Raw genomic sequence first — 72,089 nt, forward strand, 5'->3', positions numbered from 1 at the left:
CTTCATGAAAATAACCTCCTCCAAATCACCATGAAGAAAAGCTGTCTTCACATCCAGCTGCTCCACCTCTAGGTCATATGCAGCTGCTACAGACAAAACCAGTCTTATGGAATTTAACTTTGCAACAGGTGAAAATACCTCACCATGATCAACCCCTTCTGTCTGTGAATATCCCTTTGCAACCAATCGAGCCTTGTAGCGTTCAATCTCCCCATTGGCACCAACCTTCTTCTTGAACACCCACTTGCAACCAATTGCTTTTCGGTCTGCAGGTAGATTCACCAAACTCCAAGTTTGGTTTTTCATCAGAGACTTCATCTCTTCTTTCATAGCTTCCTCCCACTGTTTGGCATCCTCCGAGCTCCTCGCATGTTTTACAGTGCTCGGATCATCACCTGTAATACTAAATGCACAAACATCATCACTAGCACACATGATATAATTTTCAGGTGTATACCTCTCAGATGGTCTTCTTTCCCTCGTGGATCTCCTCAGCACTGGTGCTTCAACCTCAGCCTCAGTTTCAGAAAATTCATCCTCTACCTCATTATATTTAGCAGCTTCAGAATTCAAATTTTCCAATTCAATCTGTGAGTTTATTGTATCCTCTTTCAAACCCACATCCAACTCCACCGTCTGTGACTTTTCAGGAGCTTCAGGAAAAATCTGATTCAACTTAGATTCTCTGAATACAACGTCTCTGCTGTAAGTTACACTTCTAGTATCCGGATTCCACAACTTATAACCTTTGACGCCATCCTTGTACCCAATAAAGATACACTTTTCAGATTTACTGTCAAGCTTGTTTCTTTTCTCCTTGGGTACGTGCATATAAGCTTCACAGCCAAACACTCTGATATGAGATACGTCTGGCCTTTTTTTAAACAGTGCTTCATACAGAGTCTTCTCCTTCAAAGCTGATGTAGGAGATCTGTTCTTCAGATAACAAGCAGTAGCCACTGCCTCTGCCCAAAACTCAGTTGCCAAGCCTGCACCGCTCAGCATACTCCGTGCTTTCTCCATGAGAGATCGATTCAACCTTTCTGCCACCCCATTCTGTTGAGGTGAGTAGGGCGTAGTCTTCTGTCTTACAATCCCATTGCTCGCACAAAACTGGTCAAATTTTGTTGAACAGAACTCCCCTCCATTGTCAGTTCTCAGCACCTTGATTTTTTGATCAAATTGATTTTCCACCAAAGCCTTGAACTCGCAGAATTTATCGAACACTTCATCCTTGCTGCGCAAGAAATATAACCACACATATCTTGAAAAATCATCAGTAAAAGAAACATAATACCTTGATTTTCCATGTGATGCTACAGGTGTGGGGCCAAACACGTCGCTGTGTATCAAGTCCAGAACCCCCTCAGCTCTTCCTCCTATGGAATCAAAAGATACCCGATTTTGCTTCCCTTGCAGGCAATGCTCGCAAAATCCAAACCCCATAGAGCAGCTCGGAATTCCATCCACCAACTTCTTTGATGTTAGAGTCTCCAGACCTTTTCCTCCAATATGCCCCAGCCTCCTATGCCATAACATAGCAGTGTCCTCCTCCGCCTGTTCTGAAACATAGCTTTCACCACTGAATACTGTGCTACCCAGCAGTTTCCACAATTTACCATGACGCTCTCCTCTTGCAATAACCAAAGCTCCTCGAGTCAGCTTGCAAGAATACTTGTCACTGCTAAAATTAATACCAGCATCTGCCATACTACCAACGGAGATCAGATTTCTGGTAAGCCCCGGAATATGCATCACACCCGGCAGATTCTTGACTGTCCCGTCACTCATCTTCAGCTTTACCTTCCCACGCCCCACAATTGCATGAGTCGTGTCATCTCTCATTCTAACTGTACCGCCAGAATACGATTCATAGGTGCAGAACCACTCCCTATGAGGTGTCATATGAAACGATGCTCCAGTGTCAATAATCCAATCATTACAGTCATTATGACTGTCAAACGCCATGTACAGGTCCCCTGTACTATCATCATCATCCTTCTTTGTACCCGAAGCAGACGGTTGTGAATCATCCCGCTTCTCAGGACCTACACTTTTACTTCTGCAATTCCTTCTCAGATGTCCAACCTTTTTGCACCTCCAGCACCTCATTTCAGATTTATCAGATTTATCACGGGACTTTGATCGTCCCCTCGATCTCCCTCTGTGACCAGACTTTGATTTGTCATCACTCCTCCCTCTAGCAACCAGAGCCTCATTGTTGGTACCTTCAGAACCTACCCTTCTCATCTTCTCAGACAATAAGGCAGCAACAACCGTCTCAAACGACAGTTTATTAACACTAGTACCAATTGACACAATGATGTGCTCCCAAGAGTTGGGCAGTGAACACAACAAGGTGCAAGCTTTGTCTTCCTCGTCCAGGTTAATGTCTATAGACGAAAGTTGTGCACAAATAGTATTAAATTCATTTAAATGAGCAGAGAAAGAATCACCTTCGCTCATCCGCAGATTATACAGCCTCCTTCGCAGGAACAACTTGTTCACGAGTGACTTGCTCTGATAGAGACTTCCCAGTTTCGTCCAGAGATCCTTCGCGGTCTTCTCAGAAGTTACGTTCACCAGAACGTTATCAGCCAGGTATAACCAGATCAGGCTTCGCGCCTTTCGATCGTCTCTGGTCCACGCCTTCAACTCCTTCGACTCGCCATCACCTGACGTTTCTTCACCGACAGGTTTTGTTGGTACGGACGGCTTATCATCTTCGATCACGTACCACACGTCCCTGTCAACGAGCAGAGCCTCCGTCTTCAGCTTCCATAACTCGAACCCTTTTCCTCCGAACTTTTCAACCTCGACCCGTGATTGGCCAGTCGACATCCTCTCCAGATCAATTTTGCAGTTTTATCTATGCCAAGAAAAAACCTTAAATCGCGAAACCCCAATCTGTCACAGGAACCCTGGTCGCAGAACCAAAGCTCTTGATACCAATTGTTGGAAATCGACAATCACACAGAATCGAGAAAATAGAAAAAGAGATAAGAGTAGAGAGATTGACACGATGATTTACCCTGATTCACCCAATATAGGCTACGTCCAGCTTGTCTGTACTATATTTACCTCACCGCCACTCGTTACAAGTCTCTCGGTTTACAAGGCAAATATAAATAGGATTACAAGAAACCCTAACAGCAGCTATTCATGGGCCCAAGCCTAAACTGCTAAGAAAATTACAATAGAAACAGAGGCCTAAACATTACCTAGCCTCTACGGGCCCGGGGGCGCTGCCCCTCGGGCCCCCGCCCGCTCACCTGGGAGCGGGACCCCAGTTGCCTTTCTGCTGACCTCGACAATTAGGGCCAACATCATCATGTGAAGTATGAGCCATACCCAACAGGATGGCCGTTGAGGGAGATTGGAATGACTTAGAACGTGAAACTCGCAAGTGGTGATCGTGAATGGAGTAATGGTGCCAAAGGGATCGTGGGTGATAGACCTATAACCGAGGGCTTAGCGGGTTCCAATCTAGGACAGACACCACTGTGCTATAAAAGGACTTCCACGGTTCTTGGGCCTCCAGTCTTGTCAATCTCTTAATTCAGAAACCTACCCTAGAATAATTTGTAAAGTTAAAAATGAGATAACCATGAAATGTGGTCTATTTCATATATTGGGCTTTTTAACCATTATAACTAGGGGTGTAAATGAGCTAGACAGCTTGGCTTGCTTTTGGTCTGGCTTGACTTGACCATTTTAAAAATAGTACAGGCTTTAGATCATTAAAAGACTTGTTTAGAAATCAGGCCACAAGCCGATTTTAGCAGACCCGGCCTCTAAGCCCCTAGACGCGACTCATATTTTTTAATAAATAATATTTTATTTTATTTTTTGTAAAATAATATCTTATTATTTTTAAAAAATTAATATCTTGTTATTTTTAATAAAATAATATCTTGTTATTTTTAATAAAATAATATCTTATAATTTTTTAATTTTTCACAATCTTCCTTCTTCTCATTCGGCAAACACATATATGTGATGAAAAATCTCATCTTTCCTTCAATGTCCTTGACTGGTGGAAGAACAATAGCTCAAAGTATATAATTTTATCAAAGATGGCAAGAGACACATTAGCTATTTCAATCTCTACTGTAGCATAGAGTCAACATTTAGTGCTGGAGAAAGAGTTATTGATACTTATCGTGTTAGCTTGGCTGAAAAGACCATTCAAACAATAATTTGTGGTGGAGATTGACTACGCAATAAGTATGATTTAAAGAAAAAGCAAGAGGTATAACTTAAATAATTTAAATTGTTTTATAATTTGATAATTTTTTAATTAAATATTAATATGAATATAATGTAACTTATTTACTATGCAGGATGCGTCAACATCACATGCTATCGATTTGCTCATATAAAGGTTTCTTAATCGAGCAAGACATGCTAATTGCAATTCTAATTCTTTAGGTGATATGGATGAAACAAAAAAGTCAACAAAGTCTGAATCTTTTTATAAAGTTTTGATGATTGTAACATCCCGGACGCTGACGAGGGTTGAGAGTGATTGCCAGTGCGAAAGGACACAGACAATGAGCGACTCCCGACAAGCTTCCAGGTTCCATGAATGAATCAAATCAACACCCGAAAGAGAGAGATTCCAAAGACTGTGCAGGTATGAAATTGCACAGTTGGGAATAACTTATAAGAATTAATTGGTACTACCTATACTAACAAGATGCATATACTTTTCGGTAGCCAAGAACGAAAGAACTCCATAGTTAAGCATGCTTGACTTGGAGAAATTCTAGGATGGGTGACTTCCTAGGAAGGTTTTTCAGGAAGTGTGCGAGTGAGGATAAAGCACGTTAAAAAGTCTCGTGTTAGTGTGTGGGGATAGTCATTGATTCTTGAAACGGCCGGTCGTTATAAGTGGTATCAAAGCAGGGTCTTTCTTCTAGTACGGTGTGGTTCGAGGACAAACCAGGCGAAAGCTGATGGGTGTGTAATGTAACACCCCGTGTATACTCAGTTTGCTATCATATCATCGTATTAAGTAGCGCTTAATTAAAATACGGAACTAACTTTTTCTTTTTAATTATGACGTCATTAATATTAATCAAGTTGATTAATTAATCATTTTTCAAAAATTACTTGTATGTAATTGCAAATAAACAGCTAACTACACTGAATAAACTCATAATATAAATAAGTGTGTATCTAAATCACGGAGCTACAACACGTAGTCCAGACCATAATCCTGATACATTATACAACTCGAATCTAAATCAACATAGTCAAGTCAATGTGGCATGGACAACCCCCATGCTCACCAAATAAGGCAACAAAGCCCAATATAGTCTCAAATCATATAACAATATAAAGGCAATAAATCATAAGTCGGCATCCAAGCAAATCAGCATAACATACATAAACAGTCAACTAAGCTCCGGCCTCCTACCGCTTGAGGTATCAACCCCGAGGTACCTGAACCTGAAAATGTGCCCCAAACGTGGGGTGAGATCTCTAAACAGAAATCTCAGTAAGATAAGGGGTCCTAAAGGATCTCTTCACCCCAAGCTCACTTACATGTGCAATATAAGTTCAAAAGCAGTAAAGCAATATAAGTTCCAAAATCAGTGCTATGCAGCAGATAATCATGTCATGTGTGTCACAATCCTACTGGCCAGAGAACATGCAGGAATTACATACGTCTATAACCTACAATCAGTGCAAGACACCACTTTCACCCACCCACAAAATCACCATATTGTATGACGCCACATACTCAGGTTTACCGTCTAGGTGGAACAACACATACATATCATAAGACATTTGCACTTAACAGCTCAATAGTATTTCAAATATCAATACATGAAATCATATCATGCATATAAACCATCCCTCCATGAGGTATGGTGGAACCAACAATGGCAAAACCGAGAACACGAAAGCTTACCTCTCAAGCTATCCGTCCAAACCAAGAGTCCACACTGGCCCAAGGTCACCAAATAGCACAATCACAGTCTGTTTATATCAGAAACATCATCAATATCCACACTCTAAAGGTTCATTTCATTATGACAACATTTTCTTTTTCGTTTACATCTTTTCTAGTTCATAATTATCAAGCATTAAGCCCCACCATTAAAGATATTATTGTTTCCCAACAGTAACACAGACTTCCTAGGGTATCATGCTCAAATGGGGACTTTCCCACGCATAAAAATTGGTTTCTGGTCATTTTGACAATGGGTAATCGATTACCAAAAACAGGGTAATCGATTACTGCACATGGTAACCGATTACCAAAAACAGGGTAATCGATTACTGCACATAGTAACTGATTACCAACGAAAAGTAATCGATTACCACGCGGGCATAACGGATTTATGCAGAATTTTTCTGCATAATCCGGAGTGAGAATGGCTCCCATTGATCCAAGGTTCGATTTTGGCACAAAACAGAGGTTCAACAATACTTATTATACATGGATTAACCATTTTTAACATGAATCATTAAAGTTCTCTCATTTAGTGACTTAAACAAGCTAAAATCATGGATTTCAAGAGAAATGATCAAGGTATACCTATGGGGTCTCAAAATCAGCAGAAAGATATGCTCTTGGAGCTCTCAAATCTGTCCCAAAAATCAGATTCTACAAGGCCACGAAATGGTGACCAAAGTTTGGTCCTTTCTCAACCAAAATGGCACCTTGAAGCTTCAAAAACCAATCATAAGACTCCCACAACACCTCACCACAAGTCAGCAACCCTCATTCGCCCAAACTGACTCTACAACTCAGAAATAGTAATCTTTCAACCATCCAAGGCTAGAGCACACTCACCCAAGGAACTTTGGTGAAGAAAGTAAGGGAAAAAGGTGCTCTTTTGGAGCTTCAATGGAGGAAAGAAGGTGGAGGAAGGGGGAGGGAGGTGGCTGCCACCAAAACTCAGAAAATGTCACGTAGGAGGAGGGGATTTCTGACCTATACTAACAAAACACATCTACTTTTCGGTAGCCAGGAACGAAAGAACTCCATAGTTAAGCATGCCTGACTTTGAGAAATTTTGAGATGGGTGACCTCCTAGGAAGGTTTTTCAGGAAGTGTTCGAGTGAGGATAAAGCACGCTAAAAAGTCACGTGTTAGTGTGTGGGGATAGTCATTGATTTTTGAAGCGGCTGGTCGTTATAAGTGGTATCGGAGCATGGTCTCTCTTCAAGTACGGCGTGGTTCGAGGATGAACTAGGCGGAAGCTGGTGGGCATGTAACATTCCGAACGCTGAGGAGGGCGAGGAGTGATTGCCGGTGTGAAAGGACACAGACAAAGACCAGCTCCTGACAAGCTTCTAGCGGGGGGTTACATGAATGAATCGAATTGACACCCGAAAGAAAGAGATTCCAAAGACTGTGCATAAATGAGACTGCACAGTTGGGGATAGCTCATAAGATCGTACTACCTATACTAACAAGATGCATATACTTTTCGGTAGCCAGGAACGAAAGAACTCCATAGTTAAGTGTGCTTGACTTGGAGCAATTCCGGGATAGGTGATCTCCTGGAAAGTTTTTTCATGAAATGTGTGAGTGAGGATAAAACACGCTGAAAAATCTCGTGTTAGTGTGTACGAATAGTCATTGATTCTTGAAGCGGCTGGACGTTACAATGATGTTGCTGAATAATTTATTGTCTTTAACTTTTGCCTTTTGTCTTCATCACACTTATCTTTTTTGTTGAGTGAAATTTTGTAATACAATAATGAGTGAATATATACTTTTTTTTAAATGTAATTAAGCATTCTACTTCCTTGTAATTTTTTTTGCTTTTGATTTCTAGCAACTTAGTTAAATTGTTAATATTTTGATTTGTTGTGTGCATAAAAAATAAATATATTTCATCATGTTAAACATATAAAAGAAACAAAATAGCATAACTTATATTTTATGGAGTACAATATGTCATTTTTGAAGACTTTAGACTTGAAAAGCTAGACCAATCTTATAATTTGGCTTGTATAAAGCCAAGTCAGACTTGAAATAATTTATGCAACCATTTAGCCTAAAGTTCGGCTTAATTTGTCTCATTTATATCCCTAATTATAACACAGTTAAAAAAATTATTAAAATTATATAGTTTAAAAAATATTTATTAATAATCCAGTTTGATTCACTAGCCCCGCTACGACTATGGAAATTAATTCTATAATTATGGATGATTAATTTTGTATCCATGTGGGATCAATTTATGGGTTGGATCAAACAGTATTAAATAGTTTATAAATCATGTTATTTTGTATATTTTTAGAATTGTATTATAATGATCAAAATGCCTGTGTGGAGGTCTATATAAATAGATTTTATTCGTAGCATGTAAATTTAAAACGCTAAAAACATCTTACAATTAGGACCGAACCTACATTTTAGTACAAATTAAGGGATACCTGGCCTGACCCTTTTGTCTACCGAAAATAAAATAAAATTAGGGATGCCTCATTTCTAGCATTATTTTAAAAAGAAGAGTAAATATCATTTTTGGTCCCTAACAAAAAGCACGATCTCCATTTTAGTTCCTTATAAAAATAAATTAGTCAGATAGTTCCTAATAAATTCAAGGTGGACCCATTTTAGTCTTTCTGAGGAACTAATATGGATCTTTTTTGAATTTGTGAGGGACCACGATTTCAACTAAATGGGTCCACTTTGAATTTGTTAGGAACTAACTGACTAATTTATTTTTGTAAGGGACTAAAGTGGAAATCGTATTTTTTGTTAGGGACTAAAAATAATATTTACTCTAAAATGAAATAGAGCATTTTCTTATAACAAAGAATATAGTGATCAAATATAGAGAAATTTTACTTGCAATTTTTCCCTTTAAACGATACTCATAATAAGTACTTCTCATCGGACGAAAAAAAAAAATCAGAGGTCCAAAATTAAAAACTGTTAAAAGAGCTAAAACTTAAAAGAATAATCTAAAAAGGAAAAAAAAAACTTAAAGAGCAAATTTAAAATGATAAGAATTTGGAATATATATTTTATCAACTTTTCTAAAATTGGAATAGATGGAAAGAAACTCCGAAATATTTTTGTATCAACTTTGCTAAAATGAAAAGGCTTTCCTAATTTGTCCAACAGTCCAAGTGTTCAATAAAAGAAATAAGTCATGGATAGCAACAAATGATATCATTTGAGCACAAGTAGAGGATGTGATTGGACCAAATTGGATGATAAAAATAATGTTCATTAATCTACCAAAAATAATAATAATTAATATTCATTAAATAATTGTAAATCTTGAATGAGAATGACTTTTAAAGCATTTTTTTACAACAAATTACATTTAAAGCATTTATTCTTTTTATAAATAGCTATCATCGGACGAAACTTGGGGGGGGGGGGGCAAAAGAATATTCTTAAAACGAAAAAAATAAGGAAAAAATGTGTATCGTTTTAAAAGATATAAAATTGTATCATATGAAGTGAGAGAAAGATATAAATTATGGAAGAGAGAATGGAGAGAAATTTTTTTAAAGATGTGAATCTCACTTCTTTGTGAAAGTGAAAAAAGACTTAAGATATGTCATTTAAAATGACATATTTTTTTCCAAAAAAAAAAACCCTAAAACTTAGAAAGTAATTTAAATTTATTTTATTTTATAAAATTTGTGGCCATGTCAAAAGCCTCTTCAGTCTTCACCTGGACTGGACCAGGTTATACCATGTCAAAGACTCTTTAAATGTAATGTACATGCTATGGCGCCATGATGACTGTTGTTCCTTACTCCAAAATAAAATTTCATTGGGATTGAAAATTCGAAATTTTAAAAGATGCAATCTTCTCGTACTGTGAGTAGAAAGATCCTGATTCGAAATCTTGATTCCCTTATTTAATCACGTGTCACAGTGTCAGTGATGGGTTTGGCCCCACGGAGAAAAACTTTAGTGGTCTCGGCCCCACGGGATTCACACACAGCGACCGTGACTTACCTCTTGCACGACACACGGCAACGTCCAACAAACACATGTTCATTCACTATGAAGAAACGTTAACAACTAACGACTAAGTGAAATCCACGTCACCTTTCTCTCCAATTCATCTCCCATACCATGGTGAGCTGGACCCTGGAGACAGAACCAGCTCGCCTTTTGTTTTCTTCCCTTTCCTAAATCTTAATCGAATCTCAAATTGTCCGAAAATACTTCCTTTTATAAATATAATTCAAAACACCGTTTTATTTCTGATATGAAAAAATATGTCCAATTAATTTATGACTACACACTAACACCTGCTTCAAAATTGAGTATAAATATTGATGTGTAAGTCATTGAAGAATTTGAGTACGAGCAAAACGAAGTTATAAGAGTGTAGAAGGAAGTGTGTAGAGGTAAAAAGGGGGCGGGTCGGGTGCGGTGGGCCCGGCCGGACCGTCTCATCCTGTCCCGTTCTGCTCCGTTTTTGAAAGTAAGTTAAAAAATTCATTCTGTTTCGTCCCGTTTGAAGGGTTGGCTTGTGAGTCAGAGCTTATTTTATACTTATCCATCTCAATTCGCTTATATTCGTCATCAACTCACCAAAAAATAAATCTGTCTCACCCTGTTTTTGAGATGAGTTAAAAAACTCAACCTGGTCCCACTCCGTGGGACAAGTTGGCTTGTGGAGCAAAGCCTGTTTCTCTAGATGTGTGTGTCTTTCGGATGAGTATGAGAGTGATATTTATAAGCGGTGTCCTGGGTACGTCATACATGCATGGTGACTATCACTAAACGTTGCAAGCTGGATAAGTGCTTAATATGTATCACTTACATGTGTCCTACCATGCGAAATATCAATTCTTTACTATTAAACATGCAAACATTTTGGTGAAGCAGGAATATAGAATGAAATTATTATTTCTAGGTACGAAATATATATATAGTTAGTCTCACTCAGACCATTAGATTGCAAGCTGGATAAGTTTATCTTATCAAATATGCACCAAACCAATAGCCACATGACGAAACCTAATCATACTGCTTGAGACTTGAGTCATATGATGGATAAGACATTTCACAAATGTGTTTAATAAATCCATCCATAAAGCCAAAAATGAAGCAGAAAAAAAAAAAAAAACTAGCATCATTCTCCCGGGACCAAAAAGAGGGTAGGATAGGACACATGACTAGCCATGTGGGCTGTGTAAATGAATATCAGAATCAGTTACATAAATTATTACAACAAAAACAAAAATGCTTGTCTTTTTCGTCATGTGTAACAGGTAGTGCCTTAGTGCAGTACTACTAGCTTGTCGTAAATTATTCTATTAAATTTGGAATATATGTAAATAATTTTTTTTATGTAAAGTTTTCTCACCACTTTCTACATACATGATACATGCATGGGATAAGGATCCATCACAGGTTTGCAAGGGCTCAATCCGACATACTGACAGAGTAACAAGGTAGCGCAGCACTACTTGCTCGTGAATTGTTCAATTAAAATTAGAATATGTCGAAAGAAATTTTGAAAGTTTCTTTATCAACTTTGGTAAAATGAATATGCTTTACTAATTTGTCGAACAGTCCAAGCGTCTTTTCATTCGTGATGTTCATTAATTGTTTGTATTTAATTTTTATTTTTTTTGGAACGCATTACTTTTAAAGCATTTAATTATGGAGCAGGTTATATTTACAAAAAAAATTTGTTTATAAATTCTTACAAACTACAATAAATATGACCGATCATACTTTAATCATAGTGTACAACCAATCTTACTTAGTATAATTTACAAAAAATATTTGTAAACGGATCATATCCCTTTAATTATTATTGATCTTTTGGTTCAAGGGAGTATATGAAGAGTCCTACTAAAAGGAGAAAAGAGAACGAGAAGAGGATAAGAGAAATCAGTGAGGATTAGATTCCAACACTCTTTATCTTTTTTAAACGCTTATCTCTTGATCTAGGATAGGCACGTGTTTTATAACTTTTTCTGGATAAACTAAATTGCTTGCGAATCATTAATCACAGAACAAACAAGACAGAGAGCGTACTATTTATATTAAATGGTTTAATGTTTCTAAAGTGAACGTAGATAAGTTATTTATATTCATTCTCAAAACGACGTCGTTTTAGGTTGAAAAATTAAAAAATTATAATGAAAAAGACTATTACAACCCTGAAATAAATTATAATTATAAAAATAACTTGATTTTCACCTCAAAAAGTTTTGGGCTCAATGTAGATAAGTTATCTACATTGACTGTAGAAAAAGTGAACCCTATATTAAAACCAAATAATAATTAAAATATGAAAAAAGTTTTTCTCCGGTCACCCGAAGATAAAGTTATTTTCAGTGAGCTTAAAATGACGTTATTTTAGGTCATAAGATTAAAAAATTATAAAAATAAATACTAATATAACCCTGTAATATATTACAATTATAAAAACACCTTAATTTCTGCCTCAAAATAACGTTGTTTTGAGCTCACTGAAGATAACTTATCTCTGAAGAAATCTTTTACCCTTAAAATATATATAAATTCAAATAACTCTAAGACACCCTTTTTTTTTTTTTTTCCTTCAAACAAATAAATATTGTAGTACATATTTTGCTGCAAGATTAGACGATGATAGTACTGATTATTTATGGTAGGAAATATCACGTGCAAGACTAAAGGGATAAATCGAGGAAGAAATTCTTACATTACATATTCAGAAAATTAACGAAGGATGGACACTTAATAAATTTAAGTTCATATAGATTTGGGTCTGGTCTTGAATGTGATTTGCGAACAGCTGCTGTCAACTAGCTGAGTCTGGTTAAAATCTAGATCTAGACGGATTGTGACTCAACTATGAAAGAAGAAGCAAATGTTCCAACTTTCAATAACGTAGATTGAGGTTTGAGAGGAGATGAATAAGTATGTAGATGCAAACGATGTGTCTGGAATAGAGCTCTCTCTGTTAGGTTTGGATAATGAAAGTGAAGGAGAAAAAAAAACTCACGAAAAAAATAGAACGAGAAAAATTAAAGGGATATGATAGCATAATAACCAACTAGGGTTACTACCAATATTACTACCAATCAATTTTATCGTTAAATATATTATGTTGATCAAACAATTATATTTATTTTCATCTTTGTATGATTATGATCCCTATATTTAATGTAAAAGCATTAAATATGAAAAATTATAACTATACATAAGTGAAAATAAATATAAAGTATTAAATATTAAGAATCATAACCATATAAAGATGAAAATAAATATATTCGTCGGATCAACATAGTCGATCTAACGGTGAAATTGATTATTAGTAAAATTGGTAGTAACCCTAATTGGTTATTACAATATCCTATCCCAAAATTAAATTGGAAAAATTTAAATTTTAAACTAAGGGTATTTTTATATTTTTACATCATATTTTAAAGGTAAACGCTTGCCCTTTGTAGTACAACTAGATCCCCTTGCATATAAAGTTAATAACTATTGTATATACCAATAAAATAAATAAATATTTAAAAAATTATTTTAATGGCAAGGTACTAATATACTTTCATGCTAATTTAGTATGAGAAGTTTACTATATGTGTAAGTATACATCACTCGCCTCTCCCTTGCAGTCACTTGCAAATTCTTCCACAGGTTAGGCATTTCTTTCAACTTTGAAGACTAATATGTCATATGCTTAACTTGTCCATTTATTATTATTATTTTCATTCAAGGAATTGATCAAGGCATTCACTACATTCTGCAGATTCTGTCATTTTTTCTTCAGTGTTATTACAGCATCACTCAGTGAGTGAGAAAAGTAGGATTAACTTGAAACCATGGCCATTTTGGATGCTCTGTTGGGAATGGTGAATGTGGCATTCTTCTATGGGATTTTGATATGGATTTTGGTTGATAGTTTGAGACAAAGCAAGCGTAACGATGTTGTATATTTGAAGCCAACGTTTTTCGCCACAATCACTGTTCTCTCTAATGCTGTTATTTCCGTTTTGAACATGGCTCTTGCTTTTTATGAATACACCACTCGGAGAGTCATAGGATGTAACTCTGTTTCCTCGGCTCTAACTTGGGTTTTGGCAACTATAGTTTCATTTTATTCAATGAAGAGAACACTCAGAGAGAATAAAAGGTTTCCCCTTGTTCTAATTCTATGGTGGGTCTTCTCCAGTATCATAGACATACTTAGTGTGTCTCTAGAAGTAGTAAAAAATCTCGAATCCTTGAACTTGTGGTTTTTTTTGTCAGAGGATAACATAGTTGATATGGTTTCCTTGCCTTTGTTGTTGTTAATTCTCTGTTTCAATGCATTGCCAAATGTATGTGCAAGGGAACAAAGTGATATGGAGCAAAGGTTGTTTCATAAAGAGTTGGAATCTTCATGGGAAGAAGATGAAGAGGTCTTCACAAACGCAAGCATGTGGAACAAACTCACATTCCGATGGCTGAACCCCATTTTTAGTAGGGCTCGAATTCAGAAACTTGAACTTGCTCATATTCCTTCTGTTCCTCATTCTGAAACGGCAGAACATGCTTCTTCCATGTTGGAAGAATCGCTTCGCAAACAGAAACTTGAAGGGGGTTCCTTGACAAAAGCTATTACCCATTCTATATGGAAATCCTTGGCCATAAATGCAGTTTTAGCAGGTTTGTTTTATTTAATCTCACAACTACTGGTCCTCTTTGGATTTTATGTACTTCTATGCAACATTTAGTCATTCATTTACAGATTACTAATTTTTTTATTTTGTTTATATTTGTAGGTGTTAACACAATTGCTTCATATATAGGTCCATTGTTGATCACAAACTTTGTGAATTTTTTATTGGGGAATAATGATAATTCAAGCATCCATTATGGACTGATTCTTGCATTTATTTTCTTCCTCTCAAAGACGGTGGAGTCACTGAGTCAAAGACAATGGTACTTTGGTGCTCAACGAATTGGAATTCAGGTGCGTGCAGCTCTTATGGCTCTAATATATAGCAAGTCCTTATTGATTAAGTGTGCTGGACCAACACACGGTAATACAATAAATTTGATCAATGTGGATGTTGAAAGAATTGGAGACTTCTGTTGGTACATTCATGGAATTTGGTTGCTTCCAGTTCAGGTCATTTTGGCCTTGGTAATCTTATACATAAATCTGGGGTTTACCCCTTCCATTGCTGCACTTGCTGTCACCATTTTGGTCATGGTGTGCAACACACCTTTGGCCAATATGCAAGAAAGTTTGCATTCCAAGATCATGGAAGCTAAAGATTCTAGAATCAAAGTGACTTCAGAGACCATGAAGAACATCAGAATTTTAAAATTGCATTCATGGGAATCAACATTCTTGCAGAAACTCCTCCAATTCAGGGACACAGAGAGGAGTTGGCTGCAGAGATACCTCTACACATGCTCAGCAGTAGCCACTCTATTTTGGGTATCTCCAACTTTAGTTTCTGTAGTAACTTTTGGTGCTTGTATATTGGTGAAAACTGAACTAACAGCAGCTACAGTCCTCTCAGCTTTAGCAACTTTTAGAATTTTACAAGAACCAATCTACAACTTACCTGAGCTTATTTCCATGATAGCTCAAACAAAAGTATCTGTTGATCGAGTCCAGGAGTTTATTGAGGAAGAGGATCAAAACCAATTCATGAATAAGCATGCTTTAAAAAACTCAGCAATTGCTATTGAAATCAAGCCAGGTGAATATTCATGGGAAACAAATAATCAAGCCCACAAGAAACCAACAATTCGAATTACAGAAAAGTTAATGATAAAAACAGGTCAGAAGGTAGCAGTTTGTGGGTCAGTGGGGTCTGGAAAATCAAGCTTGCTCTGCTGTATGCTTGGTGAGATTCCTTTAGTTTCTGGGGCAGTAATCAAAGTCAACGGGACAAGAAGTTATGTGCCCCAAAGTCCATGGATTCAGGCTGGAACTATAAGAGAAAATATATTGTTTGGCAAGCAAATGAATAATGACTTTTATGAAAAAGTTCTGGATGTCTGTGCTTTGCATCAGGATATCATCATGTGGGGGGAAGGAGATTTGACTCTGGTGGAGGAGAGGGGCATAAACTTAAGTGGAGGGCAGAAACAGCGGATTCAACTGGCAAGGGCTGTTTACAATGATTCCGATATTTATTTCCTTGACGATCCTTTCAGTGCTGTTGATGCTCATACTGGAACTCATTTGTTTAAGGTTAGTATTGCTAATGGTTATTGTTCTTATGCTTTTTTCACTCATGCACTTTCTGAATTCACTTTTATATCCTTCAATGAAATTCACCAAAAAGTGGAAATGTTGTGCAGAAATGTCTTATGAAACTTTTATACGATAAAACGGTTGTTTATGCTACACATCAACTGGAATTCTTGGAAGCCGCAGATGTCATATTAGTAAGCTACTACTGAACACTTGTCTTTCACTGATGAAATTACTACTAGTGTTACCTCTTAAAGAATTTTGTATTAATTTGAATAAATTAGATAAGGAGTATTTATACAAGACTGAATAACTAAGAATGACTCAGCGATGACTAATCAATCAATCCTAATCAATCCTAAATAATAGGAAATAAAAATGGAAAATATTTGAATCCTGATTTCCTACACTCCCCCTCAAGTTGGGAGGTAAGTATTGATCATTCCCAACTTGCCAATCAAGTCTTCGAATGTTGGACGGTGTAGGCCCTTGGTAAGGATATCTGCAGTCTGCTCTTTGGTAGGAACATACATCATACGCACACTTCCATCATCTAATTTTTCTTTGATGAAGTGGCGATCAACTTCCACGTGCTTTGTTCGATCATGATGCACATGATTTTGAGCAATGCTGATAGCTGCCTTGTTGTCACAATATAGTTTTATTGGTAGGGAATATGAAATCTTCAACTCTTGAAGAAGTCTTCTCAACCCGATTCCTTCACAAACTCCATGAGCTAAAGCTCGAAATTCTGCTTCAGCACTTCTTGCAACCACTGTTTGCTTTTTGCTTCTCCAAGTAACAAGATTTCCCCACACATAGGTGCAATAGCCTAAGGTAGATCTCCTGTCTACTGATGAGCCTGCCCAATCTGCATCAATGTAGATTTCAATCGTCCTTTTATACCCCTTTTTGAAGGATAATCCTCTTCCTGGAGTGTTCTTGAGGTATCTAAGCACCCTATAGACTGCACTAAGATGTTTCTCCTTGGGTGAATGCATAAATTGACTAATCATACTCACTGCAAAGGCAATGTTAGGTCGCGTGTGAGATAAGTAAATTAGTTTGCCAACCAATCTCTGATATTGTTCTTTATCCACTTCATTCCCATCTTCAATACCTAACTTGGTATTAGGTTCCACAGGTGTCTCAACAGGCTTACACCCTAACATTCCTGTTTCCAACAAAAGATCTAGAACATATTTCTTTTGTGTGAGAGTGATGCTTGATTTGCTCCTAGCAACTTCCATACCAAGGAAATATTTGAGAGTTCCAAGATCCTTCAGTTCAAACTGAGCTGCTAGATACTTCTTCAAGGAGTTCAATTCCTCACTATCGTCACCTGTAAGAATTATATCATCAACGTACACAATAAGAACAGCAATTTTACCATCCTTAGAGTGTTTGTGGAAGAGAGTATGATCAATCTGTGCTTGAATGAAGCCTCTTCTTTTGACAGCTTGTGCGAATTTGTCAAACCATTCTCTAGGAGACTGTTTCAACCCATATAGAGACATTTTTAGTTTACACACTGATCCATTTCCTTTTTCAAAACCAGGTGGAGGATCCATATAGACCTCTTCATGTAACTGTTGCAGAGGCCAATCTAGGTTGGCAGCAACTGATAAGAGAACTCGGATGGTATTGACTTTAGCAACTGGAGCAAAAGTCTCATGATAATCTATCTCACGAGTCTGCATGAATCCCTTTGCAACCAATCTTGTCTTGTATCTGTTGATGCTATTATCTGCATTGAATTTTATTGTAAATACCTATTTACATCCTACTGCCTGTTTTTCCTTTGGTAGAGTCACTATCTCCCAAGTTCCATTTCTTTCTAAAACATTCATTTCTTTAAGGACAGCATCCCTCCATTTTTTATCATTGAGAGCCTCATGTATATTTCTCGGTATCTTTGTTATCCAACATAGTATTGAAAGCACGGAACCCTGGGGACAACTTTTCATATGAAATATGATTAGAAATAGGATGAGTAGTACAAGATCGAGTACCTTTTCTGAGAGCAATAGGCAAGTGTAGATCATTTTTATCATGGAACTCAAGTATTGGAGTGCTGGAACTAGAACTTGGTTCAGAATCCTGGCAGTGTAGAGGCTCTGGATTATTCATGTAACATCCCGAGCGCTGACAAGGGTGAGGAGTGATCGCCGGTGCAAAGAGGCATGGACAAGGAGCGGCTCCTGACAGGCTTCCAGCAGGGGGTTACATGCATGAATGAATTGAATCGACACCCGAAAGAGAGGGATTCCAAAGGCTGTGCAGGTATAAGACTGCACAGTTTGGGATAACTTATAAGAATTAATTGGTACTACCTATGCTAACAAGATGCATCTGCTTTTCGGTAGCCCGGATCGGAAGAACTCCACAGTTAAGCGTGCTTGACTTGGAACAATTCTGGGATGGGTGACCTCCTGGGAAGTTTTCCCGGGAAGTGTGCGAGTGAGGAAAAAGCACACTGAAAAGTCTCATGTTAGTATGTGGGGATAGTCATTGATTCTTGAAGCGGCCGGACGTTTCAATTCACACTTTGAGGAGGCTTTCGCCTGCTATAAACTTGTCCCCACTTTGAGGAGGCTCCGGACGGTGAGGATGCTGTAGCTCCCCCTGTTTCCAATAGTAGAGGTAATATTGTGGCATCAGTAGGTTCCAATGACTAATCTTCATCTGCTCCTATAGACTCCCCCTGAAGAGAAGTCAAAGGAAAGAAAAATTGAGTCTTAGAAAAGCTGACATCCATAGAGACAAAAATCTTACGAAGAGAGGGTGAATAACACTTATAGCCACGTTGAGTAGAAGAATAACCAACAAAGACACACCGGAGAAACTTAGGATCAAGCTTAGACCATTGATGAGAGGGAATATGGACAAATACAACACAACCAAATAACTTGAGAGGTAAGGAGGAGTCGTCTCGGAAGGAAGGGAAGGTGCGGAAAAGACTAGAAAGAGGAGACTGAAATTTGAGAATGCGAGATGGCATTCGATTGATCAGATACGAGGCAGTGAGACTGGCTTCCCGCCAAAGGTATTTAGGAACACTCATAGTGAATTTAAGAGCCCGAGCAACTTTAAGGAGAAGTCAGTTTTTTCTTTCCGCAACTCCGTTTTGTTGGGGTGTGTCAGGACACGAGCTTTGGTGAAGGATGCCATGTTGGGAAAGATATTCTCCAAGAATAGAGTTAAAATACTCTTTGCCATTATCTGTAAGAATTTGTATAGCAACTTGGAATTGGGTTTGAACCATGGCATGAAACTTTTTAAAAATGGATGCAGCATCTGACTTGTCCTTTAGAAGGTATACCCAACAAACTCGGGAATGGTCATCAATAAAGGTAATAAACCATCGAGCACCTGAAATATTCTTTACGAGCTGGACCCCATATGTCACTATGAAATAAAGAAAATGGGGAAGAATCATGGTGAACTTTAGAAGGATAATGAACACGAGTATGCTTGGCAAGTTGACAAATATCACAAGAAAACAAACTAGGACTTATTAATAAATAAGTTTGGTAACAACTTCTGAAGATAGATAAAATTTGGATGGCCTAGCCTACGATGCCACAACATAACATCATTACATGAATCAAAAGGAAACATAGAGTATTTTTCCACAAAAACAGCTTTATGAGTCACATCCTCCTCAAAGTAGTAAAGTCCACCATCCTCTCTAGCACTGCCAATCATCCTCTCCGAGTCATGTTCCTGAAAAACACAACCATGAGAAAAGAGTTTAGCAAAACAATGCAACTCAGAAGTCATCTTGCTTATGAAAATGAGATTACAAGCCAGAGAAGGAACATAAATAACTGATGTTAAATTAATCAGCTCAGAGAGTTTAATGGTTCCATGTTCTGCAATCTGGAAAAAACTGCCATCGGCGATCTTGACCCGAGAGGGTTCAGAGTATGGAGTGTATGAACAGAACAAGCTCGGATTACCTGTCATATGGTCAGAGGCTCCAGAATCAAAGATCCAATGATTTTGACTATCAACATGGAAAGTTGTACTTTGCTGGGCCACATTACTAGTGGCCTCAGGAGGTTGAGTCAGAAGTCTCTGAAGTTGTTCAAACTGAGTTTTGCTAAGAAAGACACCATCAGAGTCAGAGGATGCACGAGGCTCATCAACCTTGTCATCAGTAAAGACCTGATATGCACGACCTTTATTCTGTCCTTTTGGCTTTCAATTTGCAGGTTTCCCGTGGATTTCCAATATTTCTCACAGGTATAACCAATTTTATTGCAGTGGGTGCACCATGGACGACCATCTCGTTTTGATTCTCCAGAGGAACTGTCAGTGGTACGTTTGGCAGCCAATGCAGACATATCATCAGACTTATCAATTGACTCATTTTCTCCCAGTATAACTCTCCGCCTAATTACTTCTCTACGAACTTCAGCAAAAGCATTAGCAAGTGAGGGTAACGGTCGTTGCCCCAATATTCGACCACGAACCTCATCAAGATCTCGGTTGAGGCCAGCAAGGAAATCATAAAGTCCTTCCTTCTCCAAGTGTTTTTTAAACTGGGTATTCGCTTCCAATCCTTTAAGATCGGATGCATAATAAAGATCCAGTTCCTGCCATAAATTTGTTAGTGCAGTAAAATATTCAGTAATAGTCATACCCCTTTGACGAAAGTCTCTCAACTTATTTCTCAGTTCAAAGACCTGAGAAGTATTCTCCACATCTGAATAATTTTGTTGAACAACATCCCAAATCTCCTTGGCAGTATCGAAGAACAAATAGGTTTGGCCAATATGTGGTTCCATGGAATTAGTCAGCCATGCCATTATCAAGGAATTATTAATCTCTCAATTTTCATAATCAGGAGAATCCTCAGCAGGTTTCTTAATTTTTCCCTCAAGATAACCCATCTTACCTTTTGCCCGGATAACCAACTTAACAGATTGAAACCATTGTAGAAATTTTTTACCGTTCAACCGGTGACTAGTAATCTGCATACTTAAGTTGTCTCCAGAGGACTGAGTATTGGGAACAGATAAGGAAGCAGAAGAACGCTCTGAGGAAGAAATGAAGGAAGAGAGAGGATTTGACCGTGGATGAAAAAATCAAGTTTTTGTTTTTTCAGATCTGATTTCTGGAACAGGAAGGGAGACGTCGGTGAGAGGTTCTGTGCAAGTCGCGGCGGAAAAAGACGCCGGGAAGGTGGCGCGTGGAGCTCACGCGCCGGAGGCTGGCCGCGCGTGTGATGGCGCGTGCAGTGGCTGACGGTGATGGGTCCAGTGGCGTTCAACTCGTCGGAGCCTTCTAAGTCGAATGGTCACTTTCTTGATTGGAGGTCTGTAGATAAGGTTTCTAGGTTTGGACAAAAGTGAGGAGGTGTTTTTGATGGTGTTTGGACGGTATTTCAGCCTTGAAGATGGCTGATTTAGGGTAGGAATGAACCCGCTCTTGATACCATAAAGAATTTTGTATTTCTTTGTATTAATTTGAATAAATTACATAAGGAGTATTTATACAAGACTGAATAGCTAAAAATGACTCAGCGATGACTAATCAATCAATCAATCCTAATTAATAGGAAATAAAAATGAAAAATATTTGAATCCTGATTTCCTACGTCTCTCACCATTAATATAATTTTTGGCAGGTAATGAAAGATGGAAAAATAGTAGAGTCAGGAAGGTATAAAGATCTCATAGGATGTCCCAATTGTGAATTTGTTCAGCAAATGGCTGCTCATGAAGAAACAGTGAACCAAATAAATCCATGCCAAGAAGATGATTCTGTTAGCTGCAGACCCTACCAAAAAAATCAAATTGAAGTTGCTGAAGAAAATATCCAAGAGACCAACAAGGATTGTAAGAGAACCAAAGAAGAGGAAGCAGAGACTGGTCGAGTGAAATGGAGTGTCTACTCAACCTTTGTCACTTCAGCTTATAGAGGAGCACTTGTTCCTGTCATTCTTCTTTGTCAAATTCTCTTTCAAGTTATGCAGATGGGAAGCAATTATTGGATTTCTTGGGCCACAGAAGAGAGGGGCAAGGTCAACAAAGGGAAGCTTATGGGAATATTTGTTCTTCTGTCTGGTGGCAGCTCCATCTTCATACTGGGAAGGACTGTTTTAATGGCAAAAGTTGCCGTTGAAACTGCTCAGCGTCTTTTTCATGGAATGATCACGTCCGTTTTCAGGGCACCTGTTTCATTTTTTGACACCACACCTTCAAGCCGAATTCTGAGTAGGGTTAGTTTCACTATTATTCTCTATTTGATACATCATTGCTTTCTTTTGATTAATCAGTTTTATTCAAATTTCAACCATTTTCTTTGTAATGATTACAGTCATCTACGGATCAAAGTACAGTAGACACAGACATACCATACAGATTAGCTGGACTAGTATTTGCACTTATCCAATTATTGAGTATCATCGTGCTAATGTCCCAGGTTGCCTGGCAAGTCATTCTCCTCTTTTTTGTGGTGCTTGCTATCTCTGTCTGGTATCAGGTAAGTACTATCAATCTTTGATAATGTAAGAAATTTTCTTATCAAGATCTTACAACGTATGAAAAGAAAAGAAAAGATTATATGTCAGTTCATGTCATGTTGAAGACTCATTTTGTCATAAATCATTGCATGTGCTCACTCTTGCATGACTCAATCAAGTATTCTAATGATGAAAGAAGTTGCATATTTTTGCAGGCTTATTACATCTCTACCGCCAGGGAATTAGCCAGGATGGTAGGGATTCGGAAGGCACCAATCTTGCATCACTTCTCAGAATCAATTGCTGGGGCTTCCACAATCCGTTGTTTCAATCAAGAGAAAATGTTCTTGACCAAAGTTATGGCTCTAATTGATGATTATTCTCGGGTAGCCTTTCACAATTATGCCACCATGGAATGGTTGTCTGTCCGAATCAATTTCCTCTTCAATCTGGTCTTTTATTTTGTTCTTGTCATCTTGGTGACTCTGCCAAGGTCTGCCATCGATCCAAGTAAGCTTCTTCTTCCCCCTTTCATCTTGTCACCAGTGATAGCGGTTACATACATGTATATGAGAACCAATTTTCTATTAGTAATTAAGAAACTCCAAGGAAGCATAGAGACAAGTTCATGATTAACCTTGGTTTGCAATTGTTTGTGACTTTACAACCGAAATGAAAAATAATCTTGAAGATAAATAGCTTTTTCGTACTTAATCCTTCTAAATGTGAATGTTATGCCATGATTCTCACATGTAATAGAGGTACGCGGTGATTGTACATTGTTGAGATATATAAAATCATTAATGTAGCCTCACCCAACAGCTTAAGCTTTTGAGTTGAATTGGTTCTTTATATAGTATCAGAGACCGGGTTCGATCCTCACCACCCCCACTGTGCCCAGTGGGTCCTCATGTGAGGGGACGTGTTGAGATATATAAAACTATTAATATAGCTTCACCCAACAACTTAAGCTGAACGTGTATCGTGTCAATATGCTAATTAGAAAAATAGTATCTTCGTATTCATCACAATCATTATATAAATATTGAATGTGGTGTGTAGTTGGAACACACAAATTTAGCATGTTTCTCTTTTCTTTCTCTCTTTAACAAATAACAATCTCTATAATTCTTACTCAATTTAAAATACTTGTTAAAGCGCAAAAGAAATATTTAAGATTGGATCCACTAACTAGTATATCAGATTCCAAAGTGGCATCAAATAGAAATTTTGGTTTTACATCTCCAATAATTAATTGCTTGATCTCATTTTCAGGCTTGGCTGGTCTGGTAGCTACTTATGGTTTAAACTTGAATGTCCTTCAGGCTTGGGTGATATGGAATCTTTGCAATGTTGAGAACAAAATGATATCAGTTGAGAGAATATTACAATTCTCTAGGATACCAAGTGAAGCGCCATTAATTATTCAAGATTGTAGGCCTGAACCAGAGTGGCCTAGGGAGGGAAAAATTGAACTTCATAACCTTCATATACGGTATGATCCTGCTGCTCCAATGATTCTCAAGGGTGTCACTTGCATCTTCCCAGGACAAAAGAAAATTGGAATAGTAGGAAGGACAGGGAGTGGAAAATCTACTCTGTTGCAAGCCCTCTTTCGAGTGGTGGAGCCTTTGGAAGGATGCATACTTGTTGATGGTGTAAATATTTCCAAGATTGGTCTACAAGATTTAAGATCTAAGCTTGGTATAATTCCTCAAGATCCAACCTTGTTTCTAGGTACTGTAAGGACGAACTTGGATCCTCTTGAACAACATGGAGATCAAGAACTTTGGGAGGTTAGTATTAGAAGTTAGAATACTTTCTTCAAAATGCCAATATTTTGAACACTACTGAAAAAACTACTATTTTCAGGTTCTCAGCAAGTGCCATCTGGCTGAAATAGTAAGGCAGGATCCACGGCTTCTTGATGCACCAGGTACAAATATATTGTTAAAAAAAATTACATCATTCAGGAGTATAATTGTAATAACCCCATCCCTTCCAAAATTCTAGTGACATAAAAAATAATAATAATAATAAAAAAAAAACTGTTAATTGATATGAAATATTCATTAAATTTGTACATTGGTGCAGTGGCGGAGAATGGAGAAAATTGGAGTGTTGGACAAAGACAGCTTGTTTGCCTTGCTAGACTGCTACTGAAGAAAAGAAGAATTTTGGTCCTAGATGAGGCAACGGCATCCATTGACACTGCAACTGATAATTTAATTCAGAAGACTATAAGGGAAGAAACAAGTGGATGCACAGTCATTACAGTAGCACATAGAATTCCTACTGTAATTGATAATGATTTGGTTTTGGTCCTTGATAAAGGTACTAGAAGACTCAGTATGTATTTCAATATATGTGATCATAACATCAGTGATAATGAAACCTAGGAAAACATATTACCTCATAATCCAAAAAAAATTAACTGGGTAGGTAGGGGCTGAAAATAGGTCTGGTGCGAAATCGAATCTAACTTAAGTTTCATCGAGTATGGTAGCATATTAATGCACCCCTTTGTGTGTAAACTTGGAGCTGATAAGCACTAGTTTTCTTTTGTATACAGGGACAGTCATGGAGTATGATCAACCAGCTCAATTGCTACAGAACAATTCTTCTTCGTTCTCAAAGTTGGTGTCAGAATTTTTGAGGAGATCATCACAAAACAACTGCTAAAAAAGATAAAGACTGAGGACAGACAGAAGTCATTTATTTTAAGGAGGATATAGTATAGCAGTAGTGGACCGCCATACACTTATTGTACATAGAGAAAAAGTTAGGCATGAAAATAACCAATTTAACCCAAAAGTTAGGTGAGTGTACTTTTATTATATTATATTATTCCTTAAACAGACCTCTCACACCAAGAGTTCAGTAGGATTGAAGAATGAAGATGGCAAAAGTAGAACTATAGATCCTTAGATTGTAAATTTCTGATATCATTTAAAGAATCAATTTATTCCAAAAGCTTAAAGATGTTAGGTGATTACACTTTTATTATATTATATTATTCTTTAACAAGGCCAATGTGGACCATGATAATTCTGGCAATAGACAGCAGCTGAAGAAATCCTGACTGATTACATCAACAACCTAAAGAGGAAGGTCAATATAGATTGGGGGCTCCTGTTCTTATGAGCATCAGCAGCACTGAAAGGATCCCCCAAGGAAATAAATATCTGCATCATTGTAAACAGCCCTTGCCAGTTGAATCCGCTGTTTCTGCCCTCCACTTAAGTATATGCCCCTCTCCTCAACTAGGAGTATGGTGCAAGGCACAGCCATCCAAAACATTTTTATAAAAGTCATTATTCATTTCCTTTCCAAAAATATATTTTCTCCTGTAGTTCCAGATTGCATCCAGGGACTTTGGGGTACATAACTACTAGTCCCGTTGACTTTGATTACTGCCCCTGATCATATTTATCTTATTACTGAAGTATGGTAGCATATTAATGCACCCCTTTGTGTAAACTTGGAGCTGATAAGCACTACGCTTAATTATCAAGATACAAGAGGTATTGATTGTAATCCTTGTGTTAACTACACGAAGGAGATTTCATTTATATATCAAACCAAATGAGAGATACAGAGACATATACACAATGTGGGACCTCTATGACACTATTTACAACAACACTCCCCCTCAAGTTGGAGTATATAGATCGTATGCACCAAGCTTGTTACATATCTGATCTATCCTAGGTCCTCTCAAAGACTTAGTGAATACATCGGCTAATTGATCATTTGAGTTGACAAAACGAGTGACTATATCTCCTGAGAGAACCTTTTCTCTAATGAAATGACAGTCTATCTCAATGTGCTTAGTCCTTTCATGAAACACTGGATTTGAAGCAATATGCAAAGCAGCTTGATTATCACAAATGAGAGATGTTGGGCCAGTGTCTCCAAACTTGAGTTCCTTCAGTAGTTGTTTTAACCAGATGAGTTCACAGGTGGCTGTGGCCATGGAGCGATATTCTGCTTCAACACTTGATCTAGCAACTACACTTTGTTTCTTACTTCTCCAGGAAATCAAGTTATCTCCAACGAATACACAATACCCAGAGGTGGATCTTCTATCAATGAGAGAACCTGCCCAATCAGCATCTGAGTATCCCACAACTCTGGTATGACCTATATTTTCATAGAGGAGACCTTTGCCTGGAGAAGTCTTGATGTACTTGAAAATACGGATTACTGCATTCCAGTTATCTTCACAAGGAGAATTCAAGAACTGACTTACTACACTGAATGCAAAGGAAATGTCTGGTTGAGTAACTGTGAGATAGTTCAGTTTCCCAACCAATCTTCTATACCTTTCTGGATCTGAAAATAGCTCCCCCTGATTTGGCAAAAGCTTGACATTTGGATCCATAGGAGTATCGACGGGCTTAGCATTCAACAGAGTTGTCTCCTCAAGAATATCCATAGCATATTTTCTCTGTGATAGTACAATGCCATCTTTGGATTGGGCCACTTCTATCCCTAAGAAATATCGGAGTCTTCCAAGGTTCTTTGTTTGAAAATGATGGCAGAGATGTTGTTTTATCTGAGTTATGCCATGATGATCATTACCTGTAATGACAATATCATCAACATATACCACCAAATAAGTAGAACCTGAATCAGAGTGTTTATAAAAGACTGGGTGATGAGCCTCACTCCGAGTCATGCCAAACTGCTGTACAACAGTGCTAAACCTTCCAAACCAAGCCCGGAGAGACTGCTTGAGACCATACAAGGATTTGCGGAGACGACAGGCGTGTCATTCTTTTGAGAACCCTTGGATGCATCGTGGAGTGACGAATCAGCCATAGGTTACCTGAAACAAAGATGAACAGTAACAGAAAGCAAAGAAACACGCGTGAATAGTAACCAACAAGGGAAAAAATGTTGTGGGAAGCCGTAACGAGGTCAAAACCACAAAGTGAGGACAGATCCAGGTGCGCAAGGAGACGACGAGGTGAACCGTGGTGGTTCGACGTGAAGCCGGAGTTGCACGAGCCTCCACGTGCCGCTGCAAGAAAACGGACTGCAGTGGCTGTCTCACGCGCGTGAAGGAGAATCTGGAGGTGGGTCCTGGACAGAGAGGACCGCCTCGTCGTGGCGATCAGAACCGTGGATGGTTCGCCGGAAAAGTTGTCGGAGACGGCAGTCAACGGCGGTCAATGGTGGCTCCTGACAGCGACAGTCATCAGATAGGTTCTTAGACGATAGATGGAAGCCGGAAACTTACAGATATGACAGTTTTCCAAAAAAAAAAATTTACTCAGCGGACAGTGATCCACCGGAAAGACACGGATTAGGATTCCTCTTGTTAGGCTCTAGATACCATATTAATTATCAAGATACAAGAGGTATTGATTGTAATCTTTGTGTTAACTACACGAAGGAGATTTCATTTATATATCAAATCAAATGAGAGATACAAACACATGTAACCTCTATGACACTATTTACAACAACTACTATTCTAATATATACAGGGACAATTATGGTGTATGATCAACCAGCTCAATTGTTACCTAACAATTCTTTTTCTTTTTCAAAGTTGATCTCAGAATTTTTGAGGAGATCTCCCCAAAACAACTGTCAAAAGAAGATAAATAATGAGGACAGGTAGAAGTCATTATATTGAGTAGTATGGCAGTAGCAGACCACCACACATATATTGTACATAGAGAAAAGGTAGGCCCAATGTTGACCAGGATTGGTTCTGGCAATGGACATCAACTCAAGAAATCCTGACTCATTACATTAATAACTTAAAGAGGAAGGTCTATATTGATTGGTGGCTCCAGATAATATGCTTGTTGCTGTTCTTTTGTCACAAGCTTGACTGATTTTCTTACTAATTTTTCCTTTTTCAAACTATATAAATCTTGCAATTAATGATTATTTCTGTAAAGAACCAATTCAACCGAAAAGCTTAAGCTGGTGGGTGATGGCTTTTTAATGGTTTTATATATCTCAACTAACAAGCACGAACACGCTATTTTTCAAAATTTGTGCGTGTCGGACACCGACATGCTCCGACACGTTCCGATATGCGTCCGTGATCAACATTTTGGGACATGCGATCCACGTTCAAACACGCTTTTTCGACACGCAGTCAACTTTTTCCGACACGCGGTCAACGTTCCGACACGTTTTTTTTTTTAGTCTAAATTTTATTTATTTATTTATTTATTGGTATCCTATTTTATTTTATTAACTAAACATAAAAAAATAATTTATAAATCAATTTTTTCTGTTATGAAATTTGACATAAAAAATTAACAAGGTACGAAAAATTATTTTTGTTTATATTTATGTTATGAAATTTGATTGTTTATATGACTTATTATGGGCTGTTATATGTATTAAATATAAATTATATTATATATTAAAAAAATTATTTAATATCAAAACGTGTCCCAAAGTGTCGAAATATGACATTTTTTAAAATTAACGTGTCTGCGTGTCGTGTCGTGTCTCGTGTCCACAGACCCACCTACCTGTGCAAAGAAAGAAATTCCACTAAAAAGAAAGTGGAGGGCGGTGAGGTTCGAACCCAGTACACCGAGACTTTAATACCATGTGAAGAACCAATTCAACCCAAAAGCTTAAGCCAGTGAATGAGGGTTTTTTAACGATTTTATATATCTCAACAATTTCCGTAGCTTTGTGTACTGATTTCATTCAAAATTGTTGATAATGTTAGTGAAAACTCCAAAATTTCAACTTAAGAGCCCTGGAGGAGGCATCAACAGACCTGGTTTTTTATATCCATTCTTTTGGATGCCCATTCTCATATCTCACACTAAATGCTCCAATTGCAAAGTCCTAAACTTTTATTCCTTGAACTAAAAAACAACATTGTAGAAAACCTTTCATAAATGAAAAGTATAGAAAAAAAATTTATTACATAAAATTGTAGGACTTCATTATTGGACAATTTGGATTTCATCCATTAAGAAGTTGCAAAATCCTTATATATATCCTTTAACATCAAATTATTTGTCCTACATCTCAGTTCACCATACCCAAATGCTGAAAATAAGTCTCAGGAATCAATTTCTAACTGAGGGCGGAAAGCTTTTCATACATATGGTAGAAGCTTTGCCTATGTATTATTCTGGATCAGAGAAGAACTTGTTGAGGGATGGCATAACCTGAGGGTCTCTCTTGCGGAGGAACTTTCTCAGGCCATGTTCAGCATATGCCTCACCCTCAGCATAGTTCTCTAGCACTCCTGCACTTCGCTTCTCTTTGCTTAACCTGGAAAGCAAATATATCCAAAAATTAAGGAGGCAAACATCTCAATAAAATATAATATCCTTACAGCAAGATAAAGTATGAATAAAATCAAAAGTAGCCCAAACCAAAAATCATGGAGGCAAGAGAAGTATATGAAAGATACATAGCTTTTTTTTTTGGAAATATGAAAGATACATAGCTAAGCCATTAGAAGTGTGCTAATCATGAATGAGGAATTTGGAAATTTTGCAAGGTGTCACAATTAAAACCTTCATGCAGTTATTACAACCCGGATCAACATCAACATCAACAACACCTTTATCCCAAATTAATTGGGATCGGTGACAGATGAACCCAAATAAAAAAGGTTATTCCAACCCGGATAAATTTAAAAAAATAAAATAAAAAAGATGTATACCTGACTTCAGGATTGGTCCATATATTCCTAACAAGTTGCAAAGTACATATCCCAAGAACAGCACCAACTGCAGCAAAAAGTAGGTATACCTATGACATGACAAAAACAAGAACCAAATATTGGTTCATTCCGTTACAATGTAATATCTCAAAAAAAAAATTCCAATCAGTGTGTAGTTCAAGAAGTACTATTTCATTATACCAGGAATTTTATTTTATTTTTTTTAAAAATCCATTATTAAACAGAACTTACATTGCAAGTCTACAACGATTGCTAATAACGTAAGCATGGAAGGTGGACCGCAAGAAAATGAAAATGTTAACACAAATGTTAAAGGGTATTCAACTTCTTCTTTTTTTCATCACTTTCTTGTGTAGCAAACAGGGTGGTGAACAAAAAGAGTAGTGGGAAAACAAAGTTAAAAAAAAAAAAAGTACCTCGGGTGTAACATCCCCGTCTCGAGCCGGTTCAATTAACATACATATGATATAAACAGATACAGCGGAAGACTTATCTTACGGAAATACGGACTAACTTTTTCTTTTTCTTCTTAGCTTCATACAAAGTATAACCAAAAATCGGACAGAGTAACCTCTGTAAATCGGACAACTGGGGATTTTTCAATCCCACTCCCAAGAGTTCCTGATAGACAGTTTCAATAATATTCATATTCAGAAGTACCAGTCATGCAATATAATCAGATACTCATCCATGGGCGCATGCAGAATTTGGCTTTGTGCCACTAATCTAACAGCATGCAGTCCAATACAGAAACATAACTGAATACTACATAGTCATATCAACATGCCTGAATACAAAAGGTACATGCATCAACTGAATGACATGTACAAGACATATACAGGCCATATACAAAATACAGGATCTAACATAATGATCCATCACTACGGAAATACGAAATACATAAGTACACTCCAAAAAGATTAGTAGCCTATAGCTACTCAAAATACTGATCCGTCAAACGTCTCAGCCACGTGTCGTGTCCCTGCCTAACGAAGGCTCACCGGAAGTCTGTGCACCTGAAAATGTTGCCCCATCGAGGGGTAAGATTTCAAATCTCAGTAAGCTCCAGGTTTATAGAGAATTCTCCATACCCCTGGCTCACTCCTGCATGAAAGTCAGATACAGAGTATACCAGTACAACATATAACAAATATCATAACAGAACAGAACATATAACCATATCATAACAGAGGTGTGCGCTGTAATTCCCAAGGGATGACCCCAAGCGGAATTCAACGCACGTGTTCCCAAGGGATGACCCCAAGCGGAACCAGAGTATCTCAGAGGTGTACATGGTCAATCTCAAGAAAGTCCTAAGAAGACATCAGTGTACCAGAAGTCAATACAGAATTTATATCAGAATCAGTCATATCATATCATGTCATATCAGATCATTTCATATCATATCATATCATTTCATATCATATCATATCATATCATATCATCAAATAACTCTATATGAATGCACCTATACAGAGTATCAATACAGTCATAGAGTCCAACCATAGTCCACTAACTATGGTGGAGCACTCAAGTAGGAAAAGACTCCTTAAACATAGAGCTTACCTCTTGAAGCTTTACCAATACGCTTACTTGTGGAACAAGTTACTTTTATCGCTTCAAGAGATTTTCGATCCTTCTCAATCCCCAGGCACACCTAGAGAATAATTTACAATGCATCAATAAAATGATACTATGCCATGATTATTTCATAAGCATACATTTTAGCGCTTATTTTCCTTTCTTTATATTTTTGCCAATTCTATGCCAATACACAAGTCTAGACCTCTATATACCCGTTGACGTTCTTTAATTTAATCAAGCATTTCCTTAAGAATTTTCCACATAAATCACGCTATTTTCTTTAAAGTCGCGGGCATACCCTTAGGGACTCAAGGTATTTTTCAACCATTTTTCCTGTCATTTCACTTCTTAACTTATCCATGGGTACATTAAAATGCAACACATTTTATTAGAATAAAATGTAACCAATATATATATACCCCTAAACATCCTATATTTCGAAACATAGAGCAAGTATTTGTAGGATTTTTTTTCCAACTTTGGCATTTCCACCAATTCATCCATTTACACTACATTCCAACATATTTTACCTTTTCAAACATACAATAAAAATTTGCATGATGAACCCTATATAACCCATGAAGGCCGAAACCTAGGGGAAAGGTGCACTAGGGCTTTTCAATTTTTTATCACAAGTTGATGCTTACTAAACACTATCCTTCCTAACCAACAACAATCCATCATAATTTTCACCTTCTAACATCAAATATTTCCCATTCAAAACATGCTCCAAATTTTCAAAATATAGATCACAAAATAATACCATAGAAATAGAGATTTCTTACCTCTAATCACTTGTACAAAGCCTAGAGAATAACCTCCAAGCAAAGCTCCATCAAAAACCCATTTTTTCTCCTCTAATGAATAGTAATCCGAAAATAAGAGGAGGAATAACTCTTCACACACTCAACTATAGCTCAAATGGATAAGTGCAATGGATTCCTTGAGTGGTTCCTAATCAATTTCAAGTGGTGGGTCATAAGATTTGGTTGAGAATTCAAGAAGAAATCAACAAAACAAGCAAAACCCTAACCCCCCCTTTTCCATGGCTGAAGCTCGGCCCTTCAAGAGAGAGAAGAAGAAATTTTTGCAATGAATAGTGATTCATTTAAGTGGCCAAGCTATTTAGGCACATGTGGCCCTTTTGTCGGATGTTTTTCTATCGCGTATTTCACTTAAATTTACCCGAAACTTAACTTAAAGCTACGGATATATTTTTATTTTTCTAAAGTTATTTACATTAATTTTTATTTCCTAAGGAACAATATTCATAATTCACAGTATGGTTTCTGCACCGTTTTTAACGAAATGCACTGTGAACCACTAACTGTCAGTCTTTTACTTACGAAACTCAAAACTTATAAACTTATCATCATTGGGCCTATTTTGACTTGTATAGCATACATTGGACTTTCTTACTCTTATTCCATCATTTATTTATTTTCTGGACTCTACCGGTTACTCAACAGCAGTACAAAATGCCCGGTAGAAACACTATTCACGAGATTTTACGGAAAGTGCCAGACTATACAATTTTTCATTCTGAACTCATATTTGTCGTCAGAATTGTCAAATTATGTCTCTCAAATCATTTTGCTTATTTAAGCTCTACCAGTTAATTCACAAGATTGCGAATTCTCCGACAGAACGCACTGTTCTTAACATAGTCATGATTACAGTCAAAATACTCAGAATCACTCACTGAACCTAATTATGGCATTTAAATCCTTAAATTAAATCTCTAATTAAGATTTACCATTTTGGGTCATTATATCGGACCTTATCCATCTTGAACCAGCCATGTGTGGAGAAATGTTTGCAAGAGGGGGAGCGGGAGAGAATAAAACAGCACTATATGTAATGTATGTTCTGCCACTAAGAAAACCAGGGAAACTTGAAGGACTATGCAAAGATGAGAAACGTTTGCCGTAAAGAACTTTGGGATACATCTCAAGGTTCTTTACATAGTATCAGAGATTAAGTGACTATACGGTTACAAGTTCGATCCTCACCGTCTCTCACTATAAAGTGGAATTAAAATAGGAGCTCTTGCGTGAGGGGACGTGTTAAGATATATTGTGTTAACCGCCTCCACTTTAAAGTAGAATTAAAATAGGAGCTCTTGCGTCAGGGGACGTGTTAAGATATATTGGTTATATGTGCAACTAATGTAATGTGAGCCTTTATAAGGCCTTAAACACTCTCATCCTTTGAACTAACTTAGTGTATCCCAAAGTTCTTTACACTTGACGAAGTGGGCAAGTTCATAAATATAGATGCAATGCTAATTATATGCCTTATGGAGTTAATGCAATAAACCTTGGTAAATGGGATTGATTCATTAGGGAATGAGAGGCTTCCTATCTAGGCTCTTGATTTTTCCAAATTTTCTAAATAATGTGCCTTTTTTTGTTTGCTTTACGTATTGTGTTTATTACCATGTCCAGAAAAAAAATATTTAGTCTATTATTTTAATTTCTTTCCATTTCAAGCTTTCCCATATTTAGTCTATTATTTCAATTTAAAATTATAAATTTCAAAAGCAAATATATTTTTAATTAATATTTTTTAATTCCCTGAAAAGGCATGTATATTTAGTATATCTATTATTTTCAAGAATGTTTTTTTTACTAATTTTCCCTAAATACAAAAATATTATTTTCTCAATATATTATAATTAATATCATATCTGATATACTTATAAGAAAATATAAGTTTGTAAAATTCTTCATAAATGACATAATGAAAATGCAGCATGAGATTCCTAACTTTTATTAATGATATCTATTGAAAACAAACAAACAAAAGCTCCAGATTCAAATCAGAAACTTCTGTTATAAAATAAGGATTTAATGTTTCTGCAGAGGATAATTTATCTCTAATGATCCTAAAATGAGGTCATTTTGAGGTAGAGGAAAAAATATTTTTATAATTTTAATTTGTTATGGGATTATATTAATTTTTATGATTATAATTTTTTGTTCCTAACCTTAAATTAAAGACACCGTTTTGAGGTTACTAAAAATAATTTTATATTCAGTGACTAGAGAAACATTAAACCTATAAAATAATATAGATTATATTTCAACAATTTCATGTCAAATTTAAATTATTTAGGAAAAAGTTAAAAAAAATTCCTATAATTTTTATTTAAATCACTTATCTCCATATACTTTTTTCTTTTATCGCTTATCCTTTTTGCTTTTTACCATCTAAGTTCTATTTTATTTTATTTTTGGTAAACTCCATCTAAGGGGTTGTATTGGATTGAGATTTCAAAGGATTTTAATGGATTGTTTTTGGACAAAAAAATCCGTTGGTATTCGATTAGGATTTTAATGGATTGAAAAAAAGTATCGTGGTATTCGATTAGCATTTTAAAGGATTACTTTAGAATCCGTCCAAATCCGTTGGTATTCAATTAGGATTTTAAACAATGGAATCACAATCTCGTGGTATTCAAAAATCTGACGATTTTAATGGATATTTTATTGGTGTGGATTTCGTGAGACTTTTTAGTGAAAAATATAAATAGGATGCCTCTCTCACAATCTCACCCTAATCCCTATGATTTCTTGAGATTCTTCTATTGCAGTATTTTTATATTCCTTTGGCAGGTTGACTGCTCGAAATTGGATTCCGCCATGGGAGTTTCGTCAAAACTAAAAAAAAAAAAAAGCATATTTTTGAGCGATTTTCATCACAAAGCAACCAGAAACAACAAACCAACGAGATTTTAATATAATCTATCTCAAAAATAACATATTTTTGAGCCATTTTTGAGAAATTTTGAAAGTTTAAAAAGTGGTTTTTCAAGCTATGGGTCGCGATTTTTCTTGGCACAAAAACATGTGATTTTTGTATTAAAAACAACATAAAAAAGTGAAAAAACAATAGAGGAACTAAAATCCTCAAACCAATTTTCGTTTTACATCAATGAAACAATATCAATTTAAAGAAAAATTGAAACTTTCATAATATGAACCCTATATTTCGTAACAATACATTCATGAATAAAATTCCTTCGCGATAGAAAACAATTTCAAACAATTTTTGTGTCAATAGATAACTAAAAGTTTGTTTTTCAAAAGCCTCAAAGCAATTTAAGGTCTCAATATATCGATTGAAATTTTTTTGATAAATTTTCTAAACTTTCATGTAATTAAACCCAAAATTTCAGATTCGAAATTTTCTTAGAATATTCAATGAAAATATGCATATGATTTATGGTTAGAAAATTCTCATCATGTAAAATAAAAACCCAAAGGTTTTCAAGATCTACTGCAAAAAATTTCCAACGAAATTTTATCCTGAACTTTGATACCAAACGAAGAATATAACTTTCAACCCATTAGATATGTGAAAAGCTGTCGTTTAGTAATTTTGAATGTTTGAGAAAATTATATTAGGTTTTACTTTTTTTTATTAATTTCGTTGCATTTCTTTGTTGTTTTTTTATGGGAAAGATTATACTTATAACCTACTTTTGTTTACAACCTTTTACAACCACATCTTAACCGTTGATTTTCGTCAATCAACGGTTATTATTTTTGCAAATCAAACTCATTAATTAATATTTAATTTGCAATGAATGATAACCGTTGATTGACGAAATCAACGGTTAAGATGTGATTGTAAAATGTTGTAAACAAAAATAGGTTGTAAGTATAATCTTTCCATTTTTTATTGACTCTTGTAATTTAGAATGTTTGTTAAAAATTCATATGGTTTTTATGTACCAAAATAAAAAAAAAAATTCATATGGTTTTTTAAAATCTTATAAATCCACGTTGTCCTTTCAAATCTTATAAATTCTATTAAAATCCTTTAAAATCCAATCTTATGAAATCTTGATTGTAAAAAAGTCTTTTAAAAAAGTCTTTAAAGTCTCTCCAATTCTAAATAGTCTTTTAAAATCTATAAGATTTTTTAGCTCAAAAAAATCTTTTAAAGTCCTAATCCAATATAACCCCTTAAGTTCATTTTTAACACTGTTAAAAAACTTAATTAATATATCTATTTCCCCCTTATTAGAACCTTTTTGGCCTCATTTGTTGTGAATTTGATAGAGGGGTTACCTTTTACAATAATTTCTAAGACATTTCTTTATTTAAATTATTAATCTACTTTTGTAGATCCAAAACTTCTTGTATTTAATGAAATTAAGAATATTAGATCAAATAATATTCCTTACTTTTACAATATCTAATTTCTTGTTTCAATTTCTTTTATCTAAATTCATTTTATAGCCCACACTATGACAAACTATTCCCAAACTATATTAGAAAATTTAAACAACTTCATTAAATTAATTTTAGTTAATAAAACTCAAGACCATACTGAAAAACTAGATATCTAAGTGCCACTTACAATGCCTTTTCTAAAAAATTTATATGTTTACAAAAAGAAGGAATATTTTTTACAACATAACGTGTCCAGCAAATTCAAAATTGAATCAATGTGATTAATGATTGTTGGTTTATTTAAGATATTTTGTTTATTTTTAGCTTTTAGTGGTGTAGCTAAAACAAGTATCATAACTCATTGAAAAAATTCCAGTCTAATCAAAATTATATTAAAAAATACCCAAGACTCATTAAACAAATAACCCAATTGCACAAAGTAGTGCTATACGGAAGTGATTATGTTATACTTTTTTTCAGACACATTACTTCATATTTTTTATATATATAAAAAATAAATATTAAAATTCCATAAAAAAAAATTATCACTCATAGATTAAAATAAAAGACCTAGTAATTGTAGATCTAAGTTTCAAGTTGTAAAGTGCAAACTAAATTAAATAATGTGGGTTGTAAAATGAAATTAAATAATGAAACTGAAAAAATTTTGTTTCTTGGGGGAACAAAATGATACAGAAGGTAACTGAAATATTTTTATAAGAAGGATAAAATAGACATATTAAACAATGTAAAAGATGGAGTTAGATTGAAAAAACCATAAGAGGTAAATGATTTAAAGAAAAACCAAAGTAGCTATTTGAACTTTTCTCAATTATTTATTACCACTTCTATTCATGTTTGCTATTCTTATTGATTTCTATAAACTTAATGTCTAATTATAAAATAATTATATTTTGTAATATCTTTCATTAGTATTCTTGCAGAAAAAATATTATTTTTCAATGCAATAATTTTCTGATATAAAGTTATAAGGAAAAAGTTCAACAAAAAAAAAAGTTACATGGAAAAATATTAATCGTTATGTTTAAAATAAAAAATTATTTTGCTTAGCGTTTTGACGAATAATACATGCATCTCAATCATATTTTTCTTTTAGTCAAGAAAAAATTAATAATAATAATAAGTATATTAAAACTTACAAAATTTTATAAAATTAATTATAAAGAAGCACTTCAAAACAATTACAAAAATTTAAGTTATTAGGTGAAATTCATATTAAATAAAAAAATGGGACAAATTCCTTTGATATAAGTTTCAAAATTTAAGTTTGAAATAAACCTTTACTAACAAACGTGTCACAAATTAGCAGTGAATGTCTCTTTTAATCTTGGAATTAGAAATCTATGTAACCATATATGACTCATGAGTTTGTACGGTTTTTGGAATGATTGTTTTTGCGCCAATAACATTGGGAAAAAATATTGATTATTTTAAAAAATATAATTTTGTGTTATCTTAAATGAAATGATGATATTTTGGTATATTTGTTCCCTTACGTGTCACAAATTAGCCGTGAATGTCTCTTCTTTATAATATGTTTTAAACAAGTCAATATCATTCGTAACTTTCGATTTTGAGATTGGAATTTATTTTATTTTTTTATTTTTTTTAAATACTGAAATAATTTATTAAAGAAATTAAATTAAACCACAAATAGGATTCACATCGGATCGATAATCCTAACTACATAAATAAACTAGCCAGACATGTTCATAAATTCAGAATTACTAAATAATGAAAAATAAACAGAGTTCATGATAAAACTTGGATTAAAGATGATCAGTGGTAAAGCTTTTGATCTCCTTCTCTTTCTCTGGAATCCCACTCCAGAGTTTCTCCTCCGCCTCTGCCTTCTGCCTCTGAGTTCGTCTCCGCGTTCGCCTTTCTTTTCGTCTTCTGAATGTATCTTTCTGAAGGCCTCGTCGCGTTGTATTTATAGGCTGAAAATTGGGCTTTTTATTTTTGGGCCGCTCACTGAAGCGAGCTGCTTAGCAAGCACTTTTCTCCTCCTCGCTCACTTGCTCGCTGAAGCGAGCAGTGGAGCGATCTCTTCGCCATTTTGCTCGCTGTGGGGAGTTGAAGGGCGAGCTCAATTACTTTGCTCGCTTACTTGCTCGCTGAAAGGTGAGCTTGACCGATTATTTTATTTATTTATCTTCGGCCGATTCTCCTTATCAGGTTAGTAGTAGTTTGTTCTTCTAGTATAAAACAACCTGAAACAATGAGAAAAAGATTAGAATCTTATCTATTTGTTGGCATTTTAATATTCTTTAAGATTATATCAATTAACACCATATTTTTAAGGGTTTGTTTTTTCTAAAGTTACTTTAGATAACTTTATGTAATGTTCATCGAAACGACGTCGTTTTGAGGCAGAAATCATGGTGTATTTGTAATTTTAATTTATTTCAGGGTTATAATGGTCTTTATCATTCTAATTTTTTAATTTTTCAATCCCAAAACGACGTCGTTTCGATGAACATTAGATAAAGTTATCTAAAGTAACATTAGATACTTTTTTTCCTATTTTTAATCATATTAATTATTATTTGAATTATTTTTTACATTAAAAACATAGTGTTTTTGACACTTATCAAAGCTGGTCTAGGTGGTCTGTTACCCTGTGATTTTGTAGCAAAAAAGAAAAAGTATATGGGGAAGAGAAGACACCCCCAGAAAAGAACTAGTCCGAAAATCGATCTGAGAAAAAGAGATTTGAGGGCAAATAGACATTGAAGGCCAAATAGAAGCTAATTTCAAAATAAGGGTATCATTGTAATTTTGGTCTACATTCCCAGCAATCCTATACAAGCAACCAAACATGGACTCAGGCAAATTGACTCAATATTCCCGGTAAAATTTTGGCCTACCAAACAGTTTTTTGGTAACATTTCCGGGAAAGTTAATTTCCCACCATATTCCAGTAATTCATGTTTCCTGGATAAAAAAATTTCTTCTCTACCAAATGCCCCTTAGTCCATAGGATAGAATTGTGAGGCAGAAGCAATAGAGTGGTCAGCGACCATCAAACCAATGCACATTCCACGTTGGCATCAACCTTCACATTTGAGAATAAGCTTCTGCGAAAGTTAATTTGAGTCTAACCTTCAGATTTTTTTCTTACACCTTTATTCCATTGAACAAAAGTTAAAATTAAAAGTATAGTGTAGACGAGTATGTTCCTTGTACAGTATTTATATTTTAAGTTTAAATAATGAGTTTTATAGCTCTCTTGTCACTGCACAAAAAAACTTCTGCAGCAACACTATATAAAGCCAGGATCCAGCACCAGATCCTAGTGTTTTTTTTTTTTTTAATGATATAACTTCCTCCTTGCTTATGAACCAAGCTATGGATATGGGAGAGATCCCGTTGTGTTCACCAGGAATTAATGAATGAATTAATGTACAATGATCCATTGGTTATGAATAAGAAGTGGGTTAATAAAGAAAAGAGAAAAAGGGAAGATGAAGAGGTGTGTGGGTTTCAACAAGTCCCACATTGGACAATTAGTAGGAAATGGGAGAGTATATAAGCTCCCACTTCCCTCTCTTAGATTGGCCCTTGGGTCACTACATGTTTTATGTAGGGGGAGAGCTAGGTGAGCATTGGTTCACCACACACGCGCGCGCCGCCACCACCGTCCGTCCGTCCGGCCGGCTCGGCTCGGATCGGTTCGGATCGGTTCGGTTCGGTTCATAGTGTGTGATAAAAAATAATTTTTTATTAAATAATTTTTTAATATTTTGTCCAAAAAATTTACCGTTGCTTCCCTCCAACCAAAAACGTTTCTACCCGCCGGTTTTTTGAGCAGTATTGAACCGAACCGGTTCTTTCCCTTCGTGAACCAGTCACCGGTTGTGTCTGTTCGCTGAACCGGTCACCGGTCGTATCTGTTCGTCGGAACAGTCACCGGTCGCACCCGTTCGCCGCCATCAGACACGGCGGTTCGCCGCCGGCGACTGTTCATCGTGACCGGTCAGTGTCTATAAATAGACACTGACACCTTCAGAAATCTATCCAGTTTTTCCTGCACTTAAACTCTGCCGGAATTTTTCTTCTTCCAGTTTTGCATATTGTTGTTCATCCTCCGGTGTGACTTCCTCTGGCATTTTGTTGTGTTCGTTTGGGCTGTTGATTGGTAGTGCCACCATTCTTCAGACGAAATCCGTTCTATCCTGGGAGACAAGTGTCCATCAACCTTAGGCATCAGTGAGGGGGAAAATTGTCTTAAGGAGACACGTTCTGTGGGCTCGGATTTAATTCCTCTGATACTGCATATATTCATCCTTTCATTCTGTCTGTTTCATCATTCTGCCACTGACAAGTAAGTCTGTTTTTAATATTTTTAATTACACAGTGATAATTCTGATCATCTACCTCCTCTGCTTTATACATGGGTTCAAATCTATTAGTTATATAATATCACCCACTGTCTTCAATAACAATCTTAAGACAATTTGGTGTTTTTGAACCTGTGATCAGTATTTATTTTTCGTTATATATACTGTTTCTGTTTTATTTATTGTGTGATAAATTAATCTGTGTGATTAATTTCGGATTCTGTTTGTGTAACAGAAATGGCTAATGTAAGTACTAGCAATGCCAATGTTACTGCCTCTGTTCCAATGCATGCTGACAAGCCTGAAAAACTGAATGGAACAAATTTCAAACGCTGGCAACAGAAGATGTTGTTCTATTTGACAACTCTGAGTCTAGACCGTTTCCTCAAGGAAGATGCTCCTAAACTGAAAGAGGGAGAAGAGTCTGACAAGGAAAAGGTTGCTGCCATTGATGCTTTTAAGCATTCTGACTTCCTTTGCAGGAACTATATTCTCAATGCTCTAGACAACTCACTGTATAATGTGTACTGTACCCTGAAGACTAGTAAGGAACTTTGGGAAAGTCTGGACAAGAAGTATAAAACTGAGGATGCTGCCTTGAAAAAATTCATAGTTGGCAGATTCTTGGACTTCAAGATGGTAGACTCCAAATCTGTTGTGAGTCAAGTTGAGGAACTTCAAGTGATTGTGCATGAAATTCATGCAGAAGGAATGTCTCTTAGTGAGTCTTTTCAAGTTGCTGCTTTCATAGAGAAATTACCAAACTCTTGGAGAGACTTCAAGAATTATCTGAAGCATAAGCGCAAGGAATTGACACTTGAAGATCTGGTTACCAGATTGAGAATAGAAGAAGACAATAAGATGTCTGACAAGAGGAATGGCAACAATCCTATGATCTCCAAAGCTAATGTAGTTGAAGAGGGATCAAAGTCAAAGAAGAGGAAATATTCTGAAGATGGAAATGCTAAGCAAGGAAAGGGCAAAAAGTTCAAAGGCAACTGTTTCAATTGTGGGAATCCTGGCCACCGTGCAAAGGATTGTAAGAAGGAACAAAGGAAAGATCAGAGGAAGCCACAAAAGTTCAATAAGAAGAAGAAGAGCACTCAAGCCAATATGGTTGATATTGCTGATCAGGTTGAAGAACTGAATCTGGCAGCAGTGGTGATGGAGTGCAATCTGATGGGAGACTCCAACGAATGGTGGGTGGACACTGGTGCCACCAGACATGTCTGTTCAAACAAGGGGATGTTCTCCTCCTATACTCCTACTGATAATGATGAGAAACTTTATATGGGTAATTCATCTACTTCAAAAGTTGAAGGAGTGGGCAAAGTGGCTTTGAAAATGACATCTGGCAAGATAGTGACACTGAATGATGTGCTCCATGTGCCTGATATTCGCAAGAACTTAGTCTCTGGATCTCTGTTAAGCAAGAATGGCTTTAAACTTGTATTTGTTTCTGATAAGTTTGTACTTACTAAGAATGATGTGTATGTAGGAAAGGGCTACCTTAGTGGGGGCCTTTTCAAACTGAATGTGATGACTGTAAACAACTCCAATATTATTAATAATACTACTACTTCTGTCTACTTGCTTGAGTCTTCTAATTTATGGCATAGTAGATTAGGACATGTTAATCTAAAGTCCATTAAGAGTTTAATACATTTAGATTTATTACCTAAATTTGAATGTTTAAATAATAAGTGCCAAGTATGTGTTGAATCAAAATTTTCGAAATTACCTTTTAAATCAGTTGAAAGATCAACCGAGTTGTTAGATTTAATACATACTGATATATGTGACATGAAATCTACACCATCTAGGGGTAATAAGAAATATTTTATTACATTTATTGATGACTGCAGTAGATATTGTTATGTGTACTTACTCAATAGTAAAGATGAAGCTATTGTTGCTTTTAAGCAATATAAAAGTGAAGTTGAGAATCAACTCAACAAGAAAATTAAAATGGTAAGGAGCGATCGTGGGGAGAATATGATGGCCCTTTCGAGGAATTCTGTATAGAGTCTGGTATTATACACCAGACAACAGCTCCTTATTCACCGCAATCAAATGGGATTGCAGAAAGGAAAAATCGGACACTGAAAGAGATGATGAATGCTATGTTAATTACGTCCGGTTCACCACAGAATTTGTGGGGGGAAGCCATGTTGACGGCTAATTATATTACTAATAGAATGCCCCACAAAAAGATAAAAAGCATACCATATGATATATGGAAAGGAAAGAAGCCATCCCTGAAATACTTTAGAGTGTGGGGGTGTTTGGCTAAGGTTGCGGTTCCTAAACCTAAAAGGTTAAGAATCGGACCTAAAACCGTGGATTGTGTATTCATCGGTTATGCACTTAATAGTAGTGCTTATCGTTTTCTAGTGTATAAATCTGATGTCTCAGATATACATATTAATACGGTGATTGAATCAAGGGAAGTTACTTTCTTTGAAGACATATTTCCGTATAAGAAAAAACATGAATCAAGTGGTAATGATGATGATCAGGTTGAGATACCTCGAGATGCTACAACTGATACTGATACCGTAGAGGACATAGAAGATGAACCTAGACGTAGCAAGAGGCAAAAGACCGCCACATCCTTTGGACCTGATTTTATGACATACTTATTGGAAAATGAACCTCGGACGTATAAGGAAGCTATAACGTCCCCGGAAGGACCATTCTGGGAAGAGGCTATCAATAGTGAGATAGAGTCTATCTTGTCCAACCACACTTGGGAACTGGTAAATCTTCCTCCTGGCAATAAGCCGTTAGGAAGTAAGTGGGTGTTCAAAAGAAAAATGAAAGAGAATGGCACTATTGATAAATATAAAGCAAGGCTTGTGGTAAAAGGCTACAGGCAACGTGAAGGTTTCGATTACTTCGATACTTATTCACCCGTTACAAGGATCACATCCATCAGGATGTTGATCGCGGTAGCTGCATTGAATGGATTAGAAATACATCAAATGGATGTGAAAACTGCCTTTTTAAACGGCGACCTGGACGAAGAGATATATTTAGAACAACCTGAAGGTTTTGTTGTTCCAGGACAAGAACGGAAAGTTTGTCGCTTAATAAAATCCCTTTACGGGTTAAAGCAAGCTCCAAAACAATGGCATGAAAAATTTGACAAAGTTATGTTATCAAATGGTTTTCGAATTAATGAATGTGACAAATGTGTCTATGTTCGGAATACTGAAAAAGGTTTTGCCATTGTCTGTCTTTATGTAGACGACATGTTGATCATGGGTAGTAATAATCAAATGATTAATGCTACTAAACAATTACTTAAAAGTAAGTTTGAGATGAAAGATATGGGGATAGCGGACGTTATCCTAGGAATTAAAATCCATAGAACATCTGCAGGGTTGGCATTATCACAGGCTCACTATATAGTTAAGGTTCTTGATAAATTCAAGAGTTTGAATATAACTCCTGTGAGGAACCCTGTAGATTCTAATTTGAGTTTATTAAAGAACACTGGTAAAGCTACAGCACAAAAGCTATATGCTCAAGTGTTGGGAAGCCTTATGTATGTTATGAACTGCACCAGACCTGATATTGCTTATGCAGTAAGTCTGTTAAGTCGCTTTACCAGTAATCCAAATGAGAATCATTGGAAAGCTATGGTAAGAGTTTTGGGATACTTGAAGTATACTCAGAATTATGCTTTGCATTACGAGAAATACCCCGCGGTTATAGAAGGGTATTGTGATGCAAATTGGATCACCGGCTCTAACGACACTAGATCCACAAGTGGATATGTGTTCACCCTTGGTGGAGGTGCTGTGTCTTGGAAATCGTCCAAGCAAACCTGCATTGCAAGGTCAACCATGGAAGCAGAATTTATTGCTTTAGATAAGGCCGGTGAAGAAGCCGAATGGCTTCGTAATTTTATTGAGGATGTTCCTAATTGGCCAAGACCGGTACCATCTGTATGCATACATTGTGATAGCCAAGCAGCTATTGGAAGGGCCAAGAACGTCATGTATAACGGTAAGTCTAGACACATACGTCGTAGACATGATACCGTAAGACAACTACTCTCGAATGGAATCATTTCAATTGACTATGTTAAGTCTAAGGAAAACATAGCGGATCCGTTAACCAAAGGGATTCCTAGAGAGTTGGTTGAAAATTTGTCGAAAGGAATGGGTTTAAGGCCTATCAATTGTTGAGCATTGCGGTAACTCTACCTAGAAGAGTGGAGATCCCATGAACTAGGTTCAAAGAGACAACTAAGTGATGGTCGACTGTTCAAACACTGTGGAGTTTTTAAACTCATACTCATTCCTAAGACAAGACAGTGTATTTATGAGGGTAAGCATTAAGGCTTTTAATGATTTCTTAATCTGTTGTGTTCAGATGATGTATAGTGATTTACATCACAAGAAATCACCTATGTGAGTGTGAAGTGAGGGCCGCTTCTATGAGAATTTTTAAAGGCCGATTCTCTAAAACACTCGCAGAACCAGGCAGGTGTCCCACGGCCAAAATGGGCGCAACAAAGGACCAACAATGCTAGAGAAGCAATTGTGTGACTCCTATTGTCTAGGTATACACTAAAGGTTGACGGTTCAAGTCGACCTAGACCACCGATTGACCGAGTATATCCGATAGGTTTTCACTAGAGAAGGTTCAAAGGTAACTCCACCTATCTCGATGCAGTTGTTTCTCGTTGAGGAATTTACACTTTGCATTTATACTCTTATGCATTTTGTCACGATGATTTGACTTCTTATCCATGTGGGGGATTGTTGGAATTAATGAATGAATTAATGTACAATGATCCATTGGTTATGAATAAGAAGTGGGTTAATAAAGAAAAGAGAAAAAGGGAAGATGAAGAGGTGTGTGGGTTTCAACAAGTCCCACATTGGACAATTAGTAGGAAATGGGAGAGTATATAAGCTCCCACTTCCCTCTCTTAGATTGGCCCTTGGGTCACTACATGTTTTATGTAGGGGGAGAGCTAGGTGAGCATTGGTTCACCACACACGCGCGCGCCGCCGCCGCCGTCCGTCCGGCCGGCTCGGTTCGGTTCGGTTCATAGTGTGTAATAAAAAATAATTTTTTATTAAATAATTTTTTAATATTTTGTCCAAAAAATTTACCGTTGCTTCCCTCCAACCAAAACGTTTCTACCCGCCGGTTTTTTGAGCAGTATTGAACCGAACCGGTTCTTTCCCTTCGTGAACCAGTCACCGGTTGTGTCTGCTTGCTGAACCGGTCGTATCTGTTCGTCGGAACAGTCACCGGTCGCACCCGTTCGCCGCCATCAGACACGGCGGTTTGCCGCCGGCGACTGTTCATCGTGACCGGTCAATGTCTATAAATAGACACTGACACCTTCAGAAATCTATCCAGTTTTTTCTGCACTTAAACTCTGCCGGAATTTTTCTTCTTCCGGTTTTGCATACTGTTGTTCATCCTCCGGTGTGACTTCCTCTGGCATTTTGTTGTGTTCGTTTGGGCTGTTGATTGGTAGTGCCACCATTCTTCAGACGAAATCCGTTCTATCCTGGGAGACAAGTGTCCATCAACCTTAGGCATCAGTGAGGGGCAAATTGTCTTAAGGAGACACGTTCTGTGGGCTCGGATTTAATTCCTCTGATACTGCATATATTCATCCTTTCATTCTGTCTGTTTCATCATTCTGCCACTGACAAGTAAGTCTGTTTTTAATATTTTTAATTACACAGTGATAATTCTGATCATCTACCTCCTCTGCTTTATACATGGGTTCAAATCTATTAGTGATATAATATCACCCACTGTCTTCAATAACAACAACGACTTCTACACTTTTACCATTATTGGACGGGAAGTGAAAGTTGTTCTCAACTAGTTCCTTCATGGCAGAGACTGGTCATTGGCTCACCATGCATAAATCTGGTCATTGGACCCGGTTGCATTTGTTGAATGAATTTATGTCATAGCTTTCATCTGATGAGGTGTCCGGTTGCAATCCAGTGTCCAAGCCAACTCAAATTTATATTGGATTCCTTGCCATTATAATTTGAAGATTGTCCATTCCAATTTGTGGTCATGCAAATCAAATCAGCCCCAGGGAGATTTACTCGGGTACATCCCTCCGTACCCGGGTAAATAATTCAAGCAATTTCTTAGGTGTCAAGAACAATATCCGGGTACACCCCTCCTTACTCGGGTAGGCAAAAAATTTCAAAATATATCCGGGTAGGAAGGGGTGTACCCGGATAGACTTGGTGGTCAACGATCAAACAGGGGCAGATTTGTGTTATGTTTTTTGAAGGGGTTAAATTTTCGAAATAGTTTATAATGAAGGTCAATTTGATAATTAATTATTAATAAAGGGTTATAGGGGTCAAAAAGTCCTTTATCTCATGTTCATTAAAATATACACATAAAAATGTGTGAGATTTTTTTTTTCTTTACATATGAATTTATATGGATCTTACATATTTTTTATGTATATTTTAGTAAATACAAAATAAATTATTTAAAGTAACTTTAGAAAGTATTATTGGTAGAATGCTCGCTTCATGCCATAATTTTGTACATATATATGAATTAATCAGTTTCAATATATATCCTATAATCAAGTAACTAGAAATTTATAGCATACTAACAGACAAAACATTAATAATAGAAAGTAGAAACAAGACTTAGATGGTCTACTTAGAGGTACTGTTTTGATATCATAATGTGACACCTCTAACTTGCTTAAAAATGGCCACGTTATTATACTTTATTTAATTAGGTAATTAAAATACAGCAAAAATACTTTTGGTTAATTTAATTAATTATCACAAAAATATATCTAGGATAACTATCAGTATACCTCCGTGATTATAACTTTTTATTTTTCTCTCTTTTTCTCTCTGTCGACTTTCAAATCCCGTTTATTTGTCACCCTAAATTAACGTTTTTCAATTCAAGTCTCTCCTCCCTATTTATACCCATACTCCAAATATTTGCAATGAATTTGGGTGCAACGTTGTACCATCACCTCCACCTCCACCTCCACCTCCACCGCTCTCTCTCGCTCTCTCTCTCTCTCTCTCTCTCTCTCTCTATATATATATATATATATATATATATATATATATATATATGTAATTTAGTTATATATTTTAATACTTATTCTATATTAATCCTATTTACATCTTTAAGAAATTAATCTTAATCTCAAAATTTCACAAATTAATTTTGAATAATTTCTTATTATTTTTAATAAATAAAGATAGTTATAAAGGATATGATCGATATTAGATTTTTGGGGCTTTTGAGTTATTTTTCAAAGTATAGGGCTGAGTTATATTTCTTTACTAAGGTCAAGTCATAATTTTTTTAAACTTAAGATTTAAAAATGATAAAATATTATGCCTACATTTTTTACAGGTTTACTTTACTTGCTTTTCTCCGCATGTTAAATCACTTCTTCATCCTTTCTCTCTCCTCTCATGGTTGATTAAGATTATGATTTAACTATGTGGAGAAAAATAAAAAAAGTAAGTGTGAAAAAATAGGTACGATATTTTATCCATTGTAAAAAATATTATATTAGAAAGTTAATGAACAAGTTTTATTGCAAATAAGTAATTAAATTTTATTTAATTATATTTATAAAATAGGGGATTCTACATTTCTACATACATGAAAAAATTTAGAGTAAATGGTCTCAAAGATATATTCTTTATCAATTTAGTATCTCAAAGTTAAATTTTATCTACTTAGTTCTTAAAACATCCTCAATTTTTTTATGTCTCTATCTATGTAAGTTCAATGTTGTATAAGGATATTTAAATTTAAAATTCCAAATACTAGGAATGAAATTCATAAAATTTATGTATAATGGATAACATTGATAAAAGATGTGCCTTTAGAGATCAGAAAAGGTTTTACTCAAAATGTTATAATCAAATTAAAAAGATATTGGTATATATATATCGTTCAATTTTATTTGAATTAATCAAATATTATTTGTATAAATTTAAAAATAAATTCTCATAAGAAGTTTATTAAGTAACAAATAAGTTTGAAATGACCAATTGAATACCTTGTCTGATGAGAGTATTTTTAGTGTGACGAAAGTATCTAATAATAGATTCTACAGATATTCAAAATAAAATACATGTATTTAATGTTATAAAAAAAAAATACATGTATTTAATAAATAAGTCGTTAGTAGCTATTTTTCTCTTTTCTCATCACTAACACAATAATATATCAGTATTGGTGTCTTGCGTCTATTAAATAAATATATCAAATAAAAGAAGTGCCGGAAGCGCTTAAAATATTTTTCTTACTAATATCAAATTCAAGCATGTGAAAATAGAGTACTTATGGCCTTATGGAAGGGATCGATACATGTGGCGGACACACACATTTCCTTGTGTCTGCACTTGCAGACACAAATTTGAGAATTTTTTTTTTTTTTTTTCAAAGAGTGGATAATTTAGGTCAATTAAAAAAGAAAAGAAAAAAGCTTTAAGAAGATTAAAAAAAAAAAATAAACATAGGCCCAATCATAGTAGTTAAAATTGGGATCTTACCTAAAATCAGAAGAAGTATAAAAAATTATAAAACGTAAAATCTTAACATAAAAAAAATCGTAAAAAATCATAAAATCGTAAAAGTGTTTAGAATTTTGATGAAATCGTTTTGATTAATTTTTTTTGTAAAATCATAAAATCACATATTTAAATCAGAATTTTAACTAACATGGATCCAACCCAACCAACCTCTATATTTTTTTTCTTTTCTTGTTTATATATTTTTTAATACATTTAATATTTGTTTTTAAAAAATAAAATCTTAAGGGGCACTGCCCCTCACTCTCATCCTAAGTGTGCAAGACATAAAATCTTTTTTCTAAGTTCGCTGTTAATCAACACAGTAGAGTACAGGGCCCAGTCCCAGACAACAGACGCATGCATGGAAACCCGGTGGCCGCAGCGGTCACTTCGTGTAAAGAACTATAGACAAACCGCTGGGAAGCGAGGGTCCACCTTCACACGCTAATGTCGTTTCGCTATCACGAGCCCGACCCTAGAGTCCTACAAAATTGGACAACTGTACTATTACACTTGGTCTACCTCAAAATATCATAGATAATAAAGAGATACAAAAATAGAAAATCTTATATATTTATTTATACATATACATTCATGCGTGGACATTTTAATCTTTTTTAAATAAATTAAAAAAAATGACAATAAAAATTCGAAAACGACACTGATCATCGCATCAATCGAAATATTGAAATAAATTGTTGTGTAACTTTTTTAGTGATGGATTCTTCTGATTTGACAATTTTTGTTTTGTAAAATTTGATATAAAATAAGAATTTTATTAATTTCATGTTATAGAAAAATAATTCTCTCTTACCATAAATATAATCATGAATTATATTCAAATAACCTTACATATTTTCAGTATATAACAAAAATGGATAATAATAATAATAATAATAAGATTTTGGATTGTGTATAATAATAAAGAAATTAGCATATAACTTGTATATCTTCTAGTAAATATAATAGTAAAATAATATAGAATATGTTATATTTATAAATTTTTTGTTTACAAACTACATATGTTCTCTCGGGAGAACACTAATTTCATTATATTTTCTCGGAAGAATATAGTATAATTTGTAAAAAAAAATTCAAAAAAAATTATAAACGGATCTTCCCCAAATAATATTTAAAAAAAAATGTATTGAATCCTCGGTAAATCACACACACACTCCCTATGTATGTACGAGTTATTGAATCATACATTAGTAATTTTTTTTTGTTAGTTCAGAATGCGTCTTTCTTAAAATTTGTTATCAGCCTATAAAAACAATGTACAAAATATAATAAATTTGAACTCTTTTTGCGTGTACAATACAATGTATTATTCGAATTAAATTTTTAGAAAATGTGTTATTTATTTTAGAATGTGCTTTTAATGTGTGGAAATTAAAAGAATTAGAGTTAATCAGCTCACCACAAAACACATGGTCAATGATGTTGAATTCAAGTTTTAGGTATATAGCTGTATTAAAATTAGGTAATTGTAGTCTGACGTGATTGCAAAATTTTGTTGTCTCCTACGCACTTAATTTAAAATGGGATCCAATAAAAAAAAATAAAAAAAAAGCACAAGTATCGATATATGGACGTAAGATAAAAAAAAAATTCTATTGCATAAGACTAATATTGCCCATTAAAATTTTGGTGTGAAGAATTTTATCGCCTTAGTAATCCTGATCGAAAAAGAGTTAATTAGCTCAAACATATATTTAAATTTATCCATATTGTATATATATAAAGATGATACCAAACTCATATAAACAGGATCCGTTCATTAACTCTCAGTGTAGACGTTGATAGTAATTAGAGTCATAATACCGTAATTAGGTGCATACTGTACTAGAATTCTAAAATTCTAAATAGAGAAACATATCTGCCATTTAATTTTTTTAATTTTTTTAATTTTTTTTTGCTGTGACTGCCTTTTCAGGATTCAATGCAGACTGCAGAGTGTACGCATCAAGGTTCAAGTTGTGTAAACATCCGTGGTGTTTTTTTTTTTGTGTGTGTAAATGACGTCATTTTTCTTTTGTTTCCTTTAAATGTTTATGTGCCATGTACAGCAGAAATAGACGGATCAACGCTTTAAGGTACAGGGGAAATGCCCGTACACTTAAAAAAAAACACTATTGATCAACGCTTGATTATGAGTAAGTGAAGAAAAAACACTATTTATCTTTTTTAAATAAACAATTTATATAAGCTCATTGACCAAATGCATACCATTTTTATTGTTTAATTTTGATTCTTAGGTTTTTATAATTGCAATCTCTAATCATCATACCCAGTAACCCAGATGCTGTTGTTCTAATGACTTTTGAGGAGATGAACATGAGAAGAACGGCGGCGCAACAGCGCAAGCAGAAAGAATTAACATTGCATTTTGCGTGAAGGGAAAGCTCGTACAACGTCAACACGTCTCTTTGTCTCCAAAAAAGCACCGCTCTTTTTTGTAAGAACCTACTTGGACATAACTATATTGTGTTTTTTTGCTTTTTGTGTATTGTTGTATGCTTCATTTGTTCGTATTTCAACCATTTTATAATACTGATTACTTTCTGCGAGTAAACACCATTTTTAGTCCTGACAATATCTACGAAGTCCTTGGCAGTCTCTGGCAATAAAAAAGGACCAAATTGGTCCCTGAAAGTACAAGAAAAGGGTCACTCTACATATTTGAGAGTTGACATAAGGACTAACATAGCCTTTTTTTGTAATTTCAGTGACCAATTTGGTCCTTTTTTATTGTCAGGGACTAAAAAGGACTTCATAGATATTGACAGAGACTAAAAAGGGTGTTTACTCTTACTTTCTGCTGCTTTTAATTTTGAAATTGGGCTTTTGTTTATGAGCTTGCTAGGTTCAAAGTTGTTAATGCTACTGACTGCAAATTGCTTGATATAATGACTAAAAGAAACTTGATTGCATAAACGACAAGTTAATTGCCTTAACGACAACTTGATAAGGAAGAAATCATTTGTACAAGTGGGAGTGCACGAATGAATTTCGATGTTTTGCTATACTGAACCTTTTCATTCTTACTTGATCAGTTATAACGCCACGATCTGTACTCCTTTAAGCAACAAAATTACTGATCAAGTAAGCTCAACTTAAGAACATAGCATTCCTAAAGAGCTTGTTATATTTTCTTAATTCTATATCTCTTTGGTGGATTTCATACCTATCTCTTTTGATGGATTTCAGAGAGAAATAAAAATGCATCTCTGTATCACTAAGGTTTTGGGTTCCCTGGAGTGGCTGAACTAAGAATTTACACGAGGATATTGAAAATATTATTTATGTCTGCACATTTAGTGGTGAATGTGATGTCCCCAAAAAAAAAAAATTTAAAGAAAAATTTAAATGCATTAAAAAACAAAAGATGTTATAGCAAACATATATACTCTGTAAATTCCTTTGGACCATGCAGCTACTCTTCCAAGCTTCCATTTGGCATGTATTCGTACACCAACAAATTTGAGTTCTCTCAACATCAACAATAAATTTTGGGGCCACTTAACATCAACATCAATTTAAAACGATCCCCCAAACAAAATAACCATCCTTATCTATGAAAACTTTGTTTTTAAGATCAACTCAATAACTTTTTTTTATACTGATATAAGTTAGAAAGAGCTAATCTTCATGAAATTGTCTCGTCTTAAATGGTTAACAAATAACAATCCATATAAATGAAAGTTAACTCAAAATAGGAAGTAAGGGTCAACATCTGCAACTAATACAAATAGAAGAAGCAATATGGACACCAGATATTTAATATAATCATAGAAAAAAATTTGGGAACCTGCTTTACCACGAATCCTAAATATTTTTCATTTTCTTACTGAGAAGACAACTCAAATCATCTTATTGTGCAACGGAGTTTTACAAAGTTGTAGTGCATAAATGAAAAAGAGTGAGATTGGAGTGGTACCTGGTGATGGAGAGGAAGTGCGAGCAAAGGTAGATGCAGAGGTGGATAAATGGTTTAACCGAGCCTTAGGTTCATTTCTTGGTGCATTCTCGTATATATTATTACCTATTTAGTTTATGATATTTACCAAAATGTCATTTTATATATAAATTTTGTTTTTCTTAAAAAAACAATTTGGGGGCACCACACCTCCCCAATCCGCCTCTGATTCTTTGGAGTGGTGAATTTTACTATCTAGCAAAAAATTTCATTTTGTGATCATAAAACCTATACTTATCTTCTGTTGTTTTTAGAGTAGTTCTTGTTTTGGATTGGCCTCATAGCCCAGAGTTATAGGTTGGCCCTTAGAGGCCATTTAAGTGGTCATTCCATTGTATCTTAAAGTGAGACTTTTAGGTAGTGTTTGGTTGGAGAGAAGTTAAAACTTTGCTGGGTAAGTGCATGTGGAAATCTGAGTAAACCACGTTTGGTTGGGGATTTTTGAAAAATATGCCCATCAAACCCACTTGCCCTGCAATGTAAGAAGAAGTGTAAAAATTGGATTTGAGCACTGTTGAAGAAGCCCTTTCAACAGGTGGTATTGGTTTAGGAAATCAGATATCTGAAAAAAGTGAAGAATGGGGTGACAAATATACCCCTCCTTCTTAACCACACAATTAATATCCAAAACCACATTCTGACTTACACGAGCAAGGGATATCCATTGTTAGTAACATCTATGATCCTGCAACTCGCATTAACACACAGTTAGCTTATGTGTTCCAAATTTCAAATGAATCAAGTATACACCTACATATAATATATCGTTAAATTTAAGAAACAGAGAGAGAACAAAAGGGATGAACTTGGGTAAAAGAAATGCAGGATCAAACCCAGAACCATGAAATCTTAAACCAACAAAAAAAAATTTCACAGCAAAGTTATATCTATAGCCACATGAACCGATCTTACTCAAATATCTCCAGACTCACTCACCGTGCGCGATGAAGCTGGCAGCTTGGAGGTAGGACAATGTAATGGAGATCGAGACTTTTATAAAAAGAACCGAGAATACATGTGAGAAAATGTTTAATTTTATAAAAAGGTTAATTTCGTCTTTTGTATTCTTTTTCCCATCACAATTTTATTTTCAACCAAACACACATAAGGATTTTTAACCCAATTTTCCTAGTAATATTTTGCGCTACCAAACAACTTTTTTTAAACTTTCCTACCAAACTAACTTTCCAACATCTTTCCTAGTAAAGACAACTACCCACTTTAAAAAAAATTCTCCCCAACCAAACACTACCTTAGATATTCATAATAGAGATTTCTCACTCTTTGCATAACTCACCGTTGAGGTCTTGGGCAAAGCGATTATGCCTCATTCTCTCTTTCTCTCTTTATCATCATTAGGAAATTATTTTTCACCTATATTCATTTTCATCCATTGAAAAGACATTGTATTTATCACTTTTATGAGGTGTTACTTTATCAAAATATTGAGCCACCACGCCCTCACACAATCCCCTTCTCTCACCTATCACTGAGATACTCACACTGTGATTCCTTCAAAAACTTGTTTCATACCACTACTTCTGATAACATTCCATGGTGACATACTTCATCCTTCAAGAAATTCAGAACTAGCTCTCCTAGACTAACAACCCAATTCTTTACTTGTTTTCAATTAGTAAATAGTCATTTTCAAAGCCCAAAATCTTTGCTTTCACCTCGATTGACTCACTCATTTCGTGTTTTACAACTTAAAATATTAGCTATTTTAATCTAGTAACCATCCTGCGAGGCTTAGGTGTCACGCGGAGAAACTAAATACTAAAAGTTCATGAAAGTGCCTTACAAATTTACAACCTGAGATGAGGACTTATTCTGATATTTGTCTTCCAAACCCGCCATCTTATTTAAATTAAGTTAAGAGACTTAGTTCTAAGAATTATATTAGATTTTTTTACTCATTTTGCATGATAAGGTATGACCCTATCATTGGTGGTACTTTACATCAAGAGAGCATACCCTTAAATAAGGTCCTTCCTCCCAAAGGCGCCCGAGCAAGGTCATTGGCTTCAGCCAGCCGAGAGAATATTCAACGCTACCGGCGCACATGCACGGGAGAAAAAAGAGAGAGGAGAGAAATGAAAAAATAGAGGTCGGATCACTGAAATTTTTTCCAGAGGAATTCGTAGAAACTTGAAATTTAAGTTAACTATAAGCATGAAGGGATAATTAGAGGGAAAAGAAAAAAAAAACGCTTGAATTAGATTAATCAAACTCGATATTAGTATAATTATCATAGCAATGACGCCAAAGACTTGGACTCCGCAATGTGAATTATCATTCGCACAATTCATCGGGTACTGGACAAATTTATGGTGTTTCTCTGCCTATATAAATATATAATTTATTTTTATATGGATATCATCTTATATATTTTAAATTTAATTATCAAAGCATTAGTATTTCGTAATAACATACTTAAGAAAAAAGAAGTTTTTTTGGAGATAAAAAAAGTTTTTTTTTTTTGACAAATTATGTATATAAACATTTTTTTGTTGTTAATATTTGACCCAAGTATCCCCGTAAGTATTATTGTAAGACTAATGTCTCCGCCTTCCGGTATAGTTACGATTAGAAAATCTAATAATTATTTTAACTTAAATTTAAACTTTTATCATCCCATTATAAATGTGATTCGCCTACCACAGAGTCAACTCCTGTTGTTTATATGTATAAATTAGGGGATTAATTTTCTCATTTTACATGATAAATTTTTTCATGCTACACACTCTATACATAAGTGGGATCCACAAAAAAGTGAAAAGACAAAAAAAATAAAGATGAGACCCACCTTTTAATTGTGTGTGTAACATGAGAATCTTTTCTTATATAAAATGAGAAAAGATTAACCCATAAAGTTAAGACCGTAAATAATGATTTTGTTTTAGGAGGCAAATTTATATTCGTTTTAGAATGAGAAATGTGAATTAAACATGTGGCAGGTTATATTTACAAACTTACTTTTTTATTTACAAACTCTTACAAACTACACTATCTTCTCCAAGGAGAACACTAGTTTCACTATCTTCTCCCGGAAGAAAATAGTGTAATTTATATAAATTTATAAAAAAAGTTTGTAAATGAATCCTTCTCTATTAAACATATTGTACATGTAAAAAAGCCATTTGTAAACAAAAAAGATGAGAGATGGGTTAGGCGCGTTAGCTCACGCGCGCGATTTTTTTCTGGTGTGATAGGGTTTTCGTTTATTTCTTTCTGCGTGGGTTTCGATGGAAGAAAATACTGACGCTGGTGATGAGGCTTTGCGAATTGAGAGGAAGAGTTCTAAGAGATCGAAGGATGGGGTAGAAATTCTGGCTGAGGTAAGATTGAGGGAAGCGGTGAAGGTTTTTCAGTCTGGTTCTCCGATGAAAGCGAAGCAAAGATCCTTTGCAGACGTTACTGGGGCGGAGAACGGGGTGGTTGGGGATGCTATTCCTTGGTTGATGGAGGAAGAGGATGTTGATCTGGAGCCTTTAGACCCAAACTTGGGGGTAATTTCCAAATGGGGCTTTCAGACTATCTTCAGGGAAGATGGCTCGGTGTAGATTAAGAGTAACAGTGAAGCAAGGGCTAGGATGCGTCAACGTTGGAAAAACGCTCTTATTGACAAGCTGCTAGGAAAGAAATTAGGAGTGGGGTTCATGAAGAAGAAGCTGGAATCCTTTTGGGCTAAAGCCAGTAGCATCACGGTGGCGGATTTAGGGAACGAATTTTTTTCAGTGAGGTTCAGCTCTCTTGAAGACCTCAATCTGGCCATTACTGGGGGTCCATGGATTACTTTGGGGCATTACCTTGCCACTAGGAAATGGGAACCGTGCTTTGATCCAGACAAGGCAAATATTCATAAGGTGGCTGCATGGGTTAGACTTCTTGGAGTTCCTCAAGAATACGGTGAGTTCCCTTTCCTTAGTCAATTGGGTACGGTAATAGGAAAGGTCTTAAAGGTGGATAGAACGACATCAACTGGGGACAAGGCTAGATTTGCTAAAGTTTGTATTGAGGTGGATCTCTCCAAGCCGTTGAGAGGAGAATACATCCTTGATGGATGTAGAAAGCAAGTGGAATACGAAGGTCTGTTCCTTATTTGTCTGAGATGTGGGAAATATGGGCATAATGCGAATTTATGCCCTGATTATGCTAAACCGGTTTACACCAAAGAAAAAGAAGGAATTCCGGAGCAACCAGTGACTGACCAGTGTTCTCATGGGGTAGGACCTTGGATGATAGTCCAGCGAAAAAAAAGAATTCAGCAAACTGGCCAGAAAAAGGTTAATGCAGGTGGAAGGAAGTTTGGTGAAGATATTTCAAATAAGAAGAGCACTAATGAGATAGAGGATAATGGTAGAATTGGTAAGAGTTCCCAAGGTTTTCAGGCTGTGAAAATTGAAGCAAGTCAACATGTTAATGAAGCTAGCAGGGAGGGAAATATGCATAAGGAAAATGAGGGGTTGAAGAGCATTGATAAGTCAAATGCTGGTGGGATGAGCTTTTCGGCTGCTGCACCTAGTCAGCCTAGGAAAACTACAGGAGCCAAAAATCCTGTGAGTATAACTAAAAGGCACAATCCCAAGAAAACCAATAGCAAAGGCAAAGGAGTAGCTTCCCAATCTCCTGCTGTTATTGCTTCTGATAATATTTGGGTAGGGCAGGTTCAATCAGGAGTACAAAGGCAAACCAATGGGGGGCAGTTCAAGGGTCAGCTTTGGGGAGATTTGATGTTGGCTGATTAAAACTCGTTGGAGGAAGGAACTGCTGGGAATCTGGTTGAAGAGAAGGTGGTCTTTGAAGAGTTAGAAAATGATCCTGATCCACCAGATCAAGATATGTTAAAGGAAGTAAAAGAGGAAGCTATTCAGTCAGGAATGGAGGTAGATAAAGCATCAGGTTTGGGAGGTAATCCTGAATTTTGTTCTATGAATGTTGATTGTAAGTCTCTAGGTATTCATGAGTTTACTGTTGGGTGTGAGTCTTTATCTGTTAAGCAAGATTTAAGTAGCAAGTGCTTTGAGAACTTGCAACTAAACCAATCTTTGTCATGAATATCATATCTTGGAATTGTAGGGGGGCTGCAAAAAAACAGTTCAAGAGTACTTTTTCTAGATTCTTTAGAAAGTATATGTGGCTGCTATTCTAGAGCCTAGAGTTAGTGGTTTAAAAGCAAATAGAAATAATTCATAGTTTAGGTTTTTCTAACTGTATAGTTGCTGATGCTCTTGATTTTGCTGGGGGTATCTGGCTGGTTTGGAATAACAGGGATGTTAAGATAACTCTCATTTCTAAGCATGACCAGTTCATTCATGTTTGGGTTGAGTCCCTTGATTTGGAAGGTTTTTTCTGGACAGCAGTTTATGCTAGTCCTTATTACAATAACCGTCAAGAGCTTTGGGAGGAATTAAAAGCTTTGGGCAGTAATTTAAATGAACTTTGGCTTCTGTCTGGTGATTTCAATGAGATAGCCATGGCTTCTGAAAAAAAAGGTGGGGGCCCTGTGGATGGTAATAGGTGTTGTCAGTTTGCAAGAGTGCTAAATGAGTGTGGGGTTATGGATTTGGGAGGAGGAGGTAACAGATTCACTTGGAAAGGCCCTAAATTTCTCCATTTAGAGAGAGTTTATAAAAGACTTGATAGGGCAGTAGGAAATGAAGCTTGGAGGGCTGCTTTTGAGGAGGCTGATATTATTGTCTTGCCTAGACTGTTCTCGGACCATAGCCCAATTCTGGTCAGAATGGTGAGAGAGGAGTTTTGCTGGAGGGAAAGACCTTTTAGGTACTTGGCTGTTTGGCAGAATGTTGCCAGATTTCTTCCTTTTCTGAAAAATAGTTGGGTTCCTTCAGATAGTTTGATGGACAACCTGAACTCTCTTGTTCCAATGCTTAAGGAGTGGAATAAAAAAGTATTTGGCTTCACTCACTGGAGAAAAAACAGAATCATAGCCAGATTGGAGGGGATACAAAGGAGGATCAGCTCTGCTAACAGTTTGCAGTTAGAGAAGCTGGAGGCTATCTTGAACAAGGAGCTGTCTGTAATCCTTGATCAAGAGGAGCAAATCTGGTTCCAAAAGTCTAGAGGGGAGTGGATAAGAGATGGAGACAGGAACACTAAATACTATCACACTAGCACAGTTATTAGAAGAAAAAGAAACAAAGTTCTTAAGCTTCAGGATAACAAACGCAATTGGGTGATTGAGGAGGAAAATTTAATTAACCTTGCAAGGGAGTTTTCCCTAAAGTTGTTTAAGGAGGATTCTAAAGATGCAAGTTGGTTCCTAACTAACAACTCTTGGCCAAGCTTAAAGGTGGATCATGTTGATAGTTTGGAAGCAGAATTAACTTTAGAGGAAGTGAAAAAGACTTTTTTTCAAATGCCTCCTTTGAAGGCTCCTGGAGTAGATGGGTTTCCAGCTGTTTTTTATCAGAGGAACTGGGAGATGATTAAAGATCAAGTTCTTAAAAGCATGCAACATTACTTGGAGAGTCCGAAGCAGATTGGTGAAATAAATCACACCCTTGTTGTGTTAATTCCAAAGGTGGAAAGACCTTGCTTGATGAAGCAATTTCGGCCTATAGCCCTTTGTAATTCTATTTACAAAGGGCTTAGCAAGATCTTGGCTAATAGAGTGAAACCATTATTAGGAGAACTGGTGTCTCCAAATCAGGCCAGTTTTGTGACGAAGAGGAATACTCAGGACAATATAATCATAGTCCAAGAACTTATACACTCTATGCACAGGTTGAAAGGTAAGAAAGGCTTCTTTTCTATTAAGATAGATTTGGAAAAGGCTTATGATAAGCTGAACTGGAAGTTCATTAGAGCAGTATTGGAAGAGCTGAAATTTCCTAGGTCTTTGGTGGAAGCTATCATGGGTTGTGTGACTAGCCCAGTGTTGTAGGTGCTTTGGAATGGTGCTAGAACCCCTAGTTTTTGCTCTCAGAGAGGTATTAGACAAGGGGACCCTCTATCCCCTTATATTTTTGTGCTATGCATGGAAAAGCTATCTCATTTGATTAATGATGCAGTGGAGAGTAAATCATGGTGTCCATTGAGAGCTGGGCCACATATTTCACATATTTTGTTTGCTGATGACATAATCTTATTTGCAGAAGCCTCTTTAAGCCAGCTCAATTGTGTTGTTAATTGTCTTGACAAGTTCTCCATGATGTCAGGTCAATATGGGAGTTTTGAGAAATCTTGTATCTATTTCTCTAAAAAAACTCAGATCAGGAGGTTATCCAATCCATTGCTGATGCTAGTGGTTTCAAGGTGGTTAAGAACCTTGGTAGGTATCTAGGAGCCTTGATGAGACATGGTAGAGCTAACAGGGATCATTACTCAGAGGTTATTTCAAGAGTTCAGGCCAGGCTCCAAGGCTGGAAGTCTAAATGTCTCTCTATGGCAGGGAGGATCACATTAGCAAAAAGTGTCATTTCAGCTATCCCTTCCTACCATATGCAGAACAATTTGATCCCAGTTCATGTGTGCAATGACATTGAGAGATTACAAAGAAATTTTATTTGGGGAGATGAGGCTGATAAAAGAAAGGCTCATTATGTGGCTTGGGAGAGGATGTGCCAACCAAAGGAGTGTGGAGGGTTAGTCATTATCAACCTAAGGACTCAAAATGAAGCGTTTATGCATAAACTAGCATGGAAGATTATAGAGAATAAGAACAGTCTTTGGGTTCAAGTTTTGCTAGGTAAATATGGTAGAAATCTGGATCCTAGCAGGGGGTTAACAGCTAAGAATAGTGACTCGGTTCTTTGGAAGAATATTGTCTATGCTCGAGCCAAGATTGATCAGAACCTGGAATGGGTGGTAGAAAATGGCAAATCTGTGTTTTTTTGGACAGATATGTGGGGAGGATGGCAGGAGACTATGTTTGATAGGCTTCGGTCAAACCTCCAATAACTGACCTTAGTCTTAAGGTGAGTGAAGTGGTTGACTATAGAAGGAAAGAATGGGATTGGGCTTACTTGAGTAAGTACCTGGACAGGATTACTTGCAGCAAGCTGAGTAAGATGTGCACCCCTGATGCCACCTGTTCTGAGGATTGGCTCAAATGGAGAAATCTTGTTTCTGGAAAATCAGTGGTGAAAAATGCATACTGCCTGTTGTTGAATTCGAAGTATGATAGGGACAAAATTTGGGCTGCAGTTTGGCAGTGGAAGGGACCTTTTAGGATGGCTGTTTTTCTCTGGTTAGCCTGCCTTAACAAGTTGCCTGTGAGGAGCATCACTTCTCTTTGGAGTGCAGGGGAGATTCTTTGTCCAACTTGTGCTGCTGGGCATGAATCATTGATGCATTTGCTAAGAGACTGTACTGCTGCTAGAAGAATTTGGGAGATATGGTTTGATGGTAATATCCCTAGGAGTTTTCTGCAATCTGATAACTTGGAGTGGTTCAGATTAAATTTGATTAAAAAGTTTAATTCTCAATTGTGACATTCGTGGACTGAAATCTTTGTGATGACTTGCTGGTTCATTTGGCAGTGGAGGAATGCTACCATTCATGAGGTGCTATTCTCTAGACCTCTGTATCCAGTCTATAAAATTCTTTGCTACTTGAAGGAGATGAGGAGGAGAAGAAATGGTGAAGCAAATGCTGTTGACGATAACCAGTATTTAATCCTTAAGGGTACTGGTCAGGAGGACTCTAGCTGTAAGGTGAGGATCTATGTTGATGGTGCAGTCAGCCTAGCTAGTAAAAAGGGAGCATGTGGAGATTTTGCTTGCTCAGTTAATGGTGAATGGCTAAGTGGATTTTCCTATTCGATAGGTGTTAAGAACTTTGAGGTTACCACCCCAAAAGCTAGCTCAAAGGGTGGGAGTGCCCAAGACCTTATAAACTCCACATTAGTTGCACATACAACCAATGTGGGACTATATATCTCAACACGCCCCCTCACACGAGAGCCCATTGGGCTTGAAGAGTGGACAATGCAACAGGCCCAGCCTAACTGTGCTAAGAAACGCCACAAGAGAAAGTGGGGGGGGGGGGGCGACGAAGCTCTGATACCATGTAAAGAACCTTGGGATACAGCACCCCAAAAGCTAGCTCAACTAATAGAGCACTAACTAGCTTTGGAACTTTTCAAAAAAAAAAAAAAAACTAGCTTTTGGAGTGGTGTATCCCAAGGTTCTTTACAATAGGAAAATGCTCTTCTTTGGAAGCTGAGTTAGTAGGCATATTCCATGGACTCTAGCTAGCTGCAAGATTAAATTTATCCAAGGTTTTGATGGGAAGTGACCGTGAGGAAGCAATTTCGTGCTTAGAGGACGAGTCTGAAATTTACAGCTTTTCCTCTTTGATTGCTGATATAAGGAAAGCTGCCAATTCATTTGAGCTTGTTCAGGTGGAATACATACCTAGAGAACGTATTGCTCTTGCAGATCTGTTAGCTAAGACAGGTTTATATTTTAAGGGGGGTGAGGTAAGGGTGTTTGCCTCTCCTCCTGAAAGCATAGTAGATTTGTGGAACACCTTTAGGGTGTGTTTGGTACAGGAGAAATTTTTTGGTGACCGGGAATCATGATTAATGGGAATTCAGTAGAAATTGAGTTTACTTGGAATCTTACGAAAGATGTGTTTGGTTCGCCAAAATATTACCGGGAATATTGGGTAAAAATTACTGATTCCATATTTGGTTTAGAACGAAATATGACTTGGAATATGAGGTTATTTTACAAAAATAACCCCAAACTATTTTTACTTTTGTAATTGATAGATTGAGTCTAGATTTTTATGTGTATTGAGGTATTTTTGTCTCAAAATTTATTGTTGTGCTTTCCCTTTACTTGGTATTCTGATTGGTATTCCGAATTACCATATTATTTTTGGTAATCTGAATAGTGACTTTTCTTTATAAATCAAATTACCGGTAATTCTTGGATATCCGGGAATCGTAATTTATTCCTTCTACCAAATGTGGTAATTACATTTACCAAAGAAGGATTACCGGTAATCCTCTCTAAAAACTTGAACCAAACACCCCCTTAGGGTGAATTTACTGATAGAGCATGTGAACTTTAGCATGCATCAGTTGTCTTTATAGTTTTGCTGGGCTAGGCCTGCGATTTATATCAAAAAAAAAAAAAACATATTGTACATGTTTTTTCGAGAGGTGTTTCTCTTTAGCTAATTTGCAGTTAATAAGGTTCAAACTTTAATTGAGTAAAAATATTTTTGCGGTAACAAGGATGGGAAATCCACACGACCTCGTCTACCCTGTCGTATCCCAAGTCTACTTCAAATGGAGGAGCAACTGCAATTCGTTGGCCGATGTAATTTTCTCATATTCTCGTCTAATTAATTTAATTTATTTTGCTTCATCACTGTTCCCTTTTAAATCACCGACTGCCTGAATTTTCAGTGCGAGCTTTATTCTAAAGAAAATCCACACACCATGATAATTTACAGCGATAATATCAGAAGATAACAAAATTATCAATTTAAAACCAAATGCGATTTGCCTAATTGGTATGAAGGAAAATTAAATAAATATCACAAATAATTTATCAGTTTACAAATTACTTTAACCATATTTTAAAGAATAAAAAAATTTATACCAAAAAAATAAAATAAAACTTTTGCACGTGCACACTAATTAATGCGGAGAAAATATAATTAAGCTTTATATAAAAAATTAAACGAAATTTTAATATATCAAAAATAAATTATAAGCTCTTCTAGGGGCCAGGGGGCGTCTCACGGCGCCTCGTTGATTATAAGCAATGAACATAAAGAAATATGGTATTTGATTATTTATTTACATGTATTTTGTAAGTCGATTAAGCCATGATCATTCGTGTAGTTTGTAAGAAATTATATTAATTGTTCTTATATTCTACTTTATAGACATTATTTATAATTTTATAAACAGTATATTATATTTATCTTGACCCAAGTCAAACCCATAATATATAAGTAGATTTTACTGGAAGTTTGAATTTATTTTATGTAATCATCTTTTGTATAAAACTTAAATATTATTCTTAGTTGCAGGGGATCGATTTGGGTCATTAAGTGTGCTAGAGAGACAAAATTTTAAATTATTTTGAGTTACATGTGTTGTCAAATGAATAGTGCTGCGACATATCCAGGACGGCCCCTGCAAGCCAAACCATTATAGAGCAGACAAAATGGAGCATAGATAAAGTTTAAGTCCTTACAGTTTTAGAATGTCTGCAATATCTAAAGCACTTGCATACTTTTGTTGTTAGCTAAAAAGTCTTGTTAATAATCATATGTTATATAAAACATGCATTAATTAAACATTTTTTCTTGTTTGTAAAAGTTCATTCTTTCTTTTATCGGCATTAATAAAACAAGTGGTTGTTTAGACACAACTAGAATGAGAAAGTATGTAAAAATAAAAAAAAATAAGGAAGGAGTTAAATTAAGAAGGTCATAAAAAGCCAAAATTCAAAATAGTATTGATGTGATTTTCATTAATCTCCCCGCTGTTTATTTATTCCTTTGATCTCTTCAGTTTCTTTTTCCAAATAAAAGCAAAGGAAGCTGACATGGTTCCCCCTCCAAAAAATTTTGCCACGGTGAAAGGTGTAATATGAATAAATCTTTGGTACTACTATTGTACCAAAGATTCAGTGCATTCTACTAATGAAAATATTACGCGTCAGTTAAAATTTTTTTTTTCTTCTCTGATGTATAATACTTTCATTGATGAGATGCACTGAATATTAACAGTAGTAGAAAGATTTATTAGTGTAATATATGACAATCATTAACACTAACAACCGCAAATAGCACTAAGCACTGAGTACAATATATTGGTAGTAAAATAGTGGTTTTGGAAAGGGCAAACCAGTCCATGAGTGCCCTATAATATCCCTCCAGCCCCATTATCCCCCACCCCATTATCTCTCATTCATACTGAAACATAATAATAATATAAATACAACTCCATATCCCCAGTCCCTTCCCATTATTAACCACACCACACATCTCCATTCAAAGAACCAAGTCTAGTAGCAAAGATGATAACAGGAGATGATTTGTACAAGGTGATGTGTGCCATGGTGCCTCTATATTTCGCAATGCTAGTAGCATACGCTTCAGTGAAATGGTGCAAGATGTTCACCCCAGACCAATGTTCCGGAATCAACCGCTTCGTGGCAGTGTTTGCAGTTCCTGTGCTCTCGTTCCACTTCATTTCCATCAACAACCCTTACCAAATGGACATAAAGTTCATCATAGCAGACACAATCTCCAAGCTCCTCGTCCTACTCTTGCTCTCCCTTTGGGCCATCTTCTTCACCAAAGGCTCCTTGGACTGGCTCATCACTCTCTTCTCCCTCGCCACCTTGCCCAATACACTCGTCATGGGCATCCCTCTCCTCCAAGCCATGTACGGCGACTTCACCCAAAGCCTCATGGTGCAACTAGTTGTCCTCCAATGCATCATATGGTACCAATTATTTCTTCACTTTAACTAACCAATTCCGCTTCACTCATTTATGTTTTCACAAACCTTTTTTTTAACAAGTAATGCTCTACCCAATGATCCCAAAACCAAAAAAAAAAAAAAAAAGGTTAGAATTTTAAGATGTCAGCGAACAATTAAGCTAGAAAAATGTAATTAGTCCCCCAAATGTAAAGTAAGACTACGTATTAAAAAACTAAATGACACAAATTATAATAAGTGATTTTATTTTTTTTAAATTTCTTCACCGGTTCATGGATTAATATGTTCAAGCCATACAATTATATATTTGAACTCAAAATTACTGATTAAGCTGAAACAATATTTTACAAATTGATTCACGGTTATAAAAAGTGATTCTACACGAGATTAGACTTATGAGTGACTTTCTTATTAATCTAGTGACAACTACCTTAGCACTCTCTCACACCTAAATTTTATATCAATTATTCTCTTTAAAAATGATGAAAAGTTGATTCTGTTTATTTTATTTTATTTTTTAAAACTTATATACATGATTGTATGATTTTTGCTTCAGGTATACTCTACTGCTGTTCCTATTCGAATACAGAGCGGCGACACTATTGATCCAAAGCCAGTTCCCAGGGCCCACAGCGGCGTCTATAACAAAAATCGAGCTTGACGGGGACATAATATCCCTCGACGGCCACGACATGCCGCTGCGAACCGAATCGGAAACCGACAACAACGGCCGCATTTGCGTACGAATCCGGCGATCTGTTTCCTCAGCTCCTGAATCAAACTCATCCATTGGCAATGGCAATATCATCACTCCGAGAATCTCCAACCTCTCCAACGCCGACATCTTCTCAATCAACACGCCGCTGCAGCTGCACGCCGGAGACGGCGATCTCGCCTTTGGCTACGCCTCATCCGACGCCTACTCTCTGCAGCCTACGCCGCGGGCCTCGAATTTCAACGAGATGGAGACGACGGCCACCAGCACGCCCGCGTGGGGGAGATCTCCTGTGTCCGCCGGCAGGGTTTTCCGTCAGTCTCCGCCGGCGTTATCGGGAGCCAGGGTGGTTTGGGAGTCACCGGGGAAATGCCAGGGAGAAGAGAGACAAGGATGCAAAGACATTACTATGTCAGGTACGTGTGGTTAAGTTTTTGTTCCGTAATAGTGAGTGGCTTCTCAAGCACACATCAAATATGATACATAAAATTTAACAATTATTCTCATAATTAGATATTATAAATTTTTAATAAAAATGCAACCAATAAATTTTAATGCAAAATATGCGATCAAGCAGGTGCGATCAACTAATAAAGGTTTAGTGATTTTGAATTTGAGTTCTAGATATGTTGGGTTAGAAATTTAGTAGGGAGAATTTTAATACTCTTTTAGTGGTGCCCGATTCGATCAGATCAATTGATTAATTCTATAATCTCATGCAAATTATTCAAATCTATCGTTATTTGTTTTTCATTTTTTTTAAGCTAAATATTATTTTTAATTTAAAACAAAAAAAAGATTTAAAAAATATAGTTAAAAATTATTTGATAATTTTATAAAAATTTTAACTTACAAATTATTTAATAGAAGTTCATTTAAAAAAAAAATTTATTCATTTCATAAAAAAATATGACACTTAAAAAATATTTTCTTCTGGGAGTTTTAACTTTTGACTTTTTTCTTTATTATAAAAAAAATTATTTTTATTATAAGAATTTTTGTAAAAATTTATTTGGACTAACTTCTACTTATAAGAAGAAAAAAAAATAAAAAAAAAACTCCCAAAAAGTCACTACATCAATTTTAATAACCTGTATAAGTTCAAATTTGATTCACTACATAATCATTTAATGATGTGTCTGTATATCAACACGTATAATGTTTATTTTATTTTATTTCTATAATTTACATATAATACTAATGACACGTGAGAATTCTATAATCATTTAATTTTTATTTTACACTATTAAAATTGAAAATATTAGATCCATTATTACAAATGTCCCGTGAATATAACGTCGTCGTTTTCTGGGAATGGGTGGAAGAAGACATGTCGTTTTTAATGGCAGTGTGTTGGCATAGTATATCAGAATTACGTCAAACGTACTATATGTTGAGCTAGCGCATGCCCATGCGACCTTTTCAGGTATTGGGTGTACGTTTTGTCCCCGACCATCTTCAGCTAATGTCCTTGTCGTATCATGTGATAATTTTTTGAGCATTATTTTGTGCTATTTGTTTTGGTTTTGTGTTTAGCACTGAACATGTGTCAGTAATTTCAAAATTATAGACAGATATGCAGAGGAAGGACGGTAAAATAGCTTGGCCATTTCTCTTTCCAAAGTGAAAACAACAAATTACCGAGACAATATATTGCGAGAGTATACATGCATTTTAGGTTAATTCATGAGATTTCACTTCAAGAGAAGCTTAAATTTTTTAGCTGTTAATTAAAGAAAAAGAAGTCGTGGGCTTTCCTTTGAGAATTACCACTTGTTTTGTTGTGTTCCATCATAAAATGTAAACTATGCACGTGAGCAATGAATATGCATATTGAATTCTGAAAAAGGAGTTAAAAGGATGGCTTTATAATTGAGTTTAGATCCTCATGAGTACCACAGGGCACTAGACAGGTGGTCCCTCCCACCCTCACACGCCATCTTTAGTGAAAAACATTCAGCTACTTAAAAAGTAAAAAAAATAATACAAAGTAGTCAAACCAATATAGAATTTTTTACTTTTATATATATATAAGTTTGCCACTTTGCTTAGTCAGAAGCTTAATTGATAGTAGCCATCATTTGGAAGAGAGCACGTGTGTAATGATGGTCGAGGTAGTATTATTCCCTAATTGGTGGTGAAAATGGTGTCCGGTCCCTCCAAATCATAACACCGAATCATAGGTACCTATAATTTCATTTCTCAATGTTGTTATTTAAGTCTCACTCTCACTATTTATTCACAATCAATTATGTGATGTAGGTGGCAGGGGATTATGAGCTTGATTTATCAGCAGTATTTTTTTGTTTCAAAACTTTGCATATATTAATAGTTTTTTTTATTATAATAATTTTGGCTATTATGACAGATAAAGAAATTAGCTTCAGGGACAGCATTAAATTTCCAATGCCAGGGGAAGCTGCGGACACCAAAGATGCAGTTGCCGGTAACCAGAAAATGCCACACGCCTTTGTCATGATAAGGCTTACACTTATCGTAGTAGGCAGAAAACTTTCTCGAAACCCTAATACATATTCTAGTGTATTAGGACTAGTTTGGTCTCTAATCTCCTTCAAGTAAGTGATATGCTGAACCTTTTTACCAAAAAGCGAATAAGTGATACCAAATGTAATTAATTAAACCACACATTAACTGTCTTGAACTTAGACTGGACAACTAATCTCTCGTCTTAAATTTTATATTCATAAGAAAACCGTTCTGCATATATATAGTTACTAATTATACTTTACTCTATGTATATTTAAATACATTTTATGATGTGAATTTGCAGATGGAATATGGAGATGCCTAGTCTGATCAAATCATCTATCAAAATCATCTCGGATGCAGGCCTTGGGATGGCTATGTTTAGCTTAGGTACATTACAAATGTATAAGCATAATGAATTCTATCATGCATATTAGTGCGTTTGTGTATACATACATACATGGAGTTTGTTCCTATATATATCCATGTTAGACAATTCAACTAACATAAATCAACATTGGAGAGGAAGACAGAAGAAAAGAAGGAAAAGAGAGCATATGTATTGTCTTGTACTCAGGTGTTTGTGGAAACCCAATAAAATAAATGACATGTCCCAATAGCACATGATGTTGGAAGTGAAATGCGAGTATGAAGATGAGTACCAAAATGGGTCATATATCTATATAAATCAATGACAGATACTCATTGCCATATATGCAGGGCTTTTCATGGCCCTTCAGCCCCGTATCATTGCCTGCGGTACCAAAAGAGCAGCCATGGGAATGGCCATCCGATTCCTATGCGGACCTCTTGTAATGTCAGCTTCCTCCATTGCCGTTGGATTGAGACGAGACAAACTACATACTGCCATTGTACAGGTACTTGTGTTATACACATATGTGGAATTAATTTACATCGGCACATGCAGCACATGGAAATTATTGCTCATATATAAGAACAATGTGTGTATGCTTCCAGTATCATAAATGTTTCTAAATGTAAAATTAAATATCACCTATTTGGTCGTGATCTAAAATTGCTGTACATATGTTACTTAACTTTGCCTTAATTTGCTTCTCAGGCAGCTCTTCCACAAGGGATAGTGCCATTTGTATTTGCAAGGGAATATGGGCTGCATCCTGATATTTTGAGCACAGGGTAAGTTTCGAAATTTTATTTGTAAGACCTTATTTATTTCCACTTTATGCATAGCATTATGAAATGAAAAACTTATGAACTAAAATACAAATACTAATGCGTTACACAATCTAATGCTGCATACCATGCTCTCAGTATTCTGCTACATTGCATTACATGTATAGGAAAATGTTTTTCGCTTTTTTAATTAAAAGTGAGAACCCCTAAACAATTTAATGATACAACATCATGTTTTTAGTTGCGTGCGAGTGGGGTACTATTCATTGTAGAAGGTTGATTGGGGGATAAAGTACTCAGAAAAAGAAATGATGGGAAGACAAATCATAACTTCAGACGCATCCTATTGAAGTTTTAATCTTCCCCGCATAATAAATTGATTATTATGAAGCTCTAACTAGGATACCGAATCTGTCAAACAGATTAATTAATGTCAACAACCAGGGCATGTATAATTTAGACACTCATAATTGTGGATGTTAGTGGTGATTGAAAATCCATTTGCCTTTTCATGACAAATTTCTCGCAAAATTAATCCTGGAAGGATTTTCTAGCCCCCCCTGTTACCTTTTTAGCAAGTAATCATTAGTAAAGGGTTTTTTAGGCTGAAAACTTAGTAGGCTTTTTGCAAAACTTCATCTTGTAAGGCTTTTAATTAACCCACCATTTGATGCCTACTTAGGCTACCTATCAAGTTATTCTTAAAAGTCAAATTAAATCAAGCTAATGTTATTTGCGATTATTCTAGATGAAAGAGATTGCTTGCATATATAACTTTCACGGGCAATCCATTTATAGATTATAAAATTTCTCTCTTCTTTTCCTTTTGCAGGGTTATCTTTGGCATGTTAGTTTCCTTACCAATAACTCTCCTATATTACATATTTCTTGGCTTGTGAAGGGTGAGAAAAAAGCTACAACTTCAAAGAAGAATCGGTGCATTGAAAAAAGTGTCATCTAAACTATGATAGCCCTACTAGAATAGCTAGCTAGAATATCTGCAAAGTTGTATATATATCGGAACGCTTCCATGTTCCCCCATAATTCTGTCAGCACCGACCACCATTATATAAGAAGCCTTTCCATTATTGTAGACATTACCTGCGGAGAAGGTTGACTTAGGTAAGGCCAACACTTCAAAAGCCAAAAGGCTTATGGTTGTACGTAATACAAGGTGTGTGACAATATAACACAAAAAGTAGTAGCGAGGGTTTATAGTTCTTCAAGGGGACATGGACAACTACATAGATTAGTGGTAGCCGAAAGAGAAATAAATATTATCATAACCAATTAT

General features: G+C 35.8%; 4 protein-coding genes across 5 annotated transcripts; 3 read left to right on the top strand and 1 right to left on the bottom strand.

Annotated features, from left to right (window-relative positions):
- The first annotated feature begins 13,776 nt into the window (after nt 1-13,776).
- Nucleotides 13,777-25,443, top strand: LOC133299998 (putative ABC transporter C family member 15). Its single transcript, XM_061499490.1, has 10 exons — nt 13,777-14,602; nt 14,719-16,148; nt 16,259-16,345; nt 21,787-22,380; nt 22,479-22,643; nt 22,839-23,133; nt 23,899-24,419; nt 24,496-24,559; nt 24,718-24,957; nt 25,196-25,443. The coding sequence occupies exons 1-10, from the start codon at nt 13,777-13,779 to the stop codon at nt 25,303-25,305; spliced, it is 4,332 nt and encodes a 1,443-aa protein (XP_061355474.1). The 3' UTR covers nt 25,306-25,443.
- Nucleotides 25,444-29,744: 4,301 nt separating this feature from the next.
- LOC133299999 (uncharacterized) lies at nt 29,745-33,696 on the bottom strand. Its single transcript, XM_061499491.1, has 3 exons — nt 33,669-33,696; nt 30,290-30,380; nt 29,745-29,892 (listed from the first exon to the last, which is right to left on the bottom strand). The coding sequence occupies exons 1-3, from the start codon at nt 33,694-33,696 to the stop codon at nt 29,745-29,747; spliced, it is 267 nt and encodes an 88-aa protein (XP_061355475.1).
- A 28,336-nt stretch (nt 33,697-62,032) lies between these two features.
- On the top strand, nt 62,033-65,174 carry LOC133299986 (uncharacterized). The gene is made up of 4 exons (XM_061499477.1): nt 62,033-62,369; nt 62,556-62,806; nt 63,217-63,444; nt 65,097-65,174. Exons 1-4 carry the CDS (start codon nt 62,033-62,035, stop codon nt 65,172-65,174), a joined length of 894 nt encoding a protein of 297 aa, XP_061355461.1.
- An 836-nt stretch (nt 65,175-66,010) lies between these two features.
- Nucleotides 66,011-71,972, top strand: LOC133299980 (auxin efflux carrier component 6). 2 transcript variants are annotated; one of them, XM_061499466.1, is made up of 7 exons: nt 66,011-66,441; nt 66,995-67,569; nt 69,522-69,729; nt 69,945-70,030; nt 70,361-70,518; nt 70,722-70,798; nt 71,628-71,972. In XM_061499466.1, the coding sequence occupies exons 1-7, from the start codon at nt 66,011-66,013 to the stop codon at nt 71,692-71,694; spliced, it is 1,602 nt and encodes a 533-aa protein (XP_061355450.1). In that variant the 3' UTR covers nt 71,695-71,972. The 2 variants fall into 2 exon arrangements, with proteins under 2 accessions (XP_061355450.1, XP_061355451.1); XM_061499467.1 differs by having other exon boundaries at nt 69,528-69,729.
- The last annotated feature ends 117 nt before the right edge of the window (nt 71,973-72,089 follow it).

This window comes from Gastrolobium bilobum, unplaced genomic scaffold (genome assembly GCF_033153095.1).
Source record: "Gastrolobium bilobum isolate Gb01-03AN ecotype WA unplaced genomic scaffold, APGP_CSIRO_Gbil_v1 utg31836, whole genome shotgun sequence".
Classification (NCBI taxonomy): Eukaryota; Viridiplantae; Streptophyta; class Magnoliopsida; order Fabales; family Fabaceae; genus Gastrolobium; species Gastrolobium bilobum.

Excerpts from the sequence above, each read along its gene's own strand:
- LOC133299980 (XM_061499466.1), top strand. The coding sequence starts at position 66,011 with ATGATAACAGGAGATGATTTGTACAAGGTGATGTGTGCCATGGTGCCT. Across the intron at positions 70,519-70,721 it reads TACATACTGCCATTGTACAG|GCAGCTCTTCCACAAGGGAT; the intron begins GTACTTGTGTTA and ends TTTGCTTCTCAG. Across the intron at positions 70,799-71,627 it reads CCTGATATTTTGAGCACAGG|GGTTATCTTTGGCATGTTAG; the intron begins GTAAGTTTCGAA and ends TTCCTTTTGCAG.
- LOC133299999 (XM_061499491.1), bottom strand. The coding sequence starts at position 33,696 with ATGGCTGGTTCAAGATGGATAAGGTCCG. Across the intron at positions 30,381-33,668 it reads TTCAAGATGGATAAGGTCCG|AGGTATACCTACTTTTTGCT; the intron begins ATATAATGACCC and ends TTGTCATGTCAT. Across the intron at positions 29,893-30,289 it reads TGGACCAATCCTGAAGTCAG|GTTAAGCAAAGAGAAGCGAA; the intron begins GTATACATCTTT and ends TTTGCTTTCCAG.
- LOC133299998 (XM_061499490.1), top strand. The coding sequence starts at position 13,777 with ATGGCCATTTTGGATGCTCTGTTGGGAATGGTGAATGTGGCATTCTTC. Across the intron at positions 22,381-22,478 it reads CAAGCCGAATTCTGAGTAGG|TCATCTACGGATCAAAGTAC; the intron begins GTTAGTTTCACT and ends TAATGATTACAG. Across the intron at positions 24,420-24,495 it reads GAGATCAAGAACTTTGGGAG|GTTCTCAGCAAGTGCCATCT; the intron begins GTTAGTATTAGA and ends TACTATTTTCAG.
- LOC133299986 (XM_061499477.1), top strand. The coding sequence starts at position 62,033 with ATGTGCACCCCTGATGCCACCTGTTCTGAGGATTGGCTCAAATGGAGA. Across the intron at positions 62,370-62,555 it reads TTGGGAGATATGGTTTGATG|TCTATAAAATTCTTTGCTAC; the intron begins GTAATATCCCTA and ends CTCTGTATCCAG. Across the intron at positions 63,445-65,096 it reads TATATTTTAAGGGGGGTGAG|TGCTGCGACATATCCAGGAC; the intron begins GTAAGGGTGTTT and ends TCAAATGAATAG.